Here is a 72089-nt window from a genome sequence, read left to right as displayed (position 1 = left end):
TAACCCTAACATTCTGTGAATGTGGGTAGGACCTTTGAGGTCGAAAATACTAAGTCTGTTTCCCGAGTGCGATACAAGGCAGAATTTTATCGCGGCTTAGCTCTACCTAGCGCATTGAGGTGATCATCATTTGGGTTACACCATTACAAGCGATTTACCTTATTGATCTAATTGTCTTGTGACAAGAGGTGATCTTTGCTTAGAGATGCAAATAATTTTTCTAAAAGATGTAAATAATTACAAGTTATAACATTCCATGCAAATATGCGATTCATTGACTTTTTTCTTCTATACAGCTTATAAGTTCTACAATGATCATTACTTTTCCTTGCTTGAACTATAATGATTGACAATTTAGAGCTAACTCATATAAACCCTACGTTGATTTACATCAAGAACTATGCCTATAAACCCTTCATTTAATGCATTGAGGTCAAGCTTTAATATGAAAATGCATCCTTTCCTAAATACAGACTTCGATAAAAGAACTCCATGCATGAGCGAATGCCAAGAGACCATTATTGATTTAATTCGTCCTTCAACACTTAGTCCAACCTAGGATGTAATTATCATCGCATGCAATTTGCAAGGTACAGAAATCCCTTTCATGCATTGCAACTACTCGGATAACATTTAATGGACGTCAACGATTATCTCATACGAATCACAACTAGGAAATTATTACCTAAGTGCATTATGCGCTGTTCTTTTTTGCAAGGCAATCAAGGATGCATTTAGACAAATCCACCTTTTAACTTATGCAATATGAGTTCAGGATTGCAACTTGAAAGTGCAAGAAATTTCAAATGCATGACATGCAACTAAATCTTGTAAATCGGGCGAGCAATTAAAATTTCCAAATGTAATTAAACTTGCCTACAAGAATTGGACATGCCTAGTGCATTCTTTTCATGCAGAATCAATTTTTAAAAACCTGGGCATTGAGGTTTGGGGTGTTGTCCACATGCAAACTCAAAGTGGAAGCTCTCGTGTGTGCGCCTCGCGTCTTTTGCTTGGGGGCCATTAAATCTTGGTTTAGCAACTTCCTCTTGGGTCTCTTACGTGTTACAAATACTCTCTGACCGAGACCTTCTCCTCCGCGCAGGACACGGCCTTTGCAGACTTGGTTTTAAACCCCCGGGGGAGCCACAGGTGAATAGGGACTATGGGAAGCTTTTATAGAAGCTTCCAAAGAAGCTTCCAAGCCTCTAGAGTAACCAGAGATGACGTGGAGAGAGAAGAAGATGAGGATGACGAAAACAATGATGATGATGAGGATGGTGTTGATGGTGGGAATGATGATGATGATGACGATGGCAGGGGCATGGCACAGCAGGCGATGATGGCGAAGCCTAGCGACAGCAGCAGCCCATGACGTGGCGGCAGTAGTATGGTGACTTCTCATAGCAGCATGGTGGCTAGTACGATTCCCTCTCCTCCCCTCCCTCAAGATTGGGGAGGGAGTGGTCTTATAGGTCTAAGGTGGGGGGGAGGGTAGCCACCCAAGTGGCGGCCAGCATGATCCCCTCCCCATGCTCCCCCATCACATAACTCCTCTTACACTCATACTCCCTCTCCCCGCCATGCATCGACTGAGGGGGAGGGGGTTATTAATAAAAAAATTTGCATTAAATTATCCATTATCCTTTTGCTTTTCCCGTGAAGGGTGTTCCCGTGTAGGCTTGCGGTTTCAAGCCACGGTCTTCCATACACGACACGGAGCTGGAGTTAATTAATGCATGTAGAGGGAGCACTTAGCCACCAACATTTATCGATGTGAAAGATTATTTTGAACGCTTTTCGGGCATGGTGTGTAGGGTCTAGGTTCGTTTAATATTTTGTGTGGAAATATTACACTGAACAACTCGATCACACTCACATCGCTCCACCTGTATTTTTCTTGCATACTTAGGAGTGCAAGCAGTGTCTTCAAGTGAGATACTTAGCACCCATCATATAATGGTATGGATACTTCCTCTCTTAGTGGATCAAATGTCGCGGTATCCATGGGTATCAATGCATCAATCATTGCCTCCATCTCAGTCTCCAAGATTGTAAGGAAAGTCTAAAGGACCACCTATCTCCTCTAGTATTGATTGTATAGACTAGGTCATGCCTTCCAAGTTGTGGATTGGCTCAGGCACTCTATCCATTGCATGCCCATGAACTCTTCTAACTGACCACAATAGGTGCATTCCTCCTTGGCATGAGACATCACCTCCTTGTATAAATATTACGATCACATCTAATGTTTGTATATATGATATTCAATTAGTTTGTGAAAATAATATAAGATATGATTGATACATGTTTTTCTTACCGTTTTCTCAAATTTTGAGATCGTCTGATCAATGATCTCCAATTGAAACTCATGGAAGCGTCATATGTGTTCTATAGACAAGCGACACTTTCATATGATTGCCAGCTTGCATTAAGAGCAAGGACATGGGACACGCTGATTAAGATACACCTCATGATCTTGAACATCACGACCATCGTCGTTTTCCATTTTGTCTACATTACAACAAACAATTGTTTTTTGTTCTCATTCTCTTTTTCTTTATTAATTTGTTTGAGAAGGGATTTCTTCTCTTGTAACTCAACAAAATTAATGTCAGCTAAAGTCTTGGTTTTCTCCCCCTTTCTTTGCACTCTTTGTTTTATGTTCTCTCCCCCTTCTCTTTCTTTCTCTCTCTCTCCCTCTCACTCTCTCTTTCATTGTTGCCCTTCTCTTTGTTTCTCTCCACCCCCTCATGTTTTCTCACTCATTCTCCTCTCTCCCTTCCTCTCTCTCTCTCTCTCTCTCTTTCCCCATTTATTTGTTATCCTTCATGTTTATTCTCTCTCTCTCTCATTCCCTCTTCCTTTTCCTTTCTTCTTATCCATCTCTCATTTCCTCTCTTTCTCCATCAATGCACCTCATTCTCAAGAAAAACAAACAAAAAAAATGAAGAAAGAACAAGAAAAAACTAAGAGGAAATCTAAACTTACTAATTGTAAACAAACCTACTAACTTATTAATCAATTATTTAAATAGATAACAATTTAAACAATGCAAACCTCTCTCTCTCTCTCTCTCTCTCTCTCTCTCTCTCTCTCTCTCTCTCTCTCTCTCTCTCTCTCTCTCTCTCTCTCTCTCTCAATCATTGATCAGTAATCTAAACAATTTAAAGTAAAGTATCTAACTAAAATAACTAGCTAATAGATAAATCTATAAATCTATCACCCCCTCGTGTTTTCTCCTCATTCTCCTCCTCTCCCTCCCTCTCTCTGAAGGGACCTCAAATGGGCCAGCACTGGCTATGGCACTAGCCGAACCTCATGCTCATAACAGACAACCACACCCACACGGTCTCGCTGGCCAGGAGCGTCTATCTGCTGCTAAAGGACGAACTGTTCTAAAGCCTAATCTATGCGTTTATAGTTTTATAGTCCAACGTTTCCCTTTCTATAAACTCCACAGAGGGAGAACCCTTACACATTGGCAATAAATGCCACGATAATCACATACATGGGAGGCAACCTCTCGATGGAATCACCGCGGCCCCACTCCAGCTCTCCTATATCGCAGGGATTGACCCCTTGATGCGCTGCTCAATATATAGAACAAACGAACAAACTTCACTCTTTCATTTTGAAAGTATTCCAGGAGATACCATGTGTCCTTACCAAATGATCCCCCAAGAAAAGTACGTCTATCCTACGGCTTAGGTTGTCTCTCCACACTCAAGTGTGGGTCATCGTCATCGAAAACAAGTGCTATGCATCCAGTCCTTTGTATTCTGATACCATGGTTGACATGCGGTGGATGATCCTAAAGTGCTCAAACATAATTTTCAATCAGAAACGTGATGTGCACAACCAGGCTTTCCAATGCTCATTCACTAACTCGTTGCGGTGATGTAAGGATAGCACCGAGATAACACTCGTACTACTATCCTCTTAATTAAAATACAACAAACTCTATGTCATGATATGCATCAGCAAATTAGCAACAATCAGCACGCAAACTGCACCATTCAAACATCCCACCCCCTACGTTTAGGTATTGCTTTCGTTGCATAGGTATAGAGGTTCATTTTGTCATGTTTTGATGTATGAAAAGCGGTAAATCACAAACTTTGACAAGGAGATAGGGAAAACTAGGGCTAAACCTCATGCTATGCCACTACCATACATCCACAAACAATCATTATATTTTTTTTTATTTTTGTAAAGCGTATTTCTATTTTTTTCCTTATTTTTTTCTATTTTCTTGATTTATTTGTCAATAAAATATGATATTTTCTTATTTTTCTTGTTCCAATCACTTCAACGTACTAACATTCAATTTATTTTCTATTTTTTTCCCATAGGAACACATTTCACCCACCCAAAACGACAAAACTATCATTTTACCGCTTAAAAACCGCATTTCGAGTTTTACGGGAATTAAATAGCGCATGTAAATCATTGCAAAATCTAAATTCTCTGATAAAAAGCAATTAATCATGATGCAACCAGCACTCAAACAAAATTTCATCAAATAAGAACATCATTACCATCATAAAATACCAAAAACCCTTCATTTTCTTCATAAAAATGGTCATACCATGTTTTTATGAAACCTGAGACACATTAAATGACTACATGACCAATGGATGGAGCCTCCATTGCTCTCAATCCAATGCTGCACATCAATCTTCAGCATCTCCATCAATCTCCATCATCGTTTCCTTCAATCCCCATAGAGAGGAGAGAGGGAGGAGAGAGAAAGACTAGATTCTGATCTCTCCATTTAGTAAGCCATATCTCGCGGGAAGGGCGGTGATAGGATCACGGAAGAAGGAGGATTTTCCGGCTAATGTCAGTTGCATAGGTTGCTTGGAAGCTCCATAATCGATTTGGGGGGGGGAGGGGGGGAGAGGGGAGGGGAGGGGGGGGAGGGGGGGTAATTTTTTCGCGCCTGTTTAATGGCATCGCCATGCTGCCACCATACCACGAAAAAAATGGAGGGGGGGGGGGGGGGGGGGGGGGGGGTGCCCCCCCCTTTTGGCTTTAATTTTTGTCCACCTTTTCATTCTTGGCCAATTTGAGGCAACTTTCGTGTCTGGGCTCCGATTCGGCCTCTGAAAAATCCTGCGCGTCTGTTTCGGCATCCGCACTGACTAACAGCTCCCGGCATCCCGCACGGCAGTCGGAAAAATTATCAAAAATCCACAAGTGTCACTCAAGCGCCTTTTTAAAAGCCGTCTTTCACTTGGTGCTTAAAATCGTCCTAGCTGCTACAGTCGCCTTCGATGTCAAAGATTTTTCCTCTAAATTTCGGATTTTTTGGCATTTTAGGCACATTCTGGGCTCAAAACTCCACTCTCATTGGCTACCATGGGATAGGGAAACTCAGCCCGTCGAATCCCACAACAGATCTGCACAAAACAACCAAAGGAAGCATCAAGCTGATACAAAATAGATACATATTAAAACACAGCACAATGCTCACCCTACCCCCTATTCAGGGTTTTTTTTCTTCTCTATCATCATCATTTTTCCCTCTGGCAGGCTTCTCTAACTGCCTCACAACTAACAAGAACTCCTAGAACGACTGCCTAGCAGGCTAGCAGAACAGGGTCACTAGGACTGCTTTCTAAAACAGGTCTTTCGATGCGTGGCAATGTCTTTACAGGAGGCAATGACTACTCGGACCTCCCTCAGACATACCGAACCTAAACTTGGGACTTCATGCCTTGGACGCCGGTCCCCAATAAGAAAAGAAAATCCCCTACAAGCACACAGACACATATAGCATAAAAAACACGGTACTCATAAAGGAGAGATATCACCTGGATAGGGCCACGAGAAGCTTCTGTGCGACATAGGCTCCTTCCAAGCTCTTCTTTAAACCAGTCTAGCACAGGACTAAAACAAGAAACCATTAACCGCACCCGTACTAAACAAATGACTAGCCCTCTTTGCCTAATGAAATTAAGCATTTCACTACAAAAACTGATCGGTCCTCTTGGCCTAATGAAATAAAATATTTAAAACCTCGCAAAACTGGCCCTCTTGGCCTAACGAGATCAAATAGAATAGCACCTACACATCCCTCCTCGAAATAGTACAGATATACAATAATATGCTCACTTCCAAGGAGGAAAAATAGGGCTTGCAGCCCTAAGCTAAATGCATAAGATTGTGGCCCATCCCTCCTGCATATATAGCAAGAGGTGTACACATAACATGTTGTTTAATCAGCCTATGGGTCCATGATAATAACGATAGATGGGTCTCAGCTACTCTTTGCATCACCCATATCAATCATCGCTTGCCATATATTGCATGCTCTGATAACATTCCCCACAAGCGACCGGGTCCTGTCTCATTATTGATAGCAATATCCAAACTAGGACCACAGTTGAAGAAAATATCTTCTTCATAAGCAAGGTTTGCCAATGAATCCGCAAACTGATTTCAGTAATGTGGAATCAGTTGAAGAGACACTCTCGCAAACTCCTCAAGTAGGATCATGGCAGTTCGATGATACATACAAAGAATGGGATTCCGCAATGTGTATGTCCCATCTAGCTGATTCAGGATCAACTGAGAATCCCCTTTTACTAACAATCACCGAATACCACCTTGCTTGGCAATATACAGTCCCATAATCAAGGCTTTATACTATGCCATGTTGTTAGTGAATCCTACCTCGAGATAAGCAGCTAACTTCATTGTAACTCTACGTCGGGGATCTCGGATTACTACTCCAACACTCCCTTTTTTATTAGGGCCCCTGAATGCTCCGTCAAAATATAATGTGTACGTCCACAATGGGTTTACACGGCCTGCCATCACGAACTCCTCTATTTGTAATTATGATAGTCAAAATTTAACATGTTTAGAGGATGAACCGACGGCTCCATCCCACCTTCATTAAACTCAATAGGGATACTTGTCAACATTCGTAAGCAGTGATGGCAGAAGACTTTGATCTCCCACACAAAGGTTCCGCCTTCTTGCTCAATCACTTTGTATCCTTTGTTCCACCAGATAAGTTTCCCCTGATGGTATCTCTGCTCCAAATATGGGTGCTCCAAATAAGGAATTAACCGCCCCATCAACCAGCTTTAAGCTCTTTTCCATGTCTCAAATCAGCCCCAGCATGGACCTGCAATGCATTTTTTTGTGTTAGAATACTTAGAAATAATAAGGTTTAAACTTATTAAGATTAACCTTATTTTTAAATTCTACTCCCTGCAGATAAGTTAGTAGAGCCGTAGACCTATTTTTTCCTATCCTGACAATCTTGTAGGGGCCATCCCATCTAGGTTCCAACTTCCCTGGAAACAGCTCTCTACGCGCATCGTAATACAGAACTAATTGCCCTTTTTTAAAGGTATACTTCTTTGCTTTAAGGTCGTGCAACTGCTTCATCCGACGTTTAACTACCTCTTAGTGTAATAAGCTCTGCAATTTCAGCTCATCCAGGTGGGCTATGGTCATGAAACGTTCAAAGAGTGCATCCTCGTCTCCCAAAGAGTGGTTAATTGCAAACCGTATGGTTGGCAACTCGATTTCAAGGGGTAACACACACTCTTTCCCATAAACTAATTTAAATGGAGTATGACTGGTAGCTCGCTTGAACGTTGTATTGTACGCCCATATTGCCATATGCAACTTCATGTCCCTGTCTCATTTCTTCTCAGAGACTACTTTAGACAAGATATCCACAAGTTGCTTATTAGTGCTTTCGACTTGCCCGTTGGCTTGTACATTATAAGGGGTCATTTTGTTGTGCTTGATTTGCCAAGCTTCAATCAGGCTTTTGATCACTTTATTCAAAAAGTGGGTTCCATGGTCCGACACTATTTCCTTCGATGGTTCGAAATGGCAGATAATTTGCTCTAAGAGAAAACTTGCAGTCTCTTTTGCATTGTCATGCCTCGTTGCCCGCGCTTCTGACCATTTTGTAAAATAATTGTTGCTACTATAATGTATCTCTTGTGGGTAGTAGACGTCGGAGTGATAGGACCCACAAAGTCAATGCCCCACTTCTCAAATGGAAGGATAGCCATGATAGGCATAAGTGGGAATTTCCTATTCTCTCTGCTGTCATGTCTTTGACAGGCATCACATCTCTTAACGTACTCAAAGGAATCTTGGAAGATGGACGGCCACCAATATCCAGCTCTTAAAGCTTTCTGTGCCGTCAACCGTCCAGCGAAGTGCCCTCCACATGCAGAGTCATGGCACTCTTCCAAGATGAAAGGAACCTCGTCAAGCATCACACATCAGCGATAGATATCATCAACACCCTGCCGATATAGTGTTTCTGCTATCAAGGAAAACTTCAAAGCCTGTTGTCTGATTTTTCTCTTTTCAGATTTTGATAAACTAGTTCCAGTCTCTCCCGTTGATAGATATGTGTGATAGCAGCATACCAAGATGGGATAGAAGCTGTATCAATTTTAAACATTTCTTCAATATCACTTCCTTCAGCCAAAGTCTCTTTTGGCTCCTCAAAATCCACAAGGCATTCCACAATCCCCTGCAACCTCGATGGCTTACTCTTAATCTCATAATCAAACTCTTGCAAAGTGATTGACCACTTTGCCAGACGATCAGGCAGTTGTAGCTTGTTCATAAGCAATCTAAGCCCTTCTGCCTTCGTATAAAAAACTACCTTCTCATAGAGGATGTAGTGCCTGAATTTTTTAGATGTAAAAACCATCGCAAGGGACAACATCTCCATGTAGGTGTAGTTAATTTCTGATATGCCCAATTTTCGACTAGCAAAAGCTATCGGATGATACCACTTTCCCTCCCAAATTTGGGCTAAACAACAGTTGATACTATGCATGGTGGCTCTGCTGAAAATATGTAAAATACCTCGCCTCTTTTAGGTGCTTTTAAAACTGGTGCTTTTACTAGCTCCTGTTTCACATCCTCGAAAGATACCTTACAAGGGTCACTCCATACAAATAGACAGCTAAAGGATAATAAGTTCATTAATGGCAACGTCCTTTCTGCCAAGGCATTTATAAACCTCTAATAGTACCCTATCAATGACAGAAAGCTATGTACCTCTTTCGGAGTGCGTGGTAGACTCATAGCTACTATAACCTTGATCTTTTCAGGGTCAATTGTGATCCCTACTGAGCTGACCACATGGCCTAGCAATAGCCCATAAGGCACTCCAAAAACACACTTTTGTGGGTTAAGAGCGATACAAAATCATCTGCAGTGCTCAAAGCACTTTCTTAAGATAATCAACATCCTTTTCCTTACAGTGGCTGCCCCCAGGTCATCAATAAATACTTTCAACTCATCTGGGGAGATGTCACCAAAGGTCTTGTTTGTTGTTCGTTGCCATGATCCAAGTGCATTGCACAATCCAAAGGCCATCACATGGTATGCAAAAGTACCAAAGACAGTAATGAAAGTTGTTTTCAACTTGTCCTCTTCTGCAATTGCCATCTGGTTATAACCCGCAAAGCAATCCATAAACGAATGTATTTCCCTACCCGCTAATTGATCCAAAATCTGGTCAATAAATGGCAACGGGTAGTAATCCTTAACAGTCTGCTTATTCAACTCTCTAAAATCTACACATAGTCGGATCTGGTTGTTTTTCTTCTTCCTGATAACAACTGGTGAACACCATTCTACATGTTGTACATGGAAGATTAAACCAGCATTCCGTAACTTCTGTAACTCCTCAAACAGCCCGTCCCTCAATTCAAAAGTCATACACCTTACTTTCTAATGCACAGGACGTCTTTAACAGGAATAGTATGAACAGCCAAGCTGGAGGGAAATGCCTCTCAGCTCGTCATAACTTTGAGCAAAGATATCGTGGAATTCTTGAATCAAGGACACATAGTCCTCTCTTTTTGCTGAACTGAGCATGGAACCTAATTTAATTGGTCGCGAATCATTCGGCATGCCAAGGTCCAACTCAATCACATCCACGTCTCTTATCCTATCTTGAGGCTCTATCGGCTCATTTAGAGTTATTTGATAAATATCCTCTGTAGTGGACCCCTTTTAGATTCATCACCAGATGATGTCTCACTACTAGATGGATCATCTGCTGTCTCTAATTCAGTAGAGGATAAAGGAGCTCTCTCACTCTGAGGAGACTCAAGGTAAGCATCGACTATTACTCGATTAGCACCTCTACCTAGAACCACTCGACCGGTGGGTATATCGACTTGACAGTCTGTTCGTAAGATCCAAGGCCTACCTAGCAAGACTCGATAGCTAGGACGTCCTACAAATGTTATCACCCTAAAGTCCAAGAAGCATTCTACACTTGCAACTATAACATGGACTTTAGTAACACAACCTTCTGGTTGCCTTAGACTATCATCAGCCATTCTAAGAAGGGTGGAGCCATCTTTTTGGATGCCTAGACCCAACCTCTCCATCAACTCTGAACTCATGATATTGACGGAGGACCCGGTGTCTACGATAGCATGCTCCACTAATATTCCATCCACGTATGCTGGAACCCTAGGGCAATTCTTTTCAGCATGATCAAGCCAATCTTCTCCTATTCGTGCTATGCCCAAAGGTTCTACAATATACCCAATATGTAGGATCTTCTTGAATTCCTTGCGTACTCCTGGAGATAATTTAATCAACTGTAAGAGGTTTACATCTGGTTTGACTTCGCAAAGAGAACTTAATAAATCAAAATCATGATAGGTAGCCAAAGCTCTCTTTTCTCACCAAACCATTCTTTCTTTTGGTCTCGGGACCGACTTTGGTGCTTCTTTTTTAGCTCTTGCCTTCTTTCTTGGCACTTCCTCATCCTTCTTAGGATCGACTTTTTTGTCAACAGGCCTTAGAGGTCCACCTTCCATGCCAAGATTCAGGACTTGCGTCCCCTTATCCCCTTGCTTAGGGTTTTCCTTGACCGATTTTGCATTATCTTTATCACCCTCTTTATCCTTTTGGCCTCTTGTCACAGCTCGTAGGTTAGAGGTTTCAGCGCCATTGACGCGTACAGCCTCGATAAGGCTGACTCCATTGCCTTGTGGTAGCTCCTCTATAGTGGTTTTTCCCCTTTGCAATATTTGTCTCGGTCCATCATTTTGCTGGAGGTTACTACCTTGCACTCTATGATTAACTGGATCTGGCTGTTTACTCCCTTGTTGGAGGGAAGTAATCTTACTCCAACAAGTAGCAGCTAAGTGGCCCGACTTTCCACAAATATCACATTTAACATTTGGACAGTTTCTAGGAAAATGTTGTTCGCCACACCACTTACAGCTGAATCTTGAGGGACCAATAGGGAGTCGACGACCTCTTCAGGGCGTCGACTCCCTATCAGATTTTGTTGCTTCTTCAGGAAATTGACGTCAACAGCTATTTTCCGATATTGTTCAGAAATCATGTCCATGTAGTGCTTCATCATATCCTTAACTTTGCTAAGGACATTAGAGGCACTCAACTCATAGCCTTGATCGTCTATCCGTCGTTCCATTGGCCTAACAATTTGATTGGGCATTGGTTGTTGACTCACAGTAGGAACAACATTAGGGTTCAAAGCTTGGCCTCCAACATTTGGTGGAGCCAACTAACTGGCCATAGGCATAGTCACACTGGGAGGAGCTGGTAGCAAAGGTACATTTTGAACCATGCTTCCTCTCCCATTATGGTTATTCATAGGCATCCCTTGACTTCCATTTATCAATCGTAAATTGCCTCCAGGTACTAGACCCGCATTAAGATTTATTCGAGAGGAGTAGGCTGTTTGTAATCGTGACTCTACTCCTTCTGCCCGTGTGATGGCGATGTCTATATCAGCCAAATCCACACTGCTCAATTGTACCTGAATATTGAAATCCAATCCATGCAAGAAGTATTGCAATTGGGCAGCCAACGGAATGGGAATGTAAGTTTGTAACTTACAAAATACTTCCTTAAGCTTCTTGGCATAGGCTTTCACATTCTCATGGGGGTCTTGGCGTGTTACATTCAAAATACACAACCAGTATTGGCCACCCCTTTCAGGGGCATATTCTCCTCAGAAAGATGCATAAAATTGGTCGATTGTGGTTATGGTTCCAGTCTCTATGCTATGATACCATACTACAGCCCTTCCTTTTAATGTCATGTTAAAGAATATCATAAGATGTCCCTCATCTTGTATGCGGTAATTAAACATTAATATTTGGAATTCACAAATGTGAAACTCCACATCTTCTTCGGCTAACCCATTAAAAATGGAAAAAGGAACTCCTAAAGCTGGCAGATCTCGCGTCCCTGCAGGAATTACAATGGGTTGTGCCATGACGACAATCGAATTGACAATAGGAGTTTGGACTGATGGGATCACACCCCCACTTGAAGTGGGTTGACTTGGTGGAAGAGAGGAAGAACTTGCGCCTCCTCCTGCACCTAAAGGACTATGTGCAACAGTTGGGTTACTAAGACCACTGTCTGTTATGTGTTTCGGGCTGCTCCTTTGAGGGAATAGCGTCTTACAATCTCCAACCACTGTCTAGCCCTCTCCGCACGTTCTGCTTTTTGTATTTCGGCTTGACGGTCCTTGTCAGAGGACATAAACCAACTTTTTGGTCCCAAAAACCCTAGATTCAAGAACCACCACTTGTTGGTAGCTCCCGGCAGACGCACCACTGAAGGGACCTCAAATGCGCCAGCACTGGCTATGGCACTACCGGACCTCATGCTCATAATAGACAACCACACCCACACGGCCTCACGGGCCAGGAGCATCTATCTGCCGCTAAAGGACGAACTGTCCTAAAGCCTAATCTATGTGTTTATAGTTTTATAGTCCAACGTTTCCCTTTCTATAAACTCCATAGAGGGAGAACCCTTACACATTGGCAATAAATGCCATGATAATCACACACATGGGAGGCAACCTCTTGGTGGAATCACTGCGGCCCCACTGCAACTCTCCTACATCGCAGGGATTGACCCCTTGATGTGCTACTCAACATATAGAACAAACGAACAAACTCCACTCTTTCATTTTGAATGTATTCCACGAGATACCATGTGTCCTTACCAAATGATCCCCCAAGAAACGAGTGTCTATCCTATGGCTTAGGTTGTCTCTCCACACTCAAGCGTGGATCATTATCATCGAAAACAGGTGGTATACATCCAGTCCTTTGTATTTTGATACCATGGTTGACATGCACATGCAAAAGTGGATGATCCTAAAGTGCTCAAATATAATTTTCAATCAGAAACGTACTGTGCACAACCAAGCTTTCCAATGCTCATTCACTAACTCGTTGCGGCGATGTAAGAATAGCACCGAGACAACACTCATGCTACTATCCTCTTAATTAAAATACAACAAACTCTATGTCATGATATAAATCAGCAAATTAGCAACAATCAGCATGCAAATCGCACCATTCAAACATCCCACCCCCCTACGTTTAGGTATTGCTTTCGTTGCATAGGTGTAGAGGTTCATTTTGTCATGTTTTGATGTATGAAAAGTGGTAAATCACAAACTTTGATAAGGAGATAGGGCAAACTAGGGCTAAACCTCATGTTTTGCCACTATCATACATCCACAAACAATCATTATATTTTTTCTTATTTTTGTGGAGCGTATTTCTATTTTTTTCCATTTTCTTGATTTATTTGTCAATAAAATATGCTATTTTTTTATTTTTCTTATTCCAATCACTTCAATGTACTGACACACAATTTATTTTCTATTTTTTCCCCATATGAACACATTTCACCCACCCGAAATGACAAAACTATCATTTTACCGCTTAAAAACCGCATTTCGGGTTTTACAGGAATTAAATAGCACATGTAAATCATTGCAAAATCAAAATTTTCTTATAAACAACAATTAATCATGATGCAATCAGCACTCAAACAAATTTTCATCAAATAAGAACATCATTACCATCATAAAATACCAAAAACCCTTCATTTTCTTCATAAAAATGGTCATACCGTATTTTTACAAAATCCGAGACGCATTAAATGACTGCGTGACCAACGGAGAGAACCTCCATTGCTCTCAATCCAATGCTGCACATCAATCTTCAACATCTCCATCAATCTCCATCATCATTTCCTTCAATCTCCTTCCCGATTCCTCCTTCAAGATAGTGCGCATGAACAACCCATAAAGAGGAGAGAGAGGGAGGAGAGAGAAAGACTAGATTCTGATCTCTCCATTCAGTCAGCCATATCTCATGCGAAGGGCGGTGATAGGATCAGGGAAGAAGGAGGATTTTCCGGCTAATGTCTGTTGCATAGGTTGCTTGGAAGCTCCATAATCGATTTGGGGGGAGGGCCGATTTTTTCGCGCGTGTTGATGGCGTCGCCATGCTGCCACCATACCATGAAAAAAATGGAGGGGGCACCCCCTTTTGGCCTTAATTTTTGTCCACCTTTTCATTCTTGGCCAATTTCAAGCAACTTTCCCGTTCGGGCTCCGATTCGGCCTCTGAAAAATACTGCGCGTCCGTCTCGGCATCCCGCACTCACTGGCAGCTCCGGGCATCCTGCACGATAGTCGAAAAAATTATCAAAAATCCACAAGTGTTGCTCGGGCGCCTTTTGAAAGCTGTCTTTCACTTTGTGCTTAAAATCGTCCTAGCTGCAGCCGCCGCCTTCGATGTCGAAGATTTTTCCCCTAAATTTCAGATTTTTTGGCAAATTTTAGGCACGTTTCGGGCTCAAAACTCCGCTCTCTCTCTCTCTTTAAATTAGCTAGAAATCATTGCTAGAAATATATAAATCTAAACTTACTAATTGTAAACAAACCTACTAACTTACCAATCAATTATTTAAATAGACAACAATTTAAACAATACAATTCTCTCTTTCTCTCTCTCTCTCTCAATCATTGATCAGTAATTGGAGCCCGAAGAGAGACACCAAGGAAAAGGGGATTCTACTACTGCAAGAAAATCTATATTGTAACATCAACAAGCTTTTATTTCATTCTTTTGATGACCAAAACAAAGAAAATAGCAAATCTTCACGCAACATCATAGTAGATACCTCCCACGGTTTTGATAGAATCAACCATAATCTTCAACATCTTCATAAAATCCATCAATAGAACAAGGAATATAAAAGAATACACCATTTTTGAATGGAAATCAATCACACAGTATTTATCTTCAATGTCTTCATAGTTTTCTCTTTCAATCTCTCATATACAGATACACTGTTTTGATAGAATTGGCTATCTCCGGCTCTCTCTCTCTCTCTCAATAATACATCATCTCCTCACTACAATACTCAATAATCACTCTCAATAATACTTCTTAGGTCGTGGATGCACCTCCCAAGAGGTATGAGAGGTATGAAAGGACACCAGAGCCATTACAGTGTCTCTTCATAGCTCACTACTATCTCTATCACTTCAAGCATCTGCTTCTTCCATTTGTTTTAGCTCTTTTGAACTTAGATTCATCCTTTCCAAAAGCTAGAAAACTTTTTCAAAGTCACACATACATTCTACAAAACACTTACAAAAGATCTACAGAACAAAACAAAACAGGAACAGAGCAGAGACAAAACAGAGACAGAGGCTCTACAGAAGGTTTACAGAGGGTTACAGAAGGTCATCAAAGAATACCAAATCCTCATAACTCATACTAAAACCATTCCAAACTATCAAAAACTATTTAATAAACTTTTAAAATATTTCAAAATTCATCAATCATCAATCCATGCTTCATATAGAAGAAAATCAGTACAAAACAGAAGCTATACAGAAGGTATCAGAACCAATCAGAACCTCAATAGAACCTATCAGAACATCACAGAGCCTCATTTTTCTACTAAAAATCATCATAAACTTCCCAAACATAATCAATAACATCCAAAACACTCTCAAACACTTTCCTTGACAACCATATATCTCTCTAAATCCATCAAAAATTAACCATTCAAACCTCAAAAATAACAAAAATCAGTCAAAATTTCAGTATTGTTCCACTCTCAATATTTCCCCACACTTAGAAAGGAAGTGTCCTAACAACCTAAGGAAAAGAAGAATGTAAGTTCAGTAAAGAGCTCAATTTGATCTTCTTTAGTATCTTCAACAATCACTCCACCATGACCCCAACTTATCACATGTATCTAGGAAAGAATACTACTAAAGGAAAACTTTGTTATTCATTAACACATCTGATAAACAATAGAAAGTCATAACAAATTTGTAAAGGATGTAAGAGGTTCTTCAGTTTTCCATCATAGGATTGCCATCCACCATCACCATCAATAGTTGAAAAGAGAGCTCTCGAATAAATTATTCAACCAGCACAAACTCATCTTATACAAATTAATACAACACAAACACAAACACAACCATCTGAATGGCACCTTCAAAATATGTCTCATTAAGAAGCATAAAAGATGCACTCAGGGGTATCAATGAAGATGATCCCTCTCAAAAGCTTGATGATTATAAAAGTGATCCAGGGATAAAGACTCATCTACAAAAGATTTGGGAGGATTCTAAAAGAATTGAAGGCATCACATCCGTTCTAGCAAAACAAGGTATCTGCTAGGTAGACAAAGGGCCTGAAAATATAGGACATCCAACTGTTGGGAATCAATGTTCACATTGACATTCATACAAAGCTTTGGAATGGCCTTTTAATCGTTATGGGAATGCCTATGCATATATGCTAGGTACCAAGCAAAATGGGCTGTCAATCTTACTGAAGGATCTAGAGATTGTGAATATTGTTGAGAAAAATGGAGGTAATTTTGGTATGCTTGACTAGCAGTTGTCCAGTCCCCTGGAATTAATGGCCAATTAATCTGTGGTCCTGTGAGAGAATCAGTTGAGCTCCATCCTCTTCTTCTTTGAATCTGCTGGTCAAATCCTTCGTACCCACTAACCACTGAGGGGGTTGAGAAATAGAAGTGGCAGGAGATGGAAGAGGAATAAGTAAAAGAGGATGAAGAGATGGGTAGGCAAAATCATAAAATGAGGAATAAGCTAAAGAAGGAGTGGCTGAAAATTTAAGCGAATCAGTTAGGAAATGTGTCAATCAATAAGCAGGAAAAGTAGAAGGTATATGGACAGATGGAGAAGGGTAGAGAAGGGGAAAAGACTCGATCTTCAATGAAAGAACAATAGGTAAAGATTGGAATTTGAAGAAAACCCTACGGTTGAAAAAGGAGAGGTAAGATAGCTGCTGAGTTGGATTGATAAAGGGAAGAATAAGCATCATAGCGATGGGCCATTTGTTGATAGTACAATAAGCTAGGAATAGAAGGACCTAAAACAGATCGTCGATGGTAGGCATCAAAGAAGGATGAATCAAATGGATGGTTCTTGGAAAGATAAGCTAGGAGATCCACCCTCAGTTGTTTAGTGCTCAGCACATAAGTAGAAGCTATATTCTAGCGTTGGTTCAGGACTACAGAATCAATCATTGAATGCCATAAAGTATCAGGGCAAGTAGGCACTTAAGAATAGCACTGGAACATGTCATCTATCCTCAACTCCAGATGGTTGACATATAAGACAGCCTGTAAGAGCATATCCCCCACATACCAAGCAAGATCTACATCACCTGAAATTAACATATCACCTCGTAGATACATATAAGACAGCAACATGGTATATGTCGTCTCACAGAATCTTCAAAGACCATACGGACAACTTCTGTCAGCAAATCAGAAGACCAAACCCCACTCCAACCATCCTCTGGAAGAGGGAGATCTATCATTGAGAGATTAATATAAAAGGCAACTTCTGCAACTGATAGTGGATAAAAAAGGGATGGTCAGGAGGAACATACTCTTGAAATTGCTCAAATATAGACCATAATAAATCCATCCTGGACTGCAATCTTTCCACTTTATTTTGAAACAATGGACATAATGTGGTCTGTCTTTGGAGAATTGCCAAGTCCTGTTGAGATATAGAAGGAATCATGGGGACACTAGGGCTTGGAGGAATGGACCATGACTATGCCAGTTGGTCCTTCAACTATTTAGTCTGGAAACCTTGGGATTCCAATGTATTGTGAGCAGTCTGCAAAGCTGACAGTTTTGTATCTTAAAGAGTCTTAAACTCTTGAGCTTCTTTAGACATTTTCTCTTTCTCTTCCAAAACTCTAGTGACCTCTAACTGAGCCTCTGCTAACTGAATTTTCAAAGAAGGTATTTCTTCTCTCTGGGTCTCAATCATTTGTGTCTGTTGCTCCATCTGCTTAAACAGATCGGCAAGAGTGTCTTTAGCAGAGGCCAACTCTGTGGTTGCCTTATGCATCTGGTCTTTGGATTGCATCAATTCTTCATAGAAAGAAGCATATAATTGTTGAACACAAGCTATCACAGAGAGTTCAATAGAACTTTGGATGTTGTTACAAAGGAAAGGGATGGCATCCCCTGACACTAAACTGTTCAGTGAAGGAACTGATATTTCCAATGAACCCTCTCGATGTGTCCTAAATAAGTTGTTGCATGTGAGGTAGGTAGGGAGGTTACTTCCAGAGGTGGCAGGAAGTGACACTAAAGGAATGACTGGTGGAATTTTCTTTGCTACACGCTTCAAGCGCTTCCGCTGAATGACCAATGGAGGAGGGGAATCAATATCCTCTACGTCAATGGGTTATGAATCTTTTGAAGGTGGAGGGGGAGGAACTGAGTCAGATGGAGAAGGAGGTAGCACACCCTTCTTAAGGCCTGAATATGTCAAGAAAGCATTTAAATATGAACCATAGGTTACATTGGTAACATTCCCTCTAGTCACTTTGACAAAATGCTGGTCCATCTTCGTAAGAAGGTAAGTACTCCAGTCAATGGCAACCCCTTTTAACACTATCCTGGAAGCTGTGAAGAGCTCCTTAGACAAATAGTGAGATGGTGTCTTGGTAGGCATGAACCTGTCCTGGAGAAATTGGCAGACTAGCTTACAAAGAGGATCAATGATCATTGAGAAAGACACTCCTGAAGTGTTAATCACCTTCTTGACATCGAGGACCTCTTTAGTCTGCTTCTGCAATAGCTTAAGAATCTCATCATTTGAGAATAATTGTCTGGCTGTAACAAAGGGTTCTCCTTTGCAGGGAAGAGACAAAGCCTTCCCTAACCCTCTAGGTGTCATGACTACGGAAGTACCACACACCAAGCCTGATTTCTTACTGTATGACGCAAGAAACTCATCACATACGGCTGGATCGTCTGGAATCAGAGGGAGTGAAGCAGCCACAAAAGATGCAAGACCAGCTTTCGTAATAGGCTCAAAAGTTAGTAGGGAAGAATAATCCCTACTGATCAATGCGACATACTGAACAGGAGGAGGAGCTTGAGGTGCCATTCAGATGGAATATACACACACACCACAAACACAGACAATCACAGTGAATGCCTGCAAAACAACAAAATAGCTATTAAAAATAAATCGACCAAAATAAGCACACACAGGCGTAACTAACCAATTGACCACACCAACAACCCACATCCTAGAAAAAATTCGGCATGACCCCTGCACATATGCGTCCAATGGCTTCATGCTATGTAACAAGCAAGACCTCGTATCAAGCAAAAAAGAAAACTACAGACCACACCCATAATCGTATCACACAATCAAACCATAATACCTCAATAACCTAATCAGGGCATAACCAGGACTTTGATAAACAATGTCAGCTTAAAGGACTATACGTGCCCATCCCACGAAGTGTATTTATTAAAAAGGAAAAAAAGTGCAGTGGAGTGGAATGATTTTAGTGAAGGGTTCATTTTAATAAATTATTAACAATGGTTGAAATTTTTATTAAGTTGTAGACCTTAATAAGAAAACGGTGGTGCATTTTTAAATTGTTAGTTACAATTTATTAATGTGAAACGGTGCTTTTAACGAAGCCCGAACTTCGATACCCAAACTCAGGTCTCTAAATGCATATTCATTGATTAAAAAATGTAATGTGTCTATAACGCTCTTTTTTTTCAGCGCGTGCATTTTTGTGACGGCGGCTGATTCATTTTTATTTAAAATTAAAGTTCCTCTGAAGCACACGTAACGCATGCAAAGTGAACAACGGGTTGATTTTAAGTTATTAGAAAAATGTTTGTTTAGCGCGAGCACGCGTGAAAAAGTGGGTGAATAAATTTCATTTTAACTATTAACTGTGGTTAAGGGATGACCAAAAATAAATAAAGCACGTAAAATAGATACCTGGTAGGGGTGTGTATGCAAGAGACTGAGGGCACACAGAGTAATCCCAAATGCAAGGAATCCAACAAAAAACCAAAAACCACTGACTGGAAAAAAAACATCTTATTATTTTAAAAAATAAAATAAATATCAAGGCAATGTTAGTGGGATCACATTTGGTTTAGGTAATGTTGATTAGTGTTTGGGTGATATTATTATTATTTATTTATTTTTAATTATAATTTAGGTGTGTATTTAATTTTTCCTTTTTTAAATTTTATTGTATAATGTTTGATTTATTAGGGTATCAATCCAACCTAAATGAGAATGGACCCATCAAGCTTCAACAATCGTGCATGAACACCCCCTAGCAACTCACGATCACACAAATATACCTCGTCACCCGCGTGAACACATGCACACACGGGACCACGGGGCAGCAAGGGGCATGTGTGTGGAGGGTTGTGGTAGAGTGTTGTGGAGTCCCGTAAGAAATGGGGGTGGCTGCGGGTGGGGGTGATGGGAAAGGGGGCTAGGAGAGGGGTAATGGGGAAGGTGTAGAAAAGGGGGCTTGGGTAAGGGTAACTAGGGCTAGGGGGGGTAGGTTAAGTGAAAGTAATTGGGGTTAGGTTAGATTAACTAGGGTTAGGTTAAATGTGGGGTTATGTTAGATTAACTAGGGTTAAGATGGGTGGTGGTTAGGTGAGGCTTGGGGGGAGGAATGGGAGGAGGAGCGGAGGGAGGAGGCGGAGATGGGTGGGAGAGGAGGGGAGGGCAGGGTGGAGGAGGCGAAGATGGGTGGTGGAGGAGGGGAAGGAAGGGTAGAGAAGGCGGAGATGGAGAGGAGGGAGGGGCCGAGGCGCTGCGAAGCGTAGGAGATGACGAGGAAGGGAGGGTGCAGAGCGCAGACGACAACGAAGGGAGGGTGGAGGGCTGCACGAAGGACAGGTAGGAATGTCGTTTCTCGTAATTTCTTATTTTCTTTTGTTTGTTTGGGTTTTGTTTTGATTATGTTTTTTTTGTTTATTTAGTTCTTTTTCGTTTTTCTAGTTTTTCTTTTTCTTTTGCGTTTATTGCCTTTTATTTTTTTCTTTTTCTTTTGGCTTTGTGTTTTTCCTCGCTCTTTTTTTTTTAATTTTTGTTTTTTTTTATTTATTATTATTAGAAAAAAGTGGTTGTCGCTCTTTTTTTGGGTTTGGTTTTTTTTTGTATGTGTGTGTGTGTGTGTTGTTTTGGTTTTTTTTTTAATTTATTTTTGATGTGTTGTTGTGGGTTTGTTTGTTGTTTGTTTTGTTTTTTTGTTTTGTTTTAAAATTGTGTGGTTGATTTTGTGTTCTTGTTTTGTTTTATTTTATTTATTATTATGAAAAAAAATTTTGAAATACATGAAAAGATGAACACACCCCCGTCCCGTGCGCATGCGCGGGGCGAGAGAAAAAAAAATTGCATCGACAGGATCAGACAGGGCACGCACGGCGACACGCGAGGCGCAAAGGCCACGAGGGCGTCCCGAGGTGCTTAAAACCAAAAACATACACGTTCACAAGCAACTCGAGAGACGTGGCCACGCGTCGAGGAAGAAAAATGAATAAAACCCAAACCGTACACCGGATCAAAAGACCGTAAAAAGGAAAAAGGTGACGGGAGACAAGAGGAAGATAATAGAAAACTGTCACACGGGTACTGGGGTAAAATCAAGGTGTTCACATGGAAAAAACACCAAAAACGACTCCAAAAATACATACGGGGATTAATATGGGAAAATCCGCTCACCGGAACGCAGGGCGAAAAGAAGGAAAAATGTGCCAAATAACATGCCTGATAATCCTATCACATCGACACACGGTTTCGACCAAGAGAGGATGCATTCACATGGAAAAAACCCAAAAAAAAAACCCGAAAATGGGCTCAAAGATGAATACGAAAAGAACCGAGCAGTGAAATGAAGGGCAGTAAAAAGGGAAAATGTCCACGGGAAGGGGATACATAGGGTCATCATGTCAAAACTCGCATCTGGTGAAGTTAGAAGGGGTTCACGTGCGGAAAATACAAAAAAGAAAACTGAAAATATATTGAAAATTCAATAACAAAAAAGTGGTCGAAATAGGGTGGAGAAAAAAGAAAAAATGTGGTGAAATATTGGCGGGACACGGTAATCAAATGAAAGTGGAATTCTGGTGAAAATAGGGCATGGTCACATGAAAAAATGTTAAAAATATGCATGAAAATGGCCCGAAAACACGCAAAAATTAATATCAGATGAACCATGCATCGGAAGGACAAGGCCCAAAAAGAAAAAATGTCAGGGGAAAGATGGAGGACATGGCCGTCACATCAAATGGTTGTTTGGAAGCAATAAAGGTGTGTTCACATGGAAAACCGGCCAATTTACGAGAAATGCTTCAAAAATTAATAACTCAAGAACCGGCGATCAGAACAAGGGTTGGTAAAAAGGAAAAATGGTCAAGTTGAAGGGATAAACAAGGCGGTAAGGTGGGATGTGGGTTTCGGTGAACATAGGATACGTTCGTATGGAAAATCGTCACAATAAGGGATAAAGGGAAAAAAGAGAAGGAACGGCCCCAAGGGTGGGTTGAACATGGACGAGTGGGTGGGAAAAGGACCCCATCATGGTAAAATTAGGTCATGGCATACATGCAGGATTTAAAGTGAGGCATAGGCAAGCAGGAATGTATCATAGATGTGCAGGGACTCGTCCCCACACTTTAAACTTTAACGAACAGGGTTAGATGCAAGAACACAACCTAGGACTCATCAACGGACTGGACGCTGGCGTCTCCACACTTAAAACATAACGTACACTTGCAATCATAAGGATAAGGTTAGAAAGACTTGGCCTATTTTGCGTATGGTCGAAGGAGCCGTCACTACTATAGAAGGGTTGGAGTCGGCTGTAAGAGGTATCACAGCTCGCTCCAGCGTTCAGCCAGCATGGCAGGGACCATGTAGCAACACCCAGAAGATAGCTGGTTGATGAAGCTCGTTGGGGGAGGTGTCGTGACGAAGAATAGTCACTCAACTCATGGGCACTCAAATGAAATGAGAGAACAGTCACTCGCCCCATAATTTACATCACTTGAGGTAATATTGATGAAAACCTAGATCTCACACCCGGTTTAGAAATCGACAAAAGGGGGTGGTGCAAAGGGGAGTATGCCAAGGTGCACAATTGATGGTGCATCAGTGCGTCCAACTCGTCTACCATAGGTGCAAGCAGGAAGGCCAGGGAGCCTTGCAGTACCGTGTACAGAACAGAGTGACGTGTCATGTGCTGATGGTACAGACCCATCCCATGGGTGCATAGGGAGACAGAAACATACCTGATGCCAATTGTCGTAACATCCCTCAATCCTCACCTCTCAATACTTGATTGAAGAAACATCCGTCACACTCAATCCACCCTTTGTCTCACGCTCTGTTGAAAGATCCAAGAGGGCAACCCGTTCTTGAAACCTATTGATGCAATCCTCATTGTCACTTGTGCAGAGGTTGTATGCCTTGTGCGCATTTGATGGTGCAACTGTGCATCCCGCCCTATGCCGGCATATATAGTGCAAGAAGGAAGGCCATGGACTCTTATGGTGCAGTGCACAAGAACAGATCGTGCATTGTGCGTTGAGAGGCCCATCCCGTGCATGCAACACTCAAGTCACACATCTCATCTCTCATTTGATTTGAAGGGAAAGACTGGTCACTCAGCCCACCCTCTGTCTCACGGCACTGATAGATATAAAGGGTAGCCCATACTCACATCCCCAGCCTGTTAATATGAAAGCTTCCCAAGGAGGGAAGTACTTCTTCAGGCCTCAAGGAGTGATTGTCAAGATCCCCCAGGAGGGAAGTACTTCTTCAAGCGATAGCCATTGATCAGAAAAGGAGCATCAAAGGCATCAATGGTCTGCACCTGAATAGAGCCGTTAGGATTGACAGCAAGTACCTTGTACAGGCCCATCCACCATTGTTGAAGCTTGCTAGGAAACTTGCCGAATCTCAAATCATAGGCCAAGACAAGATCACCTTCTTTGAACTCCTTGTGCTTGATGAAACTGTCATGATAGGCCTTGCGTTGCGCTTGATTGGTTTCCATACACTATAGGGCCATCCACCGAATCTCATCCAAAAATTCCAAGTGTAGGAGGCGGCGTTGCAGTGACTCATCATCTCCCAAGCGTTCTTTAACAACCACTCACAAAGAGGGAAATTCTAGTTCAACAGGGAAGACGGCTTCTGTATCATACACCAGCTAAAAAGGGGTCTGTCCTGTAGCTGCCTTATGGGAGGTTCTGCATGCCCAGAGGGCCTCTGTAAGTCGATCATCCCAGTCGCGACGATGTGCGAAAATCATTCTTCTCAGGATCGAGCATAGGATGAGATTGGTGACTTCAACTTGGCCGTTGGCTCTGGGGTAGTAAGGAGTGGATTTGCGATGGCGGATCTTATACAGCTCCATCAGCTCCTCCATGATTTTATTCAAGAAATAAGTACCTCTATCACTTACTAGCTCGAGGGGACTGCCAAAACGAGTGATAATATTTTTGTACATGAATAGAGCTATGCTATTACCATCATCCCACTTCAGGGCTTTAGCTTCACACCACTTTGTGACATAATCCGTACATACTAAGATGTATCTATTCTGCTTCCGTCTGGTGGGTGGATCAGTGGGACCCACAAAATCAATCCCCCACTTCTCAAATGGCTTTAGGGAAATAATGGGTTGCAGTGGCATGGCACTTGTTTTAGTGGGTTTCCCCATTCGCTAACAAGCATCACATCTCTTACAATAGTCATATGCATCCTTGTGGAGGGTCGGCCACCAGTATCCTGCCAAGAAAGCCTTCCTAGCTATCGCTTCTCTTGCGAAGTGTCCACCACATGGTTCATCATGGCATGCTTTCAATACTATGCTGATTTCATCTCTTGCAACACATCTTCTTAGCACTTCATCTTTGCCTCTCTTGTACAGTGTGTTATAAAATTCGAGATACACGCTCGACTTTCTTATATACTTAAAATATATATGGTGAATATTATGTTGGTACAAAGGGAGAGTAGATGAGACAAAAGAAAGATGTAGAGAGAGAGATAGAGAAATTGGCAACACACTAGGGACTGGAAGATGGGCCAGTCCCCCCCTCCCTTGTGGAGTTATATTATTGACAAGAAGTAAGCTCCTCTGTTACACATAAGCCAGTTCTTACTTGTAGATCTTGGAAACAAGATCATGGTTCCTTGCATGGTATACAACCGGCTAACACTTGCACAACTAGGAAGTTGGCATATTTTGATCATTCTTGAGTCTCCTTCTATCGTACACAATATATGTAGGGCTCTCCTCTTGGTGCTTGATTTCAGAAGACCTTCCGCAGCACTTGCACATTCTCTTCTCCTCTTGGAACTTGATTTCAGCAGAGCTTCCGCAGCACTTGCACCTTCTCTTCTCCTCTTGGAGCTTGATTTCAACAGAGCTTCCGCAGTACTTGCACCTTATCTTCTCCTCTTGGAGCTTGATTTCAGCAGGGCTTCCGCAGCACTTGATTTTAGCAGGGCTTCTGCAGCACTTATTTTCAGTAGGGCTTCCGTAGCACTTGTATCTTCTCTTCTCCTCTTGGAACTTGCAAAGTGATGCTTCCTTCACCCCTCTCTTACACCCAAAGAGAGCCTCCTCTTTTTTAGGCTTTTAAGAGCTTCTCTTCTCCAAGAGAGAGTTGAGTTGTTCTTCATGCAAGATATGGTTGTTCCACTCTGCAGCACTAATTTCAAGATATCTCTTTGTGCGTTGTTTGGATGAAAAAACGTCAAACACAAAATTGTAGATCTCGTTGTTTCCAATAACCCACGCGGCCCGTTTTTAGAGATTTTTTTTTTATTGTGAGATATTTTAAAAATACATTTTTTTAAAAAAAATAGCTTTTTAAACTATACTCTTAACTTGTGGTCCATGCAACCACTTTGAGTCATAGATAAGGAGAGTTCATTAGATTGCCTTGGGCCTCAACCTTAAGATTGAATTCCACACAAAAGCTTGTGTCTTTTTAGACCTTAGAAAGAGAAAATTACTTCTCTCACACTTCCAGAGGATCATGTTCTCTTGTCTTTCTTAGTGAGAGAATTCTCTCTCTCGTCTTTCTTAATGAAAGAAAATACCTTAAACCCTGACTTGTAGGGGAGAGGATGACCCCAAATGAATGCAATGCTCATTAACACAAGTAAAATATTCCCAAGCATCCCTGGATGCACACATAAATACATAACACAATGCTAATGCACTTCCTCTTCTTAGAACTCAATCCATCTTCATTTATGTGTAACTCCTTGGTTCTTGTGTACACTCTTATACTTGGCAGACACTTCTTTCCCTCTACATAACTTATACTGCCTGTACCAGATATCCCCATCACAGTGCTTTGATCACCCCATTAAGTGATACACTAGGAATACTGGTCTCTAAATGGTCTCATGGCCATGCTAGATCATCATCAACACTTAAAGAAAAGTGAGTCATTAATTTATTGACACGAATTTATTAAATAGAGAATGCATAATAAGCAATCAATTTAGTGACATCCCTTTGGCTTCTAAACAGTTGACCTCAACTGTAGTGGGGATACATAGTCCTTAAGACGATTTAGAAAGTCTTGTAGTTCTCTCTCACTCATAAATTGAGCGTCCAATGGGGGATAATTCTTAAACTTAACCAGATACTTCCGTAATACCCTACCTGACCTTAGAGTATTGTCTTGATGGTGTAAAATTCTTTCAGGCACAAGGAACTCTTCTATTTCTTCTATGTCACGTAAATCTTCCTTGATTGGTTCCATTGGAGGTTCTCCAATATAAGGACATAGCAAATTTATATAGAAAGCATTATGAATGTTCCAATGACTTGGTAGATCCAAACAAAAAGTCACTTTGTTTATCTTGTCTGTGATCTTGAAAGGGCCATAATAGCGATTAGAAAGCTTAATCACTTTACCCTTTTGACCTTTCTGCTTCTTCAAGTGAACCTTCTCAAACTTAAGAAGAACATACTGTCCCAACTTGAGATATAACTTACGACGATGCTTATCTACTTCGTGTTTATGCTTCTCTTGTGTCCTTTGGATAGCAGCTTTTACTTGAGTGAAAGTTGTATCAATGTCTCTAACAAACTCATCTCCTGCAAAGATCTTATCCTTCGTAAGAAGGATGGGTAGTAAATGAGGCTTACCATAGATAATCTCAAAGGGTGCCTTACCAGTACTAGAGTGCACCATATTATTGTATGCAAACTCTACTAAAGGCAAATACTTATCCCATTCTCTTTGATTATCAAAGACATAGGATTTCAAAAGGTCCAAAACAATAGAATTAGCACTTTCACTCTGCCCATCTGTTTGAGGATGATAAGAGGATGAAAACTTTAACTTTGTCCCGAGGCTCTCGAAGAGAGCTTGCCAAAAGAGGCTGGTCATGCGGGAATCTCGATCACTTATAATGGACTTAGGCATGCCATGATGCTTGAAAATATGAGCAATGAATAGCTTAGCCATATGATCGGCTTTGATTGTCTTTTGCACAGGTATAAAGTGAGCTTACTTACTAAATCTATCAATGATAGTCCTGATTGCATCATTGCCTGCTTGTGTGCGAGGAAGCTCCATGATAAAGTCCATGGCTATACTTTCCCAAGGCTCATTGGTAATAGGTAATGGCTTCAGTAGACCAGGTGGTTTATGCCTGTCATACTTTACTTTTTGGCATATCTTGCACTCACAGACATATCTTTCAATGTCAACTCTAAGAGTGGGCCAAAAGAAATATCTTTCCAATGCTTGAGTAGTGGGTAGAATACCCCTATGTCCAGCATATGGAGATGCATGTGCTTCATCCATTACGTTGTGTCACAATGGTAATGCTACACAAATTGCTTGATGATGATACAAATAACCATCTCGAATCGAGTAAGGTATGATCAACTGACCTGAGTTAAGCTGATCCCATATGGTTGAGAAGTCGAAATCAATTGCATACATTTTGGGTAAATCCATGAACTCATTGTGGTAAACAGTTGTGATTGCATTCACTCGAGGTCGCCGTGATAGAGCATCTGCTATCACATTCTTAGTTCCAGATGTGTGAAGGATTTGAAAATGAAACATAGATAAGAAATTTGCCCAACGCATCTGCTTCTCTAAGAGCTTCTTTTGAGTGAGGAAGTATCTTAGACTTTAGTGATCTGTTTCAATAACAAAATCTGCACCAAGTAAATAGTGTTTCCATACTTGAAGAGCATGTACCACTGCCATAAACTCTTTCTCATATATTGGAGCATGTAGCTCATGGTCCTTGAGGTGTCGGCTCTCAAATGCTACTGCATGATGATCTTGGTTAAGCACAGCTCCAATGCAATCCCCAGAAGCATCGCAGTGAACTTCAGAAGGTTTTTGAAGATCCGGAACTATGAGAACTGGTTCTTGAGTCACAAGAAACTTAATTCTTTCAAAGGTTTGTAGTTTCCTTGATCCCCAGCAAAAAGGCATTCGCTTCTTAGTAAGGTCATGTAGAGGAGATGCAACATATGCAAAACCTCGTATACACCTCCTATAGTATAAACATAGGCCCAAGAAACTTATAACTTCATGTACAGAAGTAGGTGTAGGCCATTCAACAATGGCTCGAATCTTCTCCGGGATCCATTCTCACCAAATTATGAGAAACAATATGGCCTAAGTAATGAATTTTTGAAAGAAAAAAAATCACTCTTCTTAGCATTGACCTATAGTCTATGCTTGCGAAGCTCTTGAAAAACAATAGATATATGTTTTCTATGCTCTTCTTCAGACCGTGAAATATTAGAATGTCATCAAAGAAGACACCTGTGAACTTTGAGTGAGGTCTAAAATTTATTTCCATCATTCGATTGAATGTGGCGTGTGCATTAGTCAAACCAAATGGCATGACCAAGAACTCGTATAGTCCAAATGTCGTACGAAAAGCTGTCTTATGAACATCTTCAGGTGCTATCTGTATCTGGTGATAGCCGCTCTTGAGATCGATGTGACTAAAGATACTAGCCCCTTGCAACTTATCCAAGATATCATCTATCCTTAGGATAGGAAAATGATTCTTGATTGTGATCTTGTTCAAAGATCTGTAGTCTATGCACATACGGAAAGAACCGTCTTTCTTTTGAACAAGTAAGACTGGAGAGAAGTATGGAGAAGAGCTAGGTTGAACTAACCCTTTTTCCAACAATTCGTTACTTGTGTTAGGATCTCCTATTGCTGACTTGCACTTACTCGGTAAGGCGGTTGGTTAGGTGGTGACCTGCCTGGGATAAGATCAATTGTGTGATCTTTCGGGCACTTAGGAGGTAACTCTCCTGGGAGTGAATCACTAAAACAATCTTCATATTATGTAACAAAATCATGTCTAGCTTGGTCAATTAAAGAGAGGGGCTCTTTTAAAGTCTGAGACTTAGAAGCATTAGTTGGTATTGTGTGTTCATTAGAGGCACCAAGTCAATCTCCAGTATCAGCAATGCCTACTATGTTCTGACCCTTGAATTGAAATGCAAGGGTCTTCTTAACAAAATTGAGAAGAGGTCTAATCTTGTAATGCTAAGGCATGCCTAAGATAACATCACAGTTACCTATGGGTGCAAGTAGAAAAGATTCTTGGTCACGGTAATCTCCAATTCTAAGATTCAACTTCCCTTGAATAGGAGTAGAATTGGTTGTAATTCCGAACCTGATCCAATTGGTGTTCCCAATCAATCCGATGGAATTTGTAGCCTTTCAACAATATCTGCTAACACAAAATTATCTATGGACCCTGGATCAAAGAGTATCAAAACTCGTTGATTATTGAGTGTCCCCCAATGCTTTAAGAGTTGTCTTTTCTTTTCATTTGAATGAGTGTTAGCTTGCACATCCGGAATAGAATTTGAGGATGGTGGAGGAGCATCTTTAGCCACATTTGCTTCCTTCCTTTTGTGAGGAAAATCAGGCTTCATAGGCCCTAACTCACCACAAAGAAAGTACCTTCCTTCCTCTTTGTACTTTTGTATCTCAGAGGGTGAGAGATACTTGCACTTCTTCTTGAACTTTTCCCAAGTTGTAGGTTCCTTTCCTCCAAAATGAGAGTCAATCACTAATTGCTAGTGGTGTCTTTCAAGTGCATACCTACATGCCTTAGCTTGGACTTTCTGAAAATTTACCATCAAAAAAAGAAACTTCAAATTGCCTGATAAAGGCTAACACCTTAACAGGATCTCTCTTACCAGAGTAAGAATCAAACTTTATGTCCTTATCCCCAAACTTGAAAGTCTTAGTCTTCTTAAGCTTGCTCCTCTTATGGTCCTTCTTTGTCCATTTTTGGATTGCATGAGACTTAGAACCAAGAGAGTAGAAACTAGAAGATGAGGAGGAGGAGGAGAAACTTGAGTAATCATAGGAGTAGTTGGTTGTTGAGGGAGATAACTCCCTCCTTATCCGCCTCACTCGAGGTGAGGTCTTTTTACTCTTGACTCGAGTATCCTTCTTCCTTCTAGGAAGCTTCTTAGCAATTGGATGCTTTGCATCTTCACCACCAATTGGTGCAATGGTGTTTCCTCCAGTATCACTATCTTTTGGAGGATTCGATCCTTCATATGTAGCTTCTTCCCTTGCCCTTAAGCTGTCAATCAATTGACGTACTTCGAAAATCTCCAACAAGCTACGATACTCTGTCAATTGAGCATGTAATTGCTCACTTGTAGGTGCTTCTTCAGTTGCCATCTTTACCTTCTTCTTGCAAGGATCACTTTACTTTGAGAAAAGCAAAGAGGCCTACTCTGGTACCACTGTTATAAAATTTGAGATACACGCTTGACTTTCTTATATACTTAAAATATATATGGCAAATATTATGTTGGCACAAAGGGAGAGTAGACGAGACAAAAGAAAGATGTAGAGAGAGAGATAGAGAAATTGGCAACACACTAGGGTCTGGAAGATGGGCCAGTCCCCCCCCCTTGTGGAGTTATATTATTGACAAGGAGCAAGGTCCTCCGTTACACATAAGCCAGTTCTTACTTGTAGATCTTGGAAACAAGATCACGGTTCCTTGCACGGTATACAACCGGCTAACACTTATACAACTTGGAAGTTGGCACCTTTTGATCCTTCTTGAGTCTCCTTCTCTCCTACACAATATGTGTAGGGCTCTCCTCTTGGAACTTGATTTCAGCAAAGCTTCCGCAGCACTTGCACCTTCTCTTCTCCTCTTGGAGCTTGATTTCAGCAGGGCTTCCGCAACACCTGATATCAGCAGGGCTTCCGTAGCACTTATTTTCAGCAGGGCTTCCGCAGCACTTGTATCTTCTCTTCTCCTCTTGGAACTTGCCAAGTGATGCTTCCTTCACCCCTCTCTTACACCCAAAGAGAGTCTCCTCTTTTTTAGGCTTTCAAGAGCTTCTCTTCTTGGAGAGAGAGTTGAGTTGTTCTTCATGCAAGATGTGGTTGTTCCACTCTACAGCACTAATTTCAAGATATCTCTTTGTGCGTTGTTTGGATGAAAAAATGTCCAACACAAAAGTTGTAGATCTTGCTGTTTTCAATAATCCACGCAGCCCATTTTTAGAGATCATTTTTCTATTGCGAGATATTTTAAAAATAGATTTTCTAAAAAAATTAACTTTTTAAACTATACTCTTAACTTGTGGTCCATGCAACCACTTTGAGTCACAGATAAGGAGAGTTTATTAGATTGGCTTGGGCCTCAACCTTAAGACTGAATTCCACATAAAAGCTTGTGTCATTTGAGACCTTAGAAAGAGAAAATTACTTCTCTCTCACTTCTAGAGGATCACCTTCTCTTGTCTTTCTTAGTGAGAGAATTCCCTCTCTCGTCTTTCTTAATGAAAGAAAATACCTTAAACCCTGACTTGTAGGGGAGAGGATGACCCCAAATGAATGCAATGCTCATTATACACAAGTAAAACATTTCGAGGCATCCCTGGATGCACACATAAATACATCACACAATGCTAATGCACTTCCTCTTCTTAGAACTCAATCCATCTTCATTTATGTGTAACTCCTTGGTTCTTGTGTACACTCTTACACTTGGCAGACACTTCTTTCCCTCTACATAACTTGTACTGCCTGTACCAGATATCCCTGTCACAGTGCTTTGATCACCCCATTAAGTGATACACTAGGAATACTGGTCTCTAAATAGTCTCATGGCCATGCTAGATCATCATCAAAACTTAAAGAAAAGTGAGTCATTAATTTATTGACATGAATTTATTAAATAGAGAATGCGTGATAAGCAATCAATTTAGTGACGCAGTGCACTACCTAGCAAAGTATAGGGGGTTGATTCTAACATAAGCTTCTTCTTCTCATGGCTTGAGATGTAAGCATCAGGAAGGTATGGATCATCATGTTTCTCTTCTGTAGTTTGAGAGATCTGTGATAGATGATTGGCTAGGACATGGGACCGACCATGCTTAGTGACCACTTCAAAATCAAACTCTTGAAATAGAAGCAACCATCTCATAAGTCATCCTTTAACATCTGCTTTGTTCATCAAGAAGGACAGGGCTTCATGATCCACGTAGAACTTGAAATGCGTTGACAATAGATAGTGTCAAAACTTTTTTAGTGCAAACACCATTGTCAAGCACTCAAGCTCTATCACTGTGTAGTTCTGCTCCCTATCAATGACCTTTCAACTTGCATAATATATTGGTTGATCTAATTTAGAGGGGCCCTTTTGGCATAGAACAGCACCTAGCCCTTCAACTGATGCGTCTGTGTGCACATGAAACTCCTTCATCCAATCAGGAAGCTGTAAGATAGGTGCTTGGATAAGGCACTATCTTAGGGTATTAAAGGCTTCTTCACAGTCTCATTAGTCCAAAGTAAATTCACATCTTTCCTTAGGAGCTTGTGCAAAGGGAGTGCCTTGGTTGCAAAATGTGCAATAAATCTTCTGTAGTAGCACACATGGCCAAGAAATCCTCTCAATCGCTTGAGGTTTATTGGTGTTGTCAAGGCGGCAATCTTCTCAATCTTCGTCGAGTCTGTTGCAATCCCTTGTGCAAAGACAATATGGCCCAGAAGAACTCTTGATAAAATGCCAAAGGCACATTTGTCGGGGTTGAGAGAAATCCCATACTCTCGGCATCTGTCAAAACATTGCTCTAGGTGCCCCCAATGCTCTCGTATTGAGCTATAGACACAGAAGTCATCAAGATACACCTCAATGAAATCATGCAGATGATTCTGGAAGGCAGCCATCATTACTCATTGGAAGGTAGCAGGAGCATTACAGAGCCCAAATGGCATCATTCTATAGGCATAGAACCCCCATTCTATGGTGAAGGTTGTTTTGGATTTGTCCTCTTCTACAATTTGGACTTGGTTATATTCGTTGAATCCATCCAAGAGGGAATACAGCTCATGGCCTGCCACTGTGTCCAATAGTTGGTCTATAAAAGGGATAGGAAAATGATCCTTCTTCGTCTTCGAGTTCAGCTTTTTCGAAATTTGACACATATTCAAAGTTTTCCTTTCTTCTTGGGTATAACCACAATGGGTGAAACACATTCACTATTAGCCATGGGATAAATGAACTCGGCTTCAAGAAGTTTCAATAATTCAGCCTTCACCAAAGCAGAATAATTAGGATTCATACACCTTTGAATTTTGCTTTACAGGTTTGGCATCAGGCTCTAGGTCAATGTGATGTTGACATACTGTGGGATCAATCCCCTTTAGGTCTTTGTACAACCAAGCAAACATGTCTAAGTTCTTTAATAGATCTCACAGGACCACTAGTTCTTCTTTTGGAAGATGGAGACCCACTTTCAAGTGACGTTCAGTACCATCAGTATCCAGGAACGTCACTTGCCTTTCACCTTCCACTTCACAAATAAATGTCCCACGGATTGCTTCTGGATAGAGGTCTGAATCTTTCAAGGAAGTAGTGTCCTCGTCTAATGTTCCACTAGAACCAGTGTCCTCCTTTTGAACAAATGACTCATTTGTCTGTTGAGATTGCTGGAAGGGTATCAGAGCTTTGTTTGCTTCTATGTGAGTGGTGATTTCTTCTGGACTTAAGGATTCATCTTTAGAGGATTCATCACATACCACGGACCTTCTAGAAGTTGTGGCTCTAATGGCTCTGGCTTCTATTGACAAGGGGCATCATCATCATCTTTTCTCCAGAATGAATGGTCAAGGTGACAGGAGCCACTGGTGAACTTAATTTTTATGCCTTTGATCCATTACTCATGCAGATTCTGCATACTTTGTGGTCCATTGGTCAACTCAAATGGAACCATGGTCATTCCCTCCACTGCTTTGTTTTCTTCCTCATCATTTTCATCCTCTTCCTCTAGAGGCTCTGTAGGAGAAGAACCTATCCTCCACCTCTGTGTCTGTTTCTGCTTCTGCTTCTGTCTCTGGCTTTGTCTCTGGCTTTGTCTCTGGCTCTGTCTCTGTTACTGTCTCTACGCGACTGCCATGTAACAGGGAGAATAGTACATCCATGCTTCTATTTCGCTGTTAGAGATGATTTCAGAATTTAGTTCTAGTTGAGGCAGGAGGTATTCTCCCATGGACAAAGACTTTGCTTCCTTTGGTAGTTGGCTTACAGTGCCCACTGTTAGGGACCGTGCCTCTATTTTCTTAGGAAAGATCTATTTAACAGCCTCTTCATCTCCTGATGTACCATCTGTTACTTCATTGGAGGAGTCAGTTATGACTTCGATGGATGTGGATCCATTGCCTTTTCGCGATCCATACAATTTCAACACCACTTTGTTGGGTCCTCTACCTAGGGTTAGGGTTCCTTTGAACCAGTCCGTTCTGGCTCTCGCTTCAAAAATCCAAGGTCCCATAAAAATTTGGTTCAACCACCAAATAGTTCAGCCAATAGTCTCTTCGTACAAGGGTTGTTTTTACATATGGGAGGATGCCCAACGGTTTAATTATGCTTTGATCTGCCAATCTCATAAGCCATTGCGTAGGTTGAATTCCTTGCAAACCTAAGTCCTTCATTGTCACATCCGTCATTATGTTTACTGATGAGCCTCCATCAATCAATGCATCTGAAATAAAGCATCCTTCTATCCATACACTAATCTCTGGGATTCTAGGATCTAGGAAGGTGTTAGCCACATCTACTTCCTTTACAGGCTCTAGGGCATTATTAGTCTTGGTCACTGTTGAAGGCTGTTGAAGGAGCAATCCTTAGTCTGCGTCTTCTTGTCAAGCTGCTTTTGAATTTCTTTCAACATCTGGGAGACAGCATCAGCAACTTCTGGAATGTTAGGTTTGGTTTAAAGGTGTCTAGGTCTTTGACCAAGTCATAATCTTTGATAGGATCCACAGGCTTCTCCAATCTGTTGGGGAATGGGGTTACACCCATTTTCATCTTTCCTTTTTCTTCTAGCAATGGTAACATCAAAACTTCTTTTATTTTTGGAGGTTCTTCTATATCTCTATCTCCCCTTAACCTCTGGTCCTGTTTTTGGGGCTGTCTCTGTGACTCTTTGTGGCATTGCAGTGCTCTGTACTACATTGTTATATCCTGTACTGCTTTGTCTCTCTGTTGGAAGGCTGAACTTCACAGTCTTGGTAGGGGAATCATTCTCGTTTTGGACAACTAGTTCCTTCTTTTTGGCGTTTACGATAGCGGAAAATTCCAACTCTACCAAATTGGAGGCAAGCTCTTATGCCTTCTGATGGCTATCAGTGGCACTGGCCTTGATAGGGGCTGGACTTGGACAGTCCTTTGCAGTGTGGCCTTCTCCCTTTCATCGACTACATAAGGGCTTATAATCCATAGATCTTCTAGGGTTTGGACAATTCGGGGAGATATGACCTTTTTCTCCACACCTATAACATTCCACCTTTGATCTCTGACCACCGCCAGACTGTCGTCCTCTGTAACTTTGAGAGGGAAACCTCCTTCGACCAAAATTAGGACCAAACTCCCTAGGCTTTGGTCCAATAGCCTGTGTTGTCATTTGGATTCTATCAAGTTGAATCTTGCATTTTTATCTTTCTGTCTTCGTTCGTGCATCTCTTTTAGAGAGCAAATATCCTCTATATAGTTCTTCCGCAAACAGTAGGAACAAAAGGCTCCAAGAATGGTTGGTTTTTGGGTACATTCAATGGCTAAATGTCCTGCTTGATGACACTTTCTGCACCAGGTATTAGAACGCATCACATCTCTCCCAGCTCCCGCAGGGGTGGATATATTAGCAGTATTCACCTTCAACGTCTGTAGTTGCTCTATAATCACATCCATAAGCTCTTTCTTGGTACTTGCAACTGTGTTGGATAAGTAGTCCTTTGTATTTTCACCTCCTGAAGTACTTGTAGTAGGGTTTTGAGAAGCTTCTATAATTACTTCATATACTGGTTGGGTTGTTCCAAAGGGTCCTCTATTCTGGTTCTAATTCAAAGCTCCTGTTGAGACTTGGGGTTGTTGATTCCAATTGGTAGGGTTCCACTATTATTGAGTCACCATTGGAGAAATTGTTTGAGGCCATTGTTGTTGTGGTTGAGAACCATCATTTGAGGCACTATCGTTTGTGGCAACCATAGTGGATTAGGTGCATTATACTGCAGTACTGTTTGCATCTGGGGATAGGAATAGAAAACTATCCCTGGGACTGCATTTGGTGGGTATACCATTCCTGGCATGGGAGGAGGTAAGGCTCCTCTTCCTAGAGTCATTGACAACCTTGTTTTTAAATTCATCATACAATCTTGCACCTTCCACTGTAGCTTACAGATTGGCGGGTCTTCTCAATTCCACGAACTTGCGAACTTCTGGTTGTAGGCCTCTGAGGAACACTCCTTTCTGGATACCTTTGTCCAAATGATGGTTAGTCCATCTCTTCAGGATGGATTCCATTCGCGAGACATAAGCTTCTACTCTTTCTCTACAGGACTTAGGTTCATGAACTCCTCTCGCATCTGCTCTTCAAAACCTTCACATCTGAATTTAGTGAGGAAGGCCAACTTCAGGTCATCCCATGTGCCAAAAGTTCCTGCTGCTTGTCTCTCATACCATTGAAACGCTGCGCCTTTGAAAATGGAGGGGAATATTGCTAACCAATGCTCAAGGGTTCTGGCATTATTAGCCACACATGCTACCATAAACTCTGCTACATGAAGATTAGGGTCTTCATTGTATGCTCCCTTAAAAATTGGCAATGGGACTACATTTGCTGGCCTGTCATCAATATTTCTAGGACGAATCTGACTAGGAAGGGGACCTTGAGTTGCCATGGGGACTTCTGTAAAGAGTGCTTTTAGGGCGTCAAAGGAGGCTTCTATTGCGAGCTTGTTCTCAGCCTTGATTGTTGCCTTCTCTCTTCTCACGTACCTCCGGACTCATTTCAATGCTTGCCTCTTAATTGCGTCATTCATCAAGGGTTTGGCTCCAACTAGTTAGTCTATACTCAACAGAATAGAATCAGAGAGGGCTTCAATCTCTAGGGGATTCTCTGGCAAACATCTCTTCTACTTCCTTCTTTTCAACATCTCTGAATTCAGCTTTCAAACCACTACAGAGGGGGAGATATTATGTTCTAAAAGTATCAAAACTCATTCTTCTTAGGCTCATTGTTGTGCCATCATTATAATAATGCCAGCTTCTGAGGGTTTCAACAGTGTATGTTGTAAAAAACACTCTATCTACCAACTTCCAGTGGGTTGCTAATTGGACAAACAGAAAATTGTTAGTGCACCAAGCATCCCACGTATCTTGCTGTTGAGCATCCATGAACAAATTTCAACTCTTTTCCTTCTTGTTTTCGTGAACCTCCATAGACCACAACTCCTGAAGCTTCTTCACGATCTCCCACTTGATGATGTCTGGAAACTTCGCAATGAATACCAAATCTTCCATGGATAGTCATTATCTCTGCTTCTGCTCTTCAATTTGTTCCCAAACAATTTGCCACCAAGATGCAAGTTTCTATTGCTTCAACAGGAAGAGGAAACAGTCCACCGCATAGAGCTTACATCATGATGGTAATATGTTTCCGCCATTGTGGGATGAACTTCTTGTGGAATGTGGATTTGATAATGAGAATCTCCAACTCTTCAATGGAAGAAGGAACTTTGCAAATATCTATTGAATTATCCTCTTCTTGGCAATGCCATTTCCTTCATTTTCAGCCTCTTCTAATGCTTGTTGATGGTAAGCTTCCCCGACTGCGCACCAAAAACATGGAGCCCCAAGAGAGACACCAAAGAAAAGGGGATTCTACTGCAAGAAAATCTATCTTTTAACATCAACAAGATTTTATTTCTTTCTTTTGATGACCAAAACAAAGAAAACAGCAAATCTTCATGCAGCATCATAGTAGATATCTCACACGGATTTGATAGGATCAACCATAATCTTCAACATCTTCATAAAATCCATCAACAGAACAAGGAATATAAAAGAATACACCATTTTTTAATGGAAATCAATCACATAGTATTCATCTTCAATGTCTTCATAGTTTTCTCTCTCAATCTCTCATATACAGATACATTGTTTTGATAGAATTGGCCATCTCTCTCTCTCTCTCTCTCTCTCTCTCTCTCTCTCTCTCTCTCTCTCTCTCTCTCTCTCTCTCTCTCTCTCTCAATAATACATCATATCCTCACTAAAATACTCAATAATGACTCTCAATAATCCTTCTTAGGTAGTGGATGCACCTCCCAAGAGGTATGAGAGGTATGAAAGGGCACCAGAGCCACTACAATGTCTCTTTATAGCTCACTACTGTCTCTATCACTTCAGTCTTCTCTTCAGTTCAACAGCTGCTTCTTCCATTTGTTTTAGCTATTTTGAACTTAGATTCATCCTTTTCAAAAGTTAGAAAAATTTTCCAAATTCACACATACATTCTATAGAACACTTACAGAAGATCTACAAAACAGAACAGAACAAGAACAGAGCAAAGACAGAACAAAGACAGAGGCTCTACAGAAGGTTTATAGAGGGTTACAAAAGGTCATCAGAGAATAGCAGATCCTCATTCCTCATACTAAAACCCTTCCAAACTATCAAAAACTATTCAATAAGCTTTCACAAGATTTTAACCTTCATCAATCATCAATCCATGCTTCATATAGAACAAAATCAGTACAAAATAGAAGCTATACAGAAGGTATCAGAACCAATCAGAACCTCAACAAAACCTATCAGAACATCACAGATGAAGGGGAGCTACAAGCTCTACCCCGAGACCTACGGACCGCGTATTGATCAAGTGTTTCAAGCCGAGCGGCCATGGCTACCTCTCACATAGCCGACGCGCCATGCCTACCTTACGAGTGTAGTGAGCTTACCTTGATGCTCGTTCGAGTTACCTCCTCTCCCGCACACTCCGATAGCTCCACGATCCAAGTGCAAGATTCAAGAAAGCTCCATCCTCAAGCTCCATGCTCCAAGCTCCATCACCACGAGTAAAAGAAGAGAAGAGAAGAGAAGAGAAGAAGAGAGGAGAAGATGGAGAGCTTCTCCACCCCACGGTCCCTCACCCTCACACACTCACTCCCTCACACTCTCACACTCCCTCTCTCAAGCACAAGCTCAAGCAAGCAAGAAGAAGAAGAAGAAGAGGAGAGCTACTTTTGGCCACACACAAGAATGAGCTTCTCATTCACTTTTCAACTTTATATACAAAAACCCTAAATCCCTTTTGGGCGGTCATCCCCTTTTCCCTTTTTTTACATGGTCGGCCGTAGCCTAGGCCCTTTTTCCCATTGCCCTTCTATCTTCCTAGCTTTCTTCCTACCGCCCATCTACCTTTACAAATTGCACAGGTGAGATCCCGGTGCTCTTTAAATTAAACCATGATGCGCTTGCACTCTTTTACAAAAGTTTTGATGTGCTTTTCCTTGTGTGCCCTTTTCCTTTATTTAGGACTTTTTTGCATTTCTTGTGCTTCCATATTTTTCTTGGCGTGCCTTCGTCTTCCGTTTCACTTTTGCCTTGGCCTTTATCTTCTACTTTAACTTTTTCAGATTTTTCACTTTGTTCGTGTGACGATTAACATTACCCCCCTCCTAGATGAGTGCCAGTCCCATGGCACTCTTCGTCAAAGGTAGCATGCAGAGCTTGCACCGAAGACGTGGGTGGAAGGGACTGTTGTGCCTTGCCTTGGAGGAGTTCTGATGTTAGTGTGGAGGAAGGTCGTTGGTGGCACTTTGCTGTTCTGATTGGCTAGTGATATGATTGTTGTAGGTGGCGATAGGGTTACTCTTTGTTGGAAATGGTCACTCATAGCTGGCACGGGTATTGGTGTTCTTGGGATGCTCATGGTGGATTCTGCTCGTGATGGTTCTCTGGTGGTTATTTAGGGATTACTTAGTTAGAAGACTGTCGGCCTGGTTCCTTGTATAGCAATGGGTCAGTGAAGCAAGGGGCTAAGTTGATGGAAAAATTTGTCGATGAAGACGGGGAGTACACTTGAAGATTTCTTGAGACATCATTATGGTCTTGTCAAGGCAATGTAACATAATTGAGCTCCTTGATGTCTTAGCTTTTGGTAGCTAGTGGCTACTTATAGTGCTTGAAAAGTATGGTGTACTTTTCCATTGTCTTTCATGCCTCGCTTACGACTGTTGATTGTAATGGCATTGAGATGGAGTGCAAAAGAATTGTGCAAGTGGTTCAGGGTGACAGGTCTAACCATGGGCAAGGCGAGCTCCCTAGGTATGTCCTGCCCTTAATGTGCCCTGAACAATTGTGGGGTATGTACAAAGGGCTAGGGGATTAGGGACAGAGCCAGCCGACCAAGGTCACTGGACGTACCTAATTTGAGGACCCCTAGGTGCGGTACTGTGATCGTGTGTGCTTCTTTTTTCTTTTTCTTTTTCTTTTTCTTTTCTTTTCTTTTTTTTCCTTTTCTTTTCTTTCTTTCTTTCTGTTTTTTTTTTGGGTGGAAAAAATGAATACAATCAATGCCATACATTGAGGTTGTTAGCCTTTCATTTGGATTGAGAAATGTTGGGATCCAAAGGCTATGAAGAATGGATATTACAGAGATGATTGTGTCACTAGCCTTGATGCTAGAGGAATTGTTGTTGAGATGAAGAGATACACTTGAGATTTTGCAAACTTCTTTGTAACATGTGAGACATCAAACAATTGAGGTAGCACTTGGAGTGAGCTGTGCATGGACAAGGGCAGAGTATCTTGCGAATTGAATCCTAGATGATGAAGAGGCATTCGCCCTTGTTGAGAGTGTGGCTCCTTCCCGAACATAGAGTTTGGCCAAGAAGGAGGAGGTAATGGATGATTATGCTTTGGCCATGCTCAGTTGCAATATGTGATTTCTGCACAGGTGTCCTTGGTTTCTCATCCATTGGCGTTTCTGTCATGGCTTTTGTTTCTTGGTATTCCTGTCACTTCCTCCATAATGGTTCTTTGTGGGGTTGGTGGTCTTGTGGTGACTTGGATATTAAACGCTTCTAGCCATCGATCTATGTCATTCTGCATTCACTTGGAAAGGTGTGAGAGTACATGCAAGTCACATGCTTCAACCATAATGAAAATGTCCAGCTAAACAAGACATCACCAACCTGAATCCCTTATTTTTGACTTGATGCGTATCACCTGCACTTGGTCATCATTGCTCATGGAGCGTGTTGGCCTTTGCTTCTTTTGGTATTATTTACGTAGTCACAAAACACATTGTTTATTTATGTACATATTCATGAAACCATGTCACTCCGTGAGGATAAAAACCAATTGTAGAACTCAGGATTGTATCCAAGTGTGGCACACATATCTAGCTTCAGTGGTAACCTACTTAGCAATAATAAATATTTGGCAACATCAAGTAGCATGGTGCCTTGTCCAAGTCTATTGGAAACATGTAGCTCCTCCTTAGTGAGAACTTTATCAATCAAAGGGCTCCCTAGGCTAGTTCCAACTAGGTCCATACCTCGAACTGTAGCTAGAACTCAAAATGAAGTTGGTGCCACATAGGTCGGGTCTCTTTGGGACTGCCATTTGGCCAGTCGCTCCTCTGAGACTGTCATGATTTGGGCTCCAAGTTCGGCCATTGTAGCGCGGTTTTCAAACCAATGTTTTTCAAATTGGCTTCTACCCTCTGATTGTCGCTTTAGTTGCTCTATCTCTAAGAGATTTGGCTGGCAAAGCATTTCATTAAATGTCACGGTTAAGCGTAGTTCGTCAGCCTCCTCGTCAGAGATAAGTTGCATGCGTTCATGTAAGATCTTGTCATAATGTCCGTCAAGATATTCTTGCTCTTCTCACGATAGTGGATAAGGCAAATATTCCTCAAGCTGCTCCCTAGGGAATGTGCCCATGTCTGCATGAACATAGACACGTGCGAATAATTTCAGTTTAGTGTCCCACTCGGTCAAGCACTCTGCGACATCTCTATGTTCTATGAGGGCTTGCTCGGTTGCTATCTCATGCAAAGTTTTAAGGGTTTCCTTAGGCTTTAGCATAGCTGGGGGCTCATGCCTAGATGAGCAAGATTGATCAATGCCAGGATTGCTTATGCCTTCGAGGTTTTCATGTTTCTCCTGAGGCTTTATGATAGTTGTGTCATGGTTCTCCTTGGATGTGACCAGCTTGGTCGGTCTTAGCATCCTGTTGTGAGAGTGTTGTACCCACTCTTGATTGATCAATGCGAGTTTCTCTATCGGTGGATTGAGTGTTGCAAGCAACAGTTGACAGTGATTGTTGCTTTGATTTATTAGAACACATGGATGCGTCTGAGATTTTACCGATGTTGGGAGAGATGGCAATGGGTTTATCTATGGATGAACCAGACGCTTTGTTCATCATCTCTTCAGTACTCTTGGTCCCAATCTTCTTGTCGTCTGCAGTAGCTTGCAGCTATCGTTGTTTTTGTTGTTTTCTCCTCTTTTTCTTGGTCAATGTAGGTGCATCTAACGGCTCAGGACCTTGGGCTAGGTCGACTACGCTGATGTGCTTGGTTGGGCCTCAGCATTTCCCTTCTCTAGTGTGTCCTCATGGGACCTAGTCGTGGCCTGTGGAATAGCCTTGCCAGGTTGCGTGGGTACAACTATCTCCCCTCTGGGGGAGTCTAGCTCCTCAGCCAATTCCCACGTGTTTAACTCCTCCAGCCCAGGCTTGAGGCTCTTTGGAAGTGTTGGGGCTATTAATGAAGTTGGTTGCGACACCTCCTTCATAGGTAAACTACTAAGGGCACGTTCTGCAAGGGGCATTGTCACGGCCAAGGGCTGTGACGGCTGTGATCCGTGATTTGAGTAGTAGCAGCTAGTTTGGTAGAATTGCTACTATTGGTGGATTGTGGTATCCAGTCCTTAGGGCACTTGGAGGTGGTCGCGTCTTTTGTTGCCCTTTGAGCATTCATCTGTGTAGATCAAGCATGAGTTGATCTAGTCACATTGGGTTGCACAGGCATATCCTTGGGCCGAGAGACACGGCTAGTGTCATGTCCCCCCTCTTGGATAATTGGAAGCCTTGATGGAGATAGAGATTGGGAGTGAGTAGCCGCCATTGACGACTGCTATTGTGCTTCCTATGTCTGTTTGGAAAAAGAGGATGTAGGAGATTTGGGACTCCTACGTGGGCTTGGCACTGATTGGAGAATTTGCTCGTGATTGTTAAACGATTCTGTCATTAGCTTTGTTGAGCAATCAGCCTTACCTTGAGCAATGTTGTGCCTGTGGTGCTCATTATTCTCTTGGGAAACCAAAGGCTCCTTGGGCACTAGTGGACCTTGTGCACACTCGACAATTACCTCTGATATCTACTTGCTATGCACGCTAGGCTGGGGATCTACTTTTTGATAGGTCAAGTTTGGTTCCTTGATTTCAATAGTGAGGGGCTCAATCACTCCAATATTTTTGGTTCGAGACTTGGATTTTCATTTAGGTTTCCTCCTTCGCCTCTTTTCTTTTGACATAATTTGGGCTTCTAAAAGAGGTGGTTTAGCAGGGGGTTTTGGTACCCAAATCCATTGATTGCCTGCATAATACCCTTGAGCACGAAGCAACGCCTTGGATATCCATCATGGCATTGTGCTAGCTCTCCACCGATGCCTTCGTCTATAAGGCTTGGGCTTCTTTCGTGGTCTTCTACGATATTTGTATGAAATCCTATCCTTGGCCTTGTCTCTTAACCTTTTTGTTTCAAGTATGGCCTCACTCATTGGTTCTCTCTGTTCAACCTACGCTTGTATCAACTCTTTCAAAAACTCCTTGCTCTCATTACTAGGCTCACTTGGTATGTCAGAATGCTCCTTGCCCTTCCCTCGAGGGTTGGTGAGGTCACCCTTGCTAAAAGTCGTGATTATCCTCACACCTGGTAGTGTTAGGTGTATCCTCTATGCTATGTAGTCGGCTTCACACCTCATTGCCTTTTTAAAGGGCCTTCCTAGGAGGATTTCCTTTCCGCAATTCTCGCCATTTGGAGAAACATAGAACAAGACTGGCAAGCTTTCTGTTTCAATAGTTACAAGGATTCTGCACTTCCCTAGAAGTGCTTGTGGGCGTTCCCCGTAAGGATTAAGAGTTGCATCAATCGGTTTGAGCTCCGGTTAACCTAGTAGAGTCCATGCTTCGTGAGTCAAGATATTGAAATCTGCTCCTTCATCAATGAGATCATCAACACTATGATCTCTTTTTGCTGTGATTTTGACCCTAAGATAAGCAGGTGGCACTATGTCTTCATCTTCCGGGTCTTGGTTTACAGCTTCAAGCCTTCTTATACATGCCCTTGAGTCCCTAACTACATAGTCAGACGTGGATTCTCTACTGAGGTCTTGGGTCGTCTGTGTAGTGCTGCTCAAGGTACATCTATCGTCAGGACTGTCATGTCTAGTCATCCTCACATTGATAGCTTGATGATGTTGCATTCTGCTTCGACTAGACACAGTTTGAACACAATGTACATGTGTTCTTGCGGTGTGGCCCTTTTGCCCTTGATGGCTAGATTGGCCCGTTGAGGTTCTAGGGTTGTTGTTTGTCTTTGTTTGGGTATGGGCTTCTGTTTGCTGCTTTGCAAGTGAAGATCTATGCTTGTGTAGAGCCATTACTACACTAGGGCCTAATCTGGAGGACCTGTCACAGCACGTGTTTTCTCTCCAACCTACTTGGGGGAGGTGCAAAGGGGGCCGTTACGGTAAAATCCATACGCAATTTGGAGGACCATTTATAGCCAAATTTTGAACTACGTGCTCTAAATTTTAGCCCAGTGATCGATCTACAATATGGTTTCGGCTCTATATGGTCTCTCAGTCAGTTTCACTGCCTTTAGGCTAAAATTTGAAAAAATCTAAATTCGGCCCGACAGGTCTGAATTGCAGGGGCCGAGTGCCCGATTCGGCCCATCCGAGGGCCGAGTAGGAAGGGTCGAATGCAATTGCTCCAAATGTCAAATTCAGCCAGTCCAAGTCTGGTTGTCCAGGGGCCAAGTGGCCGAGGGCCAAGTCGAGTGGGCCAAGGGCCGAATGGCTAAGCGGTCCGAGGGCCGAGTCAAGTGGTCCGAGTGGTAGTGAGCCGAGGACCGATTCTGGGACTCGGCCCAAAATCTCCGTCACTCGAACACGCCGAGCGCTACGCGTTTTTTGCCAGTGCAACGATAAATCACCTGAATCACACGATTCAGGTCACGACCTGTCATACCCACCTCCAGATCAAAGCTATGGATGGAGGGGAAGAGTTGTATATACCTGGAATAGCCAATAAACTCCAAAATGCAAATCGGCAAACGAATCAAACCCTCATGCCCTGTTATGACAACAGAAATCCTGATGCTTGTTTTTCTTCTTTTTCTTTGTTTTTTCCTACCCTAATGAACCCAAATCACAAAGTAAATACCTACACTGCTCCATCTCACAACATAAATCTCAAAAAAAACAAAAAACCTACTTGCCAAGGAGATCAAATACCATCTTTAACCCCCTCACTTCCTACCTATCTCAAGCACCGGTTCGGGGAAAACCCTACTTCAATGCTCGATTCGAAGCACGCAAGCGCTCAAGGCTTGAATCCATTGGTCCCGGCAACGAAACCAAAATGAAGGGGAGCTACAAGCTCTACCCCGAGACCTACGGACCGCTTATTGATCATGCGTTTCAAGCCAAGCGGCCATGGCTACCTCTCACATAGCCAATGCACCATGCCTACCTTACGAGTGTAGTGAGCTTACCTTGATGCTCGTTCGAGTTACCTCCTCTCCCGTGCACTCCGGTAGCTCCACGATCCAAGTGCAAGCTTCAAGCAAGCTCCATCCTTAAGCTCCACGCTCCAAGCTCCATCACCGCGAGCAAAAGAAGAGAAGAGAAGAGAAGAGAAGAAGAGAGGAGAAGATGGAGAGCTTCTCCACCCCACGGTCCCTCACCCTCACACACTCACTCCCTCACACTCTCACACTCCCTCTCTCAAGCACAAGCTCAAGCAAGCAAGAAGAAGAAGAAGAAGAAGAAGAAGAGGAGAGCTACTTTTGGCCACACACAAGAATGAGCTTCTCATTCCCTTTTCAACTTTATATACAAAACCCTAAATCCCTTTTGGGCGCTCATCCCCTTTTTCCTTTTTTTACATGGCTGACCGTAGCCTAGGCCCTTTTTCCCATTGCCCTTCTATCTTCCTAGCTTTCTTCCTACTGCCCGGTTGAGAGCCCGACGCTCTTTAAATTAAACCATGATGCGCTTGCGCTCTTTTACAAAAGTTTTGACTTGCGATTTTCCTTGTGCGCCCTTTTCCTTTATTTAGGAATTTTCTGCATTTCTTGTGCTTCCGTATTTTTCTTGGCGCGCCTTCATTTTCCGTTTCACTTTTACCTTGGCCTTTGTCTTCTACTTTAACTTTTTCAGATTTTTCACTTTGTTCGTCTGACAGTTAACAACAGAGCCTCATATTTCTACTAAAAATCATCATGAACTTCCAAAACATAATCAATATCATCCAAAACACTCTCAAACACTTCCATTAACAACCATACATCACTCTAAATCCATCAAAAATCAACCATTCAGACCTCAAAAATAACAAAAAACAATTAAGAATTCAGTCTTTTTCCACTCTAACAGTAATCTAAACAATTTAAAGTAAAGTATCTAACTAAACCAACTAACTAATAGATAAATCTATAAATCTATATCCCTAAACTATACAAACCTCTCTCTCTCTCTCTCTCTCTCTCTCTCTCTCTCTCTCTCTCTCTCTCTCTCTCTCTCTCTGATGGAGAGACCTCAGGTGATCATGATATCTAGATTGATTCGCAGCAAGGCCTCAGTCCCACATGACATTGTGCGAGCAGAGCTTGCCACACCGCCCATGCTAGTCGAGGCATTATTTCAGACAGTCTGCTTCCTACACAGATTTCAGGATATGGACAGAGATCGCATTGCATACAGAGCATACATGGCATCTCAGGAGATGGCTCGAGCGGGGGATACCACATCATGGTATGCACAGACTAGAGCTTGGTTTGACAGACATGGGCTGGACATTGATAGACTCCCACCTCTTCTATATGATACTCAGGCTCCCACTTACACCCTCTCTCTCTCTGAGAGGAACAGAGTCATCAGACAGGAGATATGGCATATTTATATACAGAGGACATGGGTCAGCCCTACACAGCCACTGCCATCGAAGATGGCACATTATTATACACAATTTTTGAGCATATCAGAGCAGGGATTCATAGAGATTCCGAGGTATATACAGATCTATATGCCACATCGATTGAGAGTTCATAGAGATTCATAGAGATTCCGAGGTATCATCACATCAGCTTATGATTGAGAGTGGCAGAGCCAGTGGCATCCCATGGGAGGAGAGGATATGCCCCCTTTGCAGATCAGAGGTGGAGAGTGAGGAGCATTTTGTTCTCAGATGCCCGGCATACTCAGAGTTGAGATCTAGATACACATTGAGCAGCTCACTTCAGGGATGTATGACTGATATGGATCAGAGATCATTTGGCCATTTTTTGGGAGAGGCATGGCACATCAAAGAGCAGAGTACACAGCGGGTCCCAGTCAGAGAGGGGCCCACCCAAACGACTATTACACAATTCTTTCAGACAGACAGAGTGAGAGCTACTGTACCAGCCTCCAGCCAGACCTCCGGGCTCACACTACAGCAGGCTGAGGACCAGCGTACCCGATGCCGCACGAGGATCCGTGCGTTTCGGACCCCACAGCCACATCGACAGGAGATCCGGAGGATTCTTGATCTACATCGACAACAGACTGAGATCCGATGACACTCGACACATTGGATCTCAGATCTCCAGTTTGCTCTTTCTCCACCGCTGATGTACCACATCCTACATCCAAGAGGGATCACCTGCTATTAGCAACTTCGACGACTGCTACTACATCCCAGGATAGTATATTTCCCTGCATCTGTTACATATACACATCGCACCACTTTATCACAGCCGACAGTTGTTCCCCTATCACAGCCGACATTTGTTCCCCTTTTGTAGCCATTATCTAGAGTACCAGAGCTACATACGCACATACACATACACGACACTTATCACACTCACAGCACCATATTTTCAGTTTCCAGTTTTTAGCTTTTCATTCAGCACTTTTATTTTGGATAGCTGGACCTCATCAGTTGTATCACAGTTTGTCTCATAGGCCAGTTTTGGTCTTTAGAAGACGTTAATATAACTTTCTTTCTTTCTTTCTCTCTCTCTCTCGTTCTCTCTTCCTTTTCCTTTATTCTTCTCCCTCTCTCATTTCCTCTCTTTGTCCCTTAATGCACCTCATTCTTTAAAAAAACAAGAAAGAACAAGAACAAATTAAGAGGAGGATGGATTGTTTATCTCCTCTTCGTGACAAACCCTTTCTTTGTTTCTCTCCACCCCCTCGTGTTTTCTCGCTCATTCACCTCTCTCCCTCCCTCCCTCTCTCTCTTTCTTACATTCTTTGTTATCTTTCATATTTATTCTCTCTCTCGTGCTCTCTTCCTTTTCCTTTCTTCTTCTCTCTCTCTCATTTTCTCTCTTTCACCCTCAATGCACCTCATTCTCAACAAAAACAAACAAAAGAAAAGAAAAAAGAACAAGAACAAACCAAGAGGGGGCAATGTACTCAACACAAAGGCCTAAGGATGGATTCTTCATCTCCTCTTTGCGATGGCCCCTCTTCTTCCTTTGTGCACTTCCTCCTCTTCTTCACGAATGGCGATGGTGGCGGCGATGAGAAGCTCTCCTTCGCTCTTCCTCTTCTCTCCCTCCCAAAGGCATGATCTCTTTCGCTCTCTCTTTCACTCTTTGCAAAAAAATGCCATGCTCGAGTTTCACCCACTTTGTGGGATTTTCAATGCAAATAGTGACACTGCTAATATGTGTCATAACTGCCCGTTATTATGCCCCTATATCCTTGTAGTGTATGACCACATTTGTAGTTTTGAAGTTGAGCACATATGGCAGCTTTCATAGCTATGGTTAAGTGTGTTTGGCTGAGATGCCTCTTGACTAATTTGGGTGTTGAATAATCATCTACCATCATCATCTTCACTGATAGTCAACATAGTGCATTGGTAGTTGCACAGAATCTAATGTCACATGCATATATTAAGCACATTGAGGTGCACCTATTACGATATCCAAGAGAGACTCTATGCAGGGTAGATTAGTTTACACAATAATCTTGTAGATCTTTTCATAAAGGCTTTGCCTCATGAGAAGTGCAAAGCTTTCCAAAAAACTTTGGGCTTACTCCCCTTTGTAGATTGATCCAATCCATTGGGCTTGTCACATCTTTATATATCTACATGTATTGTTGCATTTATCAAAACTATTATCAACACATCTCCAAAATACAAATTTATGCTAAGCAATGTATTGACCTATAAGTTTGTAAGAATATCAAGGGAATCATTTTTGCAAATAGTTATAAAACTTTTTAGGATTTTTAAAATGTCATCAACTAAAAGGATGCACTTAATATGATAAACGAACTTGCCATGTTTGGTAAATCATTGTCTTACAGCTTGGATATACTATGTAAGAGGTAATTCGTTTGATGTTCCCCCTAGTATACCAAGTAGGCTTGCAGTGCAGTCTACCTTTGCAAGAGCACTTTTTTTTCTTTGATCCACCCCACTACTAGTTCTTTCACATCTACCAGTAGACACATTACATGCGTTGATATAGGACTTCTACCAACTATTGTATGCATGTGGATCATATCAGCAACCTTGAGTATGAGTTGTAAAGGACTTGTTGGACAACATTGTTCGACTCTTTACCTTTTACCTTGGTTCTCTAGGTCTTGTAGAGTATGATGAAGGTGAGGCTCTAACTCAAGCCTAGTGGATTTTGTTAGGATTAACTAGGTCATCCAACCCAACCACATTGTATTCGCTCATAGATCTTGTGTTATTGGGTATCAAGTGGAGGGATTCCTCAAAATCCCTACTAAGTACTTAGCCATAGATATTATGAGTGAGTGGCCTAAATATAAAACTATTTCCCTTGAGGAGTTCCATGGTTGATATTGTATGTCATATGGCTTTTGATTAAAGCCTTTAATGTATATAAATTATGAAATGATATACTTGGCTTTTTCTTCTTTTTCTATGAGTAAACTTGTTTAGTAAAGAATTGTGATTTAAGTAAACTTATCTTATTGTATATTGATTCAAAGCAAATTGTGGCATGATTACCTCATCTTTTGCACTATGTACCAATCTACCTTGCATTTGTTGGAATACTCTTGGAGGGAAGATATCATGAGTATCTTGGAAATTCTCTATTGTTTTCTCAAATATTATGTGGAGAGATGGACTCGGTAGTACAATGTCTATTGCTTCATTGACACTAAGAGGCTTGCCTACCTTGAAACTAATCTTTAAAAAATCTTATGGATGGAGAAACTGAAAATTTTCTGAATAATGTTGTTTGAGGAACCAATATTTAAAACTATCATAAATATAAATGATAAAAATGTCTACCAAGTTTGGTACATTTATGACCAACTAATTGATATCATATCCTCTAATAAAATAGCCCACCTAGGTAGGTTAAAGTGAAACAAGTATGTCGTCAAAGGATTACCTGAATAGCCAAGTCAATGTCACCTTCTCAAAGTATGTGAAAAATCCATGTGTATAAGGGAATACATATTGCTAAGTATGATGACTAAATCCTTACTCAGTGCATTCAAAAGCTCTTCTTGAAGCTTGAACAATGTACATATTTATGCAATAAAACTAGTGATTTTTATGGTGTAAATAATCGATTCAACAAAGTTTTCCAGATACCCCAACTACTAGTCTCTTTGACTTATCAGCACAAGAAAACAAGTTTCTATAAAGCAAGTCCCCCTGAATTTATTGGCACATGACTAAGAATGGAGGACTACTCCTCTATGGGGCTGACATGGGCATACGTTAAGAAAAAGATGAACTCAAAAATGGGTCTTTCATTCCCCCCCTCTCTCCTTCTTAAAACAAGGAAAAGAGAGATAAGAATAGTAAAATAATCCTCTTCTCTCTCCACTTTTGCAATCTCATTTTACCTTTTTTATATTATCCACAAAGAATTTTCTTAGATTCCTTCTCTCTCCTTATTCAAGAATCCTTTTTCAATCAAACCTTATATTAAAAAATGAGTTAGTTACGAGAGTATAGTGCTTGGTTTTCAATGCAAAATGATTAGTAGATACAAGTAATTGATATTTCAATTAAAAAAGAAAAATAAATTGTGAAATTTTCTTTAAGATATTTTAGGAATTTTTTATATCATAGATTTTGGTTTTTTTTAATAACATGTTGGTCAATTTTTTTATTTTTTGGAGATGTTGTTGGAGGTAAATTTGACTTTTCTAAAATACAAAAACTCTTGGATACCCCTACTCTTTGAGCCATTTTTTTCTATTTCTTTCCTCTCTCATGGCTCTATTGTAATATCTTTTTTGTGGTTATGCAATCTTCATTAATACAAAGAATTGCTTACACTTGCTCACAATCACTCATCCATAATCATTGTATACAATCTATGTCTATTTGTCTATCTATCCTCCATTTACTATACTAAGCTACCTCCTTCTCCTCAATACCTTTGTCTGCCTCTGCGTGTATCTCTACTCTATCTCCTGAGACAACAAAGCCTCGCTCTCCATTTCTATTAATATCTATATTCATTCCCCCAACCTATCTCCATATGCACAACAATCAACTATTTTCATTAATGTCTTTACGTGTCTATCTTAGTGTCTCTACGTGTGCCCCTCTAGTTTATCAATGTAAACTCAATAGCCCTATTTCTATTAACATATACTTGTATCATTTGGCTTCTCTTGAGGCTAACACTCTAAATACTAAACCTCGTATTCTTATTAGCATCTTTGTATAATCAATTTATATACCTACAACAACTTGGGAAAAAGTAATAAGTTAAATACATATACGAAAGAATGAGTTGCATATTGCAATAGAGGTTGAATATGCCCCATTGTTTAAAAGGACTCAACATACAAGTGACAACTCTCAAGTTCTATAGAGTTATAGACAGATGGGATTAAAGCACATGGACTTGTGGGTTGATAGGGGAATCTACCCAATTGATCCCCTAACCAATAGATCTTGAACTTTCTTAAAATTATAACTTTTTTGAAGTATGTGTATGAGGGTACTAATGGGTTGCTCGGTTACACTAAGTAGCTCAATGATCAAGCATTCAAAGTATTTATAACTTGCCAAGAAACCATAAAAAATTGTCATGATATAATCATTAAACATTAGCTTCATATACAACAGCTCATACGACAAGTGGTGCAACTGAATGAGACTATAGTTTAACAAAACAATCAGATTGTCACAATGTATAACACTATCATAACGTTGGTATCTCATATGAGGAGGCAAATGTACTATTGGATGACCTTAGAAAGATCAAAAGAAAGCTAATGCATGAGTGCAAATGAAAGAAGAAACCAATCAATGAGTTAATTGTGAATAACGGCTAGTGAAAGTGATGTATTAAAGCATGCCAAGGAAGCTTAGAATAAAAACCTAGGTGAAGTTGAGCTTGGATCATCTATTAGAAGATTGCTAAAAGGTGAGTATATTGAAAAATACTTTGAGTAATCCAAAGTTTAAGGTTGTGAAGAAGAAGGTAATTGAGTCCACATTGAAAGATGTATCAAACAAGTTCTTAGCAATGAATGCACCATCCATTTGTGACAAGGCCAACATTAGTATAATGATTTACTAAAAAATATTAAAGAGTGTGAAGATTGGGTTTGGCCATGTGCTAAAGAGAAACAGAAGCATGTCTCCTCCTAAAACTTCAAAGTTAATAGAGACCCAAGGGCAACTTAATGCTAGGGTTTTAGGGCCAATAGGAGATCTCATGCATGTTCAAGGTGTAAGGTAAAGTTCACAGAACTCAACAATTACTATCTAGATCTATACAAGGTGCAAATAACAATGGTAATGTACTACAATATACAAGAAGAAGAATTGGCGAAGGGTGACAAGTGTTGCATTGATGCATGATAAAGAAGATCCCACTTTGGAACCCCATCTTTAATATTCCATTAGATTATGTGTATATTTGTTCATTGGATACTTCTTTCACAATCATGGAGAAAATTCTGTATGAGTATATTTTCTTTGCTTACATGATACAATTGGAAAAAGAAGCCATTGCAACATTTAAGAATGTGGAGTGAGTACTATCAGAAATTGGGCTATACAAGCATCAAGTAATAATTGAAAGAGCTAAGAAGAGATCATGAAAAAATGATAACTTACCAAAAAGCCTTACTTTGGAGGAGCAAAGACTAGAAATTTTCTTTCAGCACCCATCAGTGAGGAAGAAAATATTGCAGTCCATAGGCCACAAGATTATGATGGATGAAAAAAGTTGCATACTATAGTTCCTAATTAAAGTAATGGAGGTAACACAAGGTTAAGGTTTGGATTGGTCTCAATAAATTGGCTCCCTTACTTTGAAATTTGGTGTTTGATCATGGAGATAAGCAAGAATTTATTGATATTGTGCATAGCTTCTATGAAAATATGGTGGAACCATGGGGAAAAAGTTCTATAATGCATTACATAGTGTGTACTAAGTCAATATTTTAAAAGTGTATAAATTATGTAAATTATTAAGCATGTTTTTACTCATGTGTGGTATGTGCCTTTGTAGCATATCCTTGAGACCCATGTACCATACCTTGCAAAAAAGGGAAGCATTGGAGTTTGATCCATATAAGGAATGGAAAACTCACATTGGATAGCATATGGTACATACTAAAGAAAAATTAATCATGGTGGAGGGGTGAATGGCAACAATGCAATGATCAAATTGCTATCTTGGTAGTAAAGAATCATAGTAGCAGATGAAGCTCTATTCTCATAGAAGAGAGCAAATGAACATGTTGATGAATCAGCTGTAGACATGATTGAATCAATTTGTGTCACTAAAGGAGCATGTTATGATTCCTCAAGTGCCAAAGAAATCAATGCCAAGTGGCTAGAAACAAGGCTTCAACAAGGCAAAGCAAATGGTTTCAAAAAGAGCTAAGATAGTAAGATAAAGAATGTGTTCAGTGTGAGTGTAATTCATTATTTAAGAGAGATTCAAGAGAAAGTGAATCTATGTGAATGAATCTTAAAGTTTAAGCACTATAGAAGAGGATTTCACTTTCTATCTTATTCATTGAGATTTCAAATCGCTTACTATGTAGGAAAGATGGTCTAGGGTAGCCTAAAAGAAGCTTCCTCTCAGAGTGCCATATCATATTCAACTTCAGGGAGTTTCTACTAGCTCAGATATAGTCTTGGATAATGGCACTTCACAGCCTACAAATGGACCATCCTCTTCTCAACCTAACCCAACTTCCTCAACCCACCCCTTGAGAGGGGCCCTCCTTAGCATCCCCACAAGAAATGCAAGTAGAAGCCAGGTACAATGGTCATGAGAGAAATCAAGTAGTATCAATGCTATTCTGAACTTGTCATTTCAAAGGTGAGTTTCTCAAGTCTTGTTTGTGAGATTGTGTGAGACCTCTACCACATAGAAAGTGAGAGGTAGTTTTTGGCACAAGATTAGGATAGATCCGATCACTTCACAAAATAATGACTTCATGCTCTATAGTGTGTTTAGAGGCCTTTTTGGTAGACTCAATGATTGATTCTTAGTGTTAATCAATACATACAAAGCATATCACTGTAACTCCCAAGAACTTCCAACTTGTAAGAAATATTCAAGCAATGAAGGATGCATTAATTCCAATTGAATGAATATAGTTTGTAATATTACCTTTTTTGGAATAGTGTTCTCCATGCACTAGACATGTGATTATGTTCCAATGCAAAATTGTTATACTCAAGACTTACAACTTGTAAGAAATCTTCAAGCAATGAAGGATGCATCAATTCCAATTGAATGAATATAGTTTGTAATATTATCTTTTTTGGAATAGTGTTCTCCATGCACTAAACATGTAATTATGTTCCAATCCAAAATTGTTATACTCACCTAAAAATATGAATTAAGCTTTTATTGTTATCCTTCACTTTAAACTTCAATGTGCATCTTCACTATAGTTTTTGCTAGCATTGTCAAATTCAATAGGAAAACATATGAAACTTTTCCATTTCTCATTACAGACTTTGCTCCTAATACCTCTGTATAGTCTATATGGTGCAAAGTTTCTAATTGCTATGCTCATTTCTCAATTATTGATCCATCCATAATTTTTATGTAAGATAATTTTAAAAACCAAACTATATGAGATGTTTGCCACATGGAGCCATTTTTCTACTTCAAACAATGGGTCTTTTGGTTTTTTTTGCCAAAACAAAAAGAGCTCTTTGCCACCTAATGGGTGTAGACATGAAGTTTTGTCGTGTTTCAATAGAAGATTATGAATTCACAATAACACAATGGACTATTAGTCATTGGCTTGACGCACTATGTTTGCCCTTAGCATGGTTTAGAACCTTTGTCATAGTAGTTCTATGTGTAAAGTAGTCTTAAAATGCCTCATGCAGTGCAGTTTGTAGATATTTGAAAAATGTGGCCTGAAGAGGTATTGTGTGTCTTTCTCATGTATGAATCATCATTCTTGATCACAACTAGTTGTATGTTGGAGTTTCTTGTTTAGCAATATAATATAACAGTGGGCACCATGATTCATATCTCTATTTCTGTCTTATTTCTAGCATGTACTTTGATTTTTATATTTGGTTTGCCATTATGAGTGTTGTAGAGTATAGTTATATGTCTCTATATCATTATTTTTTAGTTTCTTACTAGTTTTGCTTCATGAGGTATTAAGTATTTTCTACACTGCCCTAATGTAGTTTACTTTATTCCTATGTATGCGGTAGTTCCTCCTACTATGTATTCAGCATAGATTTGGGACTAAGAAAATTTGGCAATCCTACCATGCTTTCTTGAGCCTCTAGTGTAGATGTTAAATAGAAAAATGCATTATGTTGATTTCAGAAATTTGAAGCTTTGTAAAACATGAGCATGTTTTGGGGAAGAAAACCTAATTTCGTGTATATAGTTTGAAAGTTCTTTGTGTGCAAAATTTGTATAGAGACTTGAAGTAGTAACTAACATTTGTGAAAAATGACTTTTTTAATGGATGAAAAATGAATTTACTATATGGAGCTCAAAGAGTTATTCTGTGTGTATACCATATTATTTTTTCTGTGTATCTTTGGTTTAAAACACCAGTAAAAACAACTTTGTTTGATGGCAGAAATTTAGATTTTCTGTATGAAGCAATGATACATTTTATACAACAAGATTATGCAATTCTTTCATTCTTAATCAACATCACTTATTTCAAACTGTACTTAGAAAGCATTTCTATTTTATACTAGAAATCTACAAAAAAATTTATCACAACCTAAAGTAGTGACAATTGCCTGATGCAGTGATATAATACTTGAAGTAGGATGATATATTTCATAGAGTTAATTATTCCTTTCTACTTGTATGATGGATAATTTCTCTATTATTTTATCTAGCCACAAGTTTCGGGAATTACAAAAACCATTAGCAAAGCAACAATAGTAGGAGTTTCAAAAAATTGCAGCAGAAGAAGCATGAAGATTTTCAATCTTGGATTAAAATAGAGATAGATTATTCATAGAGATATTTTAAAATGCAAAAATTATTACAGGAATACCGTCTGTATAACAAATTCCAACTCAATCTAGTGAGAGAGATGAAGCACTATCTTTTGCCTACTATAGGAAGCCTACAGAGGATTAATGAGAAAGCATTCAAGTTTCATTTTCAGTTTTGAAGTTTAAAATTTCAATATGATGAATTGTAATGGGTAAATCAAAGGAGAAGAAAAAGCAGTGCAAAATTTGTTTTGAGCATTGATATACTTCCAAGAGTTTTTCTTATGTTCATGGGTCATGTGAAGAATGAAAATCTTGCAAGTATTTCTACATGTTTGATTTATGCAATGAGTTTGATGGTATCCACAAGAGGTTTTCATTAGCAGCAAAGAAGGATTCAAGTTTGAAGATGGATAAATCAAGCGAGAAGTTGGATTCTTTTGAGGATATTCTTCACGATGCTTATGAATGGCATGATGATCATGAAGGCAAGAAAGTCAGGTCTTGTTCAAGTTCTAAGCATACTAAGAGATTGCTTACAACAATTGAAAAGCTCAAGGAAAGATATAAAGATGTTTTGGATTCTGATTCAAGTTCAAGTGATGATGATGATGATAATGATTGGTTCTCTTTACCCATGGACTTGCCAAAGAGATTGAGGTAAAGGGAGCGAGAGAGGACAAGAGCCAAAGAAGCCAAGAATCCTCAAGTGCCCAAAACCCAACAGAGTAGCTTGCCAATGGGAGAGTGGATCAACATACACTTTGGATCAATAATCTCAAGGTATTTTCCATATTTTAGTATTTTGCAGACTTTCATGATCAATCTCTAGTCAACTTTAATAAAAAAGAAAACAAGCTAGTAGTTATGAATAATGAAGATGATTTGATTGTTGGCTATCAAAAGAAAATCCATTATGTATTCGAGAAGATGATGCTGTTATGGATTATAAGTTTAAGGATTATGGTTTTTGCAATGAAGATGTCATTGTGCATGATTTTCTTGATTCTCTTATTCATGTTAAGGAAGATAATGTAGCTGCTAAGTTGGATTTCAATCAAGGCACTTTTTAAGGTCTTGAAGAAGTGCCACTACTTGTAATGCAAAATGCACCATGTTTGGATGTATTTGTTCAAGATACCGATATTTCTAGCATGTAAGATAATATTTTAGGTCATTACATTGCTCGATTTGAAGAAAAAATCAGTGTTTTGTTGCTAGAGGAATGTTGGAATTCCAAAATTAGAATTGTAATTCCTTTGCAGGAAGAGTAGGATTGCAAGATTGGCACTACATTTCCTTTACAAGAGTTGGTTGAATATGAATAATTGCAAAATGCAATTATTTTGTATGGTTTTTCTGAAGTTCCGCATGAGGTACACTCTATGATTCAATCTCCAACTGAGATGATTCATTGGTTGTTTTGTTGATCTTGAAAAAGAGAGAAATCTGGCCAATGTTGCAACAATTGAAGCTTTGTCTCTTATCAATAGGCTTCAAGAGGAGAAAGCATTACTACGCCAAGAGGTTTCTCAAGTGAGAAATGCAATGGATTTCCAAGTTTCTCATTGTTTTTAAGTCATTAATGCTCTTGAGAAAGTTATTCTATAGAAGAATAACGAAATTGTTGATTTGCATACATAGTTGGTATTTTCTCATGCTCCAAGTCAGGATGTTATTCTTGAGGATCTTTGTACATTGAATGATCAAGGTATTGATGTTTCAATTCAAATTTTTATTTTTGAAGTCTTTGAGGACTTTAATCAATCTACCACTAATATTGAAGTATTTGGAAGTATGCAAGTACCTATAGTTGATATCTATGCAATTCATATTGCAACATGAATGATTGATGTTATTCATGTTGATTGATTTTTTAGCATGAAAGTGTTGATGTTGTATGTAGTGGATGCTTGTAGCAAGTGTATGTTATAGTTTTCTGTATCAAGAAAGCTTCAGAATGATTTGCAAGAATCTAAATTTCAACCATTCCCACAACAAAACTTTGAATTCCTACAACTCTATCTTAAATACCTGCAACAACAACCATTATTTTTCTTGTACCTACAACAACCAGCATTTTTGCTATTCCTATAGTAGCAATCAACATTCCTCCTATTCTTATAATAGCAATCTATATTCTTGCAACTCTTACAATAGCAAGAAGTGCTATAGCAAGCTAAGAAATAGTAATTATAGAAGAAGTTTGAAGATCAACTGTCTCAAGAGTTTGACAATCAGTAAATACATGTTATATTAGTTTGGATTGATGCTAAAAAAGATTATGTAAATGATCTAAAGCAAACTAAGGTCATGCAAGATTATGATGTAAATCATAAAATGATCACTCTATACCATTGGAGCAGTAATCTACTTATTTTATTTTGGTTTTATATCTTCATTCTCTATGATATATTATGGATGTCATTGTATATTATGAGTTCTCAACCCTGGAATATTTCATTAAAATGGTTGTACCATAAAACTATGGCTCATTACCTATCAACAGTTGATGCAGCCACTTTCATTCTAGCTATAATACAAGGAGACATTGTTAAACTTGCAATTAATGGATTTAGGCTCCAAATACTAATTCAAGTAGATTATGATGAGCAGAGAAGAATTCACATGTTTAGCAAGTAGTTGGAATCAATTTTATGCAAGTCAATTGTAGTGCTTGAAGCAGTAATAGTGTAGAATTCTATGGACATTATGATCATTTGTTAGTTTTCTAGGATAAATAATTATCAAACTTTGATGATATCTCATTGAACTTATATTAGTGATATTTTAGTGCTAGCAATGAGTAGTATTTATTTGTCTTGAATGGAAAAAATAGATGTCATTCATGTTACAAGAAACTACAATCTCGATGAAGGCAATTGCAACCTTGCTATAAGAGACCATAACACCATTGTAGAAAACAGGATTACCACAGCAAGAAACAAGGTTATCACATCAAAAAATAAGATTATTACTACAATTGGAAAGTTCACCCTTGCAAGTAGTAGGTTCACTCTGCTGTAGGTGACAATTAACCCAATATATGAAAGTGGTGACTTTATGTAGGAAAGTAGTTGTTTGGAGCAAGTAACCATTAATACCATGCAATAAAGTCAAGATATTGATGAAGAGATTTAGATGTTACTGGATTTGGATGTAGATCTTGATAGATCGATGTTTATAAAGACTATTGTTACCATGATGAAGAATGCTTTGGTCAAGGTTATGTATGATTAGTGGATTGTCATGAAAGGGAGAATGTCTGAGGTGATATCTTAGCAAAATGCATTGGCTCAGTAGGTTTTTATTTCTAAAAATTTTGAAGCATTAGTGCATGAGAAGGATTCTCTTGAAAGCAAAGGTAAACATTTTACAAGCTAAGTATGATAAGTTACTTGTTATGCTTTTGGGTTTGTAGGGTTTGAAGCCTTTAAAAAAAGCCAAAAATCCATTGTCTGAAATTGATGCCATAAGATCTTATATTAGTGAATCAATCAATAAGTTAAGATATCAATCAATAAGTTAAGATAAGATAACTTACTCCAGAAAAAATCCAAGCAAATGGAAGTTGTATCTTTCACATCACATGATCATAATATGTAGGAACAATCTCATGTGATGTCTACTTATGTGTCTCATGATGCTCATGACCAACCTAGCTCATGAGATGTTTTTATAGCATACTCAAATTTTGTGTCACCATTATATTATGACATGTATGCCTTTATTTTGTCTTGGCTATCTCTTAAGTGGATTATGCAACTATAATAGAGGACTATTAGTATCCTACTAGAGAGGCTCTACTTATCGTTTCTATTTGTTGTCTACTTCATGGTTCAAGGTTGTGAGTAAGGCATAATTTTTTTCATTCACTATATGATGTAAGAGTTCGGGTCATGGTTATGCCAACCATCCCCACTGGGCTGTGCCAGGTGCTAGTTGTTAGCCTAATGCACTATGTTTTCCCTTAGCATGCTTTAGAACCTTAGTCGTAGTAGTTCCATATGTAAAGCAAGCTTTAAATGCCTCATGAAATTGTGTGTCTCATGAAGTGCAGTTTGTAGGTAGTTGAAAAGCGTGACCTAAAGAGGTATTGTGTGCCTTTCTCATGTATGGATCATCATTCTTGATCATGACCGATTGTATGTTAGAGTTTTTATTTCCAACAAATACTCTCATTTTTATCTCTGATTTGCCATTATGAGTATTGTAGAGTGTAGTTCTATCATGTCTATATGTCAGTATTTTTTAGTTTCTTACTAGTTGCTTGAGGAGGTATTAGGTATTTTCTATACTACCTAATGAAATTTTTTATATTCTTGTATGAGGCAGTTCAGTCCTATTATGCATTCAGCATAGATTTGGGATTGAAACATGGACCATGCATATGAAGCTGCATTGACCCAATTTTTATGTTTAAGTGTATTAAATTTTTATTCTTTCATTCATTTTCACATCTTTCTTTCATTACTTCCTCCATTCTCACATCCCCAACCTCTATCTCTCCTCTATCCCAATCTCCTTTGAGCTTGCATGGCACCCATTAAGCAAGTTGCTCATCATTTTGCCCCAATGAAGACTAGGTTTCCATGGCCCACCTAGAGCACGAGGTGGATCTTCCTCTAGTGCAATAATAGGTGCTTCCCCTTGACCAGAAAGACCACCACAGAAGAAGAGGAGATGGAGACTAAGGAATATTGCCCTTCAAGAGAGAAGGAGAATCGAGCATGGGTATGATCTTCTTATCCCAAAAAGTTCCTTCTAAAAGGTCGTTCAAGAAATATTGCAAGACATGCAACTGAAAAGGCTTGGAAGGTTTTGGGTGTGAGTGATTGATGGCCCATTGCCATGCAAGTGAACTATTATTGTAGCCATGGAGGCCTTGTAAACAGTTGAAGAAGGATTTTTCATTAACCTATTTGATTATCACAGCTAGCAGCTATCCATGCAAAGCATGTCACAATCACCAATAAAAAACATGGCAAGGAGACTCCTCCATAGGTTTTGCCACGAGTGCTGCAAAATGGCATTATCCTTGGAAAGCCAAAACATTTTGTATACTATGTAATATCAATATATATATATATATTGTACTCAATTCAATAAGTTTAAGAAAAGTTTTTTTGTTTTGTTTCTTGAAATACATGACACTTATTTTTTTGTTTAACGTAGACATGCATCAAAAGTAATAATAGGTAGAGATACAAGTTACGTTATCGCCTATGTATGATATGAGTATCCATACTATGTGTTGACATAATTAAATCAGATTATGTTAACACATGGAAATGTGTCATTAATGTATCATACATTATCATCTTACACAAATCACACATTTATTCAATGAATATTAATTTATAGGGACAAAGAAAAATATATGCAATGTCTAATAATGATGACAAATACAAAGAGCCAATAGCCAATAAGAACTCTCATTCATTCCTTGGATTTTTCATTGGTGGAGGGGGGGGGGCCGGGAATTTTGATCCCTCCAGCTTCTAATGAAAATAGAAGTTCCTTCTTTGCTTCAAAAATGATACGCTTTCCCTTTACATCTTTCTCTAGGAGAAGTAGATCTAATACTTTTGCAAGCTCACCTAATATAGTAAGCACATGCATTGCTCCACTACATGCTTGGTCAAATAGATAGAGAAGATTTTATCACTTCACTAGCACCACCTTCTCTAACCTAAATGGTGGAGGTATCACTCAAAAAGTTCCAAACTTGGTCAAGGATCAAATTTTTATGATTGTTTTCTCTCCTTGTGGTAGGCACCTCTCATGGAAGACTACCAAGTCGACAATTAGGCTCTTCAATCAGATCTTCTCCTCTATATGTACAACCCATGGAGTTTTATCTTCATCACTCTCCTTCTCAATGGGGATATCCAATGCAAGGAGATCAATCGCCAATCCTTAATCATGCTCAACAAGCTCCAAAAGTTTTTGGAGCCCCAAAACCTGGAGAAATTGACATAGCTGCTTCCACACAGGATTGGAGATCATGGAGACACTACACTGATGCCAGAAGTAGTAAGAAACTTCGTGGGATCTAACACTTCTTGTGTCTGCTTCTGCAACAATTTAAGGATATCCTCATTTGAGAATAATTGTCTAGCAGTAGGGAAAGAGTTCCTCGAATAGGGTAGAGACAGAGCCTTGCCTAAACTTTTAGGCGTCAATTGCACAATTGTTCCTTGACAAGGCCACATCTCTTACTATAAGAGGCTAGAAACTGATCACAAGTATCAGTATTCTCCAGGATGAGTGGCAATGAGAGTGTGATGAACTTGGCTAATCCTGCTTTGCTAATAAGTTCGGACTCTAGTAATAAAGAATAGTCATGAGACACCAATGGGATGTACTGGACTACTTGAGGAGGAGTACAAGCTACCATTCAGATGGATTATACACACACTACACACACAGAAAATCACAACAAATGCCTACAAAACTACAGGATAACCATAAATAAGAGATTGACCAAAATAGACACACACAGACGTGACTAACCAACTAACCATCCCAAGCAATCCACATTCTAGAAAAAATTCAACATGATCTGTACACACATGCGACCGAAAGCTTCATGTGATGCAAGACAATCAGACACCCGGAATCCCCGTATCAGGCAGAAAAAAAAACTACAGACCGTACCCGTAATTGTGTCATAGCAACCAAACCATAATACAACAACAACCCACACATGACATGACCAAAACTTCTATAATCAGGTTTGACAATAAAAACAACTCAAAGGATTGCACGTGTCCATCCCATGACGCGCATTTATTGAAAATGAGAAAAAGTGCATTGAATTAGTTTAATAAATGGTTCATTTTAAGAAAGTATTTAAAAATGGGTGAAATTTTATTAGGTGTTAAACCTTAAAAAGAAAACAACGGTTCCTTCTTAATATGTTAATTACAAAATTATTAGGGTGAAGCAGTGCTTTAAACGAAACCCGGACTCCGTTTCCCAAAGTGAGGTATCTAAATGCAGATTCATTCATTAGAAATTAATGTTGTGTGGAGTGCTTGTTTTCCAATGCATGCTTTTTATGACGATTGGTTCATTTGTAATTAAAATTACACGTGTTTGTAGCGCACTAAGCACATGCTAAGTGAACGGTAGGTTGATTTTAATTTATTGAAAAAATGTGTGTTTAGCATGAGTACACATGGAAAAGTGGGTGAGTAAAGTTCCTTTCAACAAGTAATCATGGTTTTGGGGTAACCAAAAATAAAAGAAATAAAAAGGAATACATGGCAGAGGTGTGTATGTAATAAAACTGAATGTGCATGTATCAGTCCCAAGATGCAATAAGTCCACAAAGACAAAGGCCACTAACTAAAAAATATGTGACACCTCATTCAAAAAAAGGAAATATCAAGTCAATGTTAGCATGGTCGTATTTGGTTTATTTGCTTGTTATTATTGTTTGTGTGTTGTTGTTTTTTTTAATGGTGAGCTTTCAATGATCGACCCTAAGTGAAAACTGAACCATCAAGTTTCAAAAAATGTGTTTGAATTTATCTAACATTTTTTATATTATTTTCAAAATTTAAAATGAAATTTTCATAAATGTAGGTATTTAATTAGTATTTCAGTCTTAAAATAATAGTTTGACCATTTGGCAAAACATTTTCAACTTATGGAACATTCCAAAAATAGTCAAATGAGTTTGTGATATTTTTGGAAAATATTTTTTATTTTTATTTAATTTTTAAATGAATTTTGTTTAATTTTCAATGGATTTTAAAGGATTTTGAATATTTTTAATTCTTTTGCAATTTATTTTCGTGGGGAAGGGAGACGAGATAGCATGGTGATGGCGGCGAGACGGTCATCAAGGCAGCAAAGGACACCACCAGGACAGCACAGTGGCGTCCCACATGGTAGGGCAACAAAACCGAGAGGTGCGGCGCGGTAGCAAACCCAGGAGGCATGACAGTGACCCACTGCAACCAGGCGGGGCAAGAGGCCCAGGACGACGAGGGTGGTGGAGACAAAGAAGAAGGAGGAGGAGAGAGAGAAGGAGAAGAAGAAGAGGAAGAAGGAGAGAGAATAAGGAGCAAGAGAATTCATGGAGAGAGGGAGAGAGAAGAAGCAGGAAGGGGTTGGGGAGAGAGAAGAAGAAAAAGAGAGAGAGAGAGAGAGAGAGAGAGAGAGAGAATGTACCCACAAAAATGGCAAAAAACCCACAAAAATGTACCCAAAATATGACGTAAAAATTAATACGGAGGGATATGTATGTCGAAACCAAGCGAGATGAAAAGGAAAATGGTCCACATTGAGGTGTCAAACTGGATGGATAGCGGAAAACACTGTTCTAGGGGAGGTAAAATGCGTTCGTATAGGAAAAACAATAAAAATGCGCCCATAACTAGACTTTAAAATTAATTGTGGAAGATCCATACATCAGAACATAAGGCAATAAAAAGGGAAAATGTCAAGACAAGTGTGGGTGACAAGGCAATTAGGTCAAAATGCATTTTTGAGGACATGAGGAGGCGTTCACATAGAAAAAACAATAAAATGGAGCCCGAAAACACATATAAAAATTAATAACAAAAAATCTAGAGGTCATAACAGGGTGGAATAAAAAGGAATAATGGGGAAGAAGGGGGTTCAAACAAGGCTATCAAATCAAAATAAAATTCCAAGGAGAAAAAGGCATGTTCACATGGGAAAAAGAACTAAAAGACGCATGAAAAAGCATTGATAAATCATACTGCAAAATGATGGGTGGGAAAAAGAAAATATGTCGAGTGGAAGGTATAGGTCAGGGTTGTCACCTCCATTGGTGGCTACGAAGTAAAAAAGACGTGTCCACATGGGAACATGTCAAGGTGACGTAAAAAATTTTAAAAATTAATAACTTTTGAACCAGTGATCAGAACAGGGGTCTATAAAAAGAAAAAGTTTATCATTTGAAGAGACTATCAAGGTTATAAGATTGGATGTGGGTTCTAGTGAATGTAGGAAGTGTTCACCTAGAAAAACGTCAAATCAAGGGAGAAAGGGAACGGAGAAAGAACATCCTTAGGAGTAGGGGGAAAGAGGATGGGTGGGTGGGGAAGGGACCCCATCAAGGTAAAATCCGGCCATGGCATAGATACACGAGCAGAATCCAGATAAGCATGAGGGTATGCATCATAGACGTGCAAGGATGCATCCCCACACTTAAGACCTTATTGCGTAAAGGGTGAACCGAGCAACAAGAACCTAGGACCCCACACTAGACCAACCACTGATATTTCCACACTTAAAACATTACCGTCACTAATAAACAGGAAGTGTAGGGTTAGAAAAACTTGGCCCATATTGTCGAAAAGTGAAGTGGATTATTGATGTCGCATCCTATGTCATTGTTGGCTGCAAGAGGTACTAAGGTGTCTTCACATCACATGTCCAATGGAGCAAGGACCATGCCGAAGCACCCAAGGAGCCAACTTTGCTAATGCCAAGTATCATAACGTCAATATCCTCAACTGCCTTCACCATATAAGCATAATGGTGAGCTGCATAACTTTCAAAAACCAAATCTTTTAACAGGGTATCTGACCCTACTAGACCTACGTACCACTGGATTACTCGATGGAGCCTTTACATTACTATGTGCTCTCTGTACACATCACGGACACGGTAAGGGGAGGTAATCAAGAAAGACGGGTACATGTGCCCCTTAACACAGCCACTGTCGAAAGAGCCCTGGGACTCGTGCCCAAAAAAGAAAGATTCCCAAAAAGGGATGTGTACGCCATGCTGGGAGTAAAAAAGAAAGATGTGCACACGGTTGATGGAATTAGTCTAGCCGACATTCCAGACCCGGTGACAAGAATGTAGGCTAAGATGATCCATTCTCTCTTCTCCAGCCATAGTTACAACTCACTCATGAATAGGATCAACATGCCATTGCTGGAAAGCATTGCGGCAGGAGTCCCAGAGGAGGTGGACTGGAACGGTTTTGTCCAGAAGACTATAAAGAGTGTGTCCTGATTGAAGAAACACCAAGCTCATCATCCAAACTCTCTGAACCATTAGAATCTCCATCAAGTCCCAAGTGACTAGTAGATGCATCATTACCATCTAACACTTTCTTCTTTCCTTTGTCTTTGCCTGCAACACTTATAGATCCACCTGAAGATATGGGGCTATTCCTTAGTCTCCCAGACCAAGGACTCACTATAGGTGTACTACCAAATGATGTTTTTGGTCCACTAAGACTCCATGATTCTTGCTTTTCTTTTTGCATATAACTATCATGATCATTATCATCATCTAATATATCATCAACAGGTGCATACCAACTAAACATCTCATCAAAAATAACATCCCTAAACTCACCTGTGACAAGATTATGACAACAATACCCTTTCTTCTCTAAAGAGTATCCAATAAAAATACATTTTTTAGCCTTTGGATCAAGCTTCTTCCACATCTCATCTAGCACATTAACATATGCAACATAGTCAAATACCTTCAAGTGTGATACATCAGGCTTCTTGCCTGTAAAGCATTCTTCGGGGGTCATCCCATGAACTACAGCTGTGGGAGTCCTGTTCATAATATAGACAATAGTATTAACAACTTTAGACCAAAAAAATTTTGGCATATTCTTTTCAACCATCAATACATGTGCAACTTCTGCAATATGCCTATTTTTTCTTTCTGCAACCCCATTTTGCTGTGGGATATATCTGCAAGTAAATTGCCTCTTTATCCCATGAGTCCTCAAGAAGCCACTAAACTCATTAGAGATGCACTCTCCCACTCCATCTGATCTCAAGCACTGAACTTTCAAGCATGTTTCTGTTTCAACAGTTGCCTTGAAATATTTAAAGTGCTCAAATACATCACTCTTTTCATTCATGAAATATACCCATAGCTTTCTTGAACAGTCATCAATAAATGTGACAAAGTAGTTGCTGCCACCAAGAGATACATTCTGTGTGGGGGGCCAAACATCTGTATGCACTACATCAAGTATATTTTTGCTCACTTCTCTATCATGCAAAAAGGGTTGTCTTGCCTGCTTACCAAACTGGCATGCTTCGTTGACTTTATGTAACGTGCCCCCGCCTATTGGCTGTCCAGGCACATTTTAGCGGTCCCATCGAGAAACGAATCTAAGTGTCGCTGCCCGCACTCCTATGGAATGTTCTAGGGTTTGTCGCCTAGGGTTTAACAAGTTCGCCTTCACAATGGAACGTTCGTGGCCGAACCCACTAGGATCGACCTAAATTCTGGGTTCCCAGTGGTCAAGGTCTCCTAACAACATTCTAGCATCCGCCGGTCCTAGACATCCTACTTTACGCAAAGATACCCAAGCCGAAGCAAACCCATGCTGCACTTGATTCAAAGAGAATGGGAAACAAGAGGGATGCGCCGCTCAACCTCTCTAGTCGTAGGGTATATTCCCATTTCAGTCCCCTAAAACGGCATGAATCAGGTTTCTATCCTAACACTTACTAAGGGTCGATCGTCGATAAAACCTTATGAGAAGCCTCCCAATTCTCTAGAACCACCTTGTCGTAGGAGGGACCCCATCGGGGATTTTTCCCACCCGCTTCCCTTGATAGCTTTAGTTTTCTAATTAGGTCCTATCACATTTATGTGCGACATTTAAAACCAGCTTTCTTAATTAAGCCTTTAGAGAACAAGGTTTGTTCATGTAACTTACACACAGACACGAAAATAGGGCAAGCAAAACAAGTTCAAACACATTCCTTAACTTATCTTCACATTAATCTGTCTCATGCCCATATAGGAGAAATTATGTATTACCTTCTCTCCAACAAAAGTACCCGGTCAAAATCACGTGGCACCATAATTCCATATCTTTTCGACCCAGCAGAAGATACACAAAATTCCACGAGAGTATTCTACCCATCAAGATTCCACCCTTGTAACTAGTATTTAGGGTTCCAAGATCCCATCCTGGGTTACGAAGGGGCTCGTCAAATTCTAGGAACAATGCCAGATTTACAACCAGAGTCCCCCTCTAGCACCCACATTTCCTACTTCCCAAGACTATCCCTACTAACAAACATTTCTCCTACGCAGCCAATCCAAGCCTCTCATAGCAATAAGCATGACCCCCTTGGAGTAGGGTCTTGCTACTAGCTTGGGGGTAGCATAGTGCAATCCTTCCTTTTATTCTGTTTTTTGATAATTTCAATCAGAGATCTAGATTTTAGCAAACACAAATAGTCCTTTCAAATGTATAACAAATGATGCAATGACAATCACACCATCGTGCAGCTCACAGCTTCACACAGCCAAGGTAGATCTTATCCTAAGGTAACCTTACATTTTAATGGGGATTCTCCTCCCCATAAAGAAGTGTTGAGTATATCTCTTACAACATGCTAAGCAAGGCATGAATTTCCCGTTGGGCTATCTTACCCAACATAAGTGAAATTCCTTAAAGAAATATATCGTGCCAATAACTCAACGAGATAACTTATAGGACTCTTAAATAGACATTCACTTTTCATAACAAGCGTTAGTCAATACTTAACCTTGTCGTATTTGACCATAACTGTATCGAATGTGCACAAAGAGATATGTACAATAACCTTTGATAATTATTTCTAACATGATTCTATGATTTAGAATCTAAATTAATCTAGCTACAATTCATAACGATTAATTGTTTATGCTTGTAATAGTATGCTTTCTAGATGAGTTATCAATTCGTGTAAGCGAAAAATATGGAAGTTAATATTTTTATCTAATTATTTTATATAGTGAAATAATAACCTGGCAATGAATAACATGGTTTGGCAGCATGACATCATTCGAAATTTCGTATTTGCTCATGCTTACATTAGCCACACCCGATTTTTCGTTGGTAGTGGCAACTCCGACAACCTCAGGCACTCCCGTATCTCTGGTAATACTCGTTGCTTGATTGGTTGCGGTGGTTCCCATGGTCTTTCCACTTCGTCGCTTTGGAGCCATCGTCCACGAGTGGTTCGAGAGATAGGGAAGATAGAATAGATTCGAGATGAGAGAGCGTAAGAGAAGATAGCTTAGTTCAAGACCAAGATAGGGGAAAATTGAGCTAACTCTCTCCCTCGCAACCTCTCAAGATAACTTCTCTCTCTCTCTCTCTCTCAACCTCATTCTTGTAATCTCTTGGAGGGGTATCCCTCTACCTCTCTCTCTTACAACCTCTCGAGGCCTCCTTGTGCTCCCTTGTACCTCCCCATGCCTTATATTTATAGTAAATTAGAGAAGAGGGCTTGTGGTTGAGAAAAAGAGCTCTTTGTGAAGAGGATCTTGGAAAATTTGGTGATCCGATGCTCAGATCATAAATCTAATGGTTTCATTGCCTCCAAAAGGGGGGTAAAACTCCAAGACACTTGATTAGAAATCTTTCTGATCACTCCTTCTTTCTCTTCGTGTTTGAAGTGATGTTTACTATGTGCAAACTGCAATCGTAGTGCGCGTGATTTCGCAAATCCCTCTTTTTTTGTATTAAATTCCCAAAACTAACTAAAATATCACTTGCCCTCTTTTTTTTTAAATGACATCTAGTTTTAGAAATCTCCATATCTTTTTAGGATAATATCTAAAATATCTAAATTATACTAGTTTTACCCAAAAATCTAATATTTTTAGGCCATCCATACTATACACATTGACACTAGTAATTAATATGGCTCATAACTCCCGTTCACGTTGTAACTTCCGTGAAGGGTGGCTACGGTCCTTCTCAATCTGAGAAAAATATCGAATTGCAACTCTTGATTTTCTTAACATATATTTTTTATTAAATAAAAATCATTAGTTAGTTTTTTCTTTAGTTAGTCTTTAGTTAATAATCTTACTAACTTATTAATTGACTAACTAACTTTTAAACTAACCAACTAACTTTTAATTGTGTGAAAATATTACACTTTATGAGATTCTACAACTCTAAAAGAAGGCAACCTTGTAACCAACCCTTTGGTTTGCATTAATTTTAACCTTTACACATTTGCATGTCCAATATATTTATGTCATATTTCAATCTCCACAACCACTCCTTTTCCTTTAGCATGCATAGTAGTATCCATTGTAGGAATTGCAGCATCTAAAGTGAACATGCGGCCAACTCTACTTCCTTTTGCAACCAACCTACATTAAAGTCTTCTACAAAACAACCTTTTGCATTGAATCAAGCCTACAACCCTTGCTCTACCATTTGGCCAACCAACACTAGATTCTTTGTGATTGATGGCACATATAATACATCTGTCAAACTCTTTATCTGGTCATTATGCAAGGACAAGGGAACCTTTCCAATGTGTAAAATTGGGTGGCATGAATCATCACCCGTTTGCATCGAACCTAGATTTTGTAAGTCATGCATCTCTCCAAACCATTCAACATGGTTGGTCATATGATTAGATGCACCTCAATTCACATACCATACATCATCATGTGTCCCCTTTCCTGTAACTACATTCATCATATGTTGTATAATAAATAGGCACTCCTTTTTTTTTTCATTCTGTCGTGTGAAGACAATGCATAGTTTCCTTGCTGCAGTTTACCACTACGAATATCATTCTTCTTAGAATAACAATGGGCTGCAATATGACCTATTTTTCCACAATAATGGCAAACAATAGCAGAATTTCCAGAATCTCTCTTATGTCATCCACCTCTTCCTCTAGAGCTCCCCCTGCCTCTAAAGTTTCATCGGCCTCCTGAAACCCGCATTTCACCAAATTGTTAATTTAACTTTTTTTGTTGGTTATTGCCAACACATCCCATACCACGACCTCTCAAAGATTTTCTACCATGTCCCCTTCCTCAACTTGAGTAAAATTCTTAGACCTATTCACCATTTA

The sequence above is a fragment of the Lygodium microphyllum genome, chromosome 11, assembly GCF_053477565.2.
Source record: "Lygodium microphyllum isolate KBCC chromosome 11, Lygodium_microphyllum_v1.1.10, whole genome shotgun sequence".
Lineage (NCBI taxonomy): Eukaryota > Viridiplantae > Streptophyta > Polypodiopsida > Schizaeales > Lygodiaceae > Lygodium > Lygodium microphyllum.
Note: the sequence above shows the minus strand (reverse complement) of the source record.